Source organism: Cricetulus griseus, chromosome 8, assembly GCF_003668045.3.
Source record: "Cricetulus griseus strain 17A/GY chromosome 8, alternate assembly CriGri-PICRH-1.0, whole genome shotgun sequence".
Classification (NCBI taxonomy): Eukaryota; Metazoa; Chordata; class Mammalia; order Rodentia; family Cricetidae; genus Cricetulus; species Cricetulus griseus.
In genome coordinates this window covers 35655779-35727867 of record NC_048601.1, presented here as the reverse complement: position 1 = coordinate 35727867, position 72089 = coordinate 35655779, and the positions used below count along the sequence as shown (strand labels likewise).

The following is a 72089-nucleotide window of genomic DNA, read 5'->3' as shown; positions in this document are numbered from 1 at the left end:
TTATTTCTACTTAAGTCCCTATGAGAAATTTTAATTTTTTATTACACTTATTTATTTGTATGGGGTAAGGATGGCACATTAATGGAGGTCAGAGGACGACTTGTGGGAGTTGTTTCCCTCCTTCCACTGCGTGAACTTTGGGGATCAAATTCAGCTTATCAGGCTTGGTGGCAAGTATCTTTACATACTGAGATTTTTTACTAACCCCCCCCCCCCCGGGAAGAATTTTTAGAGAGAATCGAAACATTTGATGGTTGTAGAGAGGTGAAAATTGGCCTTTACATTAATTATGGAAATGAAGAATAATGTAATGATTAAATCTCTTATTTCAGTGACTTCATACACTAATAATGTGACTTTAATCTTTTAAAACCATATTTATTTTTATTCATTTATGCATGTCTGAGTCTTACATATGCTGTGCCAATGGTGTCCAGAAGTGGGCATCAGATCCCTTGAGGCTGGAGTTACAGGTGGTTGTGGACCACTCAGCATTGGTGTTTGGAACCCAGATCCTCTGGAAGAGCAGCAAGAGATTTTGACCTTTCAGCCAACTCTCCATCCCCAATGATGGCTAGCCTTGATTGCCAACTTGATTAGATTTGTAACCAGTATTAGATACTACTCTAGGTGGGCCTTCGAGGGCCTTTCCAGGAAAGAGGAACTAAGTGAGAAGACTCTCCCCCAGTGTGGGCAGTACCTTCAGATGGCATTTCAGTTATCTATGCAGATGGAGGCAAAAGCTTTGCTACTTTTTTGCCCCTCTTCACTTCTTGCTCATCTGTTCATCTGTTCCATTGCTGTGGCCATCATCCTTCACTGACATCAGTCTCAGCTTCTTGGCATTGAAGACCACGGATCTCTAGAATCCTCCAGCCTTCAGTTCCAGACTGGGACAATTAATATATCTATCCTTTTTGATCCAAGTGGCTATTGAGTTCTCAGCCTCTCCAGTAGGCAGGCAGCCATTGTTGGACCACCCAGTCTCTTCTCGATAAGCGTAATGGCCAATCTTGGCTACATCTGAACCAACAGAAGCACAAACATCTGGGCAAGCCTGTGAGAGATTTTGTTGATTGGATTATTTAAGGTGGGAAGGCACACTCTAAATCTGGGCCACATCTTCTGGCAGCACACCATATAAAAAGACATGGAAGAAGGGAGATTTTGCTTTGCATGCTTGCCCTTACTTGACTTGGCAAACTAATCTATCCTGCTGCTCAGGCATTGCATAAGTGGGGTTGGAACTTCCGTCTTTGGGTTTCCAGTATAGTCTGAAGACCAGTATAGCTGAGATACTGTCTTGTTTCTATTGCTGTGACAATGCACCATCACCAAAGCAAAGTTGGGGGGAAAAGAGTTTATTTGGCCTTACGTGTTCACAGCACTGCTCATCATTGAAGGAAGTCAGGACAGGAACTCTAACAGGGCAAGAATCTGGAGGCAGGAGTTGATGCAGAAGCCAGAAGGGTGCTGCTTACTGCCTTGTTCCCCATGACTTGCTCACTGTGCTTTTTTTTTTCTTTAAAGAACTCAGGACCACCAGCCCAGGGATGCCACTATTCACCATGAGCTGGGCCTTCCCCAGTCAATCACTAATTAAGAAGTTACCTTGCAGCTGGATCTTATGGAGCTATTTTCTCACCTGAGGTTCCCTCCCTTCATATAACTTGTGTTATTTGTTGACATATCTGTGTCACATCAGTTGATATATTTGTGTTATCAAGTTGACATAACACATACCCAATCTATTGGACTGAACAACTATTGGATTCTTAGCCTTTCTATGAGGAGACAGCCATTGCTAGACTGACCACAAGCTGTGAACCATCACTGAGAGGAAAGGGAGAAAAGAAGCCTGTCTTCTTTTAATTTCCTTGGTCCAGAACTGATGCATACCTGTCCTCACAGTACATTGGCCAGCACTGACACATGACCTTACACAGATGTGAAGGTGTTTGGAATATACAGGAATCTGTTGAAGACTCAAAGCTTCTTTCAATATGGCCACATTCTTGCAAGCAATGAAGAAAACTCACCAGTGGTGGACTGGGGCTGTAGCTCAGTTGGTCGGTGCCTGGTGAGCATGCACAATGGTACCATAAGCCAGGCAGAGTGGTACACATGGATATTCTGAGCACTGGGGAGGTGTCAGCAAGAGGAGCAAGCATTTAAGATCATTCTCAGCTCCACAGTGAACTTCGGGCTAGCCTGGGCAAGAGCACTTGCAAATCTGTGAAAGAAAGAGAGAGGGGAAAGGGAGGGGAAGGGAGAAAGGAAGGAAGAAAGGAAGGAAGGAAGGAAGGAAGGAAGGAAGGAAGGAAGGAAGGAAGGAAGGAAGGAGGAAAGAAACTATCTTGTGGGTACACTCTGTGTCTTGATGGGTTTAGCACCTGAAAACTGACCATGTCTGAATCCCTTTTAGTGTTCTAATCTGAGTGATCTGTTGCACCCTTCTGGACAAGCAAGATGGACACCAGAGGCAGTAGCTTTGGTAGCTTTACTTGGGCTCCACTACTCAGTGAGGAGAGAGGAACTCAGATTTTTTTATGTAATGTTTAGAAATAAGCATCTGAGAAGTGTGGAAACATGCTGTCCTGATTTACTCAGCCCCATGTTTAAATGCTGGCATTAGCACCATCCGTTGAATGTGGAAAGTTGTCTAAAAATGAGTCACCTGGCACCAAAAACCATTTATGCACAAACTCCCCCCCCCAGCTCTTATCTTAGTATCAACAAAACGGCTCTGCTAGCTTGTAAATTCCAAGAAAGTCTAGGAGAACGAGGGTTCCCCCAAGTGGTTTGCAGCAATTCATCTTCTAGTACAAGGCATCGGTTTCCTGGAACCTCAATGGTACCCTTGCATTTCAAAGATGCTGACTTAGGTTGCATGATGGACAACTGGATATTAATTTTTAATGGAGGTGTACAAGCTGCATCTGACTCCTTTGAGTGTCTTTCCCACCTCATTCTCAGTAATCATTTTTATGTACATGCATTTGCTTGCTCATTAATTTATTTATTCATCCATAATTATTTATTATGTGTGGAGTTTACAGTTGGTCTCCCTGGAGTCAGTTCTTTCCTTCTACCATGCTGGCCTCATGTTTTAACCACTGAGCAACCTTGCCAGCCCTCATACTCAGTATTTTTTTGACAGCTGGTTGTAGGGAGAAACCCTGATTAGAGGTACTGCTGACCATGCCCACTTGGGCGTGGTCACAGTTATGTAACAAGGGTTTAAGAAGGAGGGAGGCGAGCACATGGCTCTCTCTCTCTCTCTCTCTCTCTCTCTCTCTCTCTCTCTCTCTCTCTCTCTCGCTTGGCTGAGCTGACTGGGAAGCATTTCTGGGTCCGTCCTGCTCAGGTGCAAACCTGGTCACTGGTTCCCTTGCTTGAGTATTTTCCCCTAATAAACTACTGGTTATTAACCTATCTCTGACTCCACTTTGTAATCATCAATAGCTGGTGACTTGGCCAATTAGAAATATTATTATTGATTTATGTGATCATCTCTCTCCTATCTGAAACATGCTAATGCATCCTAGTAAAGGATCAAAAATCTCTTTGTTCCTTTTTGGATGTTCATTTTTTTTGTAGTTGGCTTACAGAGCCAATATGATGTCCAGTGGCTTAGACACTGAAATATAATGTTAACAGCTATGGATATATCTTGTATTACATGGCAAGGTAAGGAAAATTGGGGAGGGGCCAAGGGATAAAGCTCCGTTGGATGAGTGTTTATTTCGAATTCATGAGGCCCTGAGTTCTACCCTAGCATTGCATAAACTGGGCTTGAGAACACACATCTATAATTCTGGCATTTGGGAGATGGTGGCTGGAAGATCAAGGGTTCCAGGATGACTTTGGTTAACTATGTAGTAAGTCTGGAGCTAAACTGGACTATATGAGATGGGACCTCAAAAAAAGATAAATAAATAAATGTGAAAAAAGAAAACTCATTTGTATGCAAGCAGGTATTCCCATGTCAACATAAGGAGGAAGTATTCAGAACTTAGATGATCCTGGTTTCTGACAGGGATCACTGTGGTTGTAGCTGTGAGGAGAGCATGTGTAGCTTCCCAAGCTTATATGTATATTTTATGTATAATTTAAATATGATACTTTACAAAACATTTTCCCTTAAAGATTCATTTCATTATTTAATTTATTTGCCTGTGTATGTGCCTGTGTGTGTGTGCCTGAAGGTGCCTGAGGAGGCTAGCAGAGGGTGTCAGATGCACTGGAGATGGAATTACAGGTGGTTGTGAGCTGCCTGGCAGGGGTGCTGGTAACTGAGTTGGGGTCCTCCAAAAGAGGAGCAAGTGCTCCTAATCACTGAGCCATCTCCCAGCACCTATAAAACCTTTTCTAATTATAGAGATTTGTTTGGGGGTAGGCTGACCACAGAGTGGGGCCCTGTCTCAGAAAACTCAAATGTTCATATTAAAAAATTGTTTGAAAAAGAATCCAAAATAAAGTGTCATGTGTGTATTGATTGCAGCTGTGAAAAATTATGTCTGCACACTGGGGAAGGCAGTAAAATAAGAGCTGGATAGTGTTCAGGACCTTTGGAATTACTTTTCTAGTTGTTGAAACTGTGGTATAAAAATATCTCTTTCTGCTGCATGGTGGTGGCACACACCTTTAACCCCAGCACTTTGGAGGCAGAGGCAGGCAGACCTCTGTTAGTTCAAGTCCAGCTGGTCTATAGTGCAAGTTTTAGGACAGCCAACACTACATAGAGAAACCCTGTCTCAAACAATAACAAGAACAAACAACACAAAACTCTTATATACTAAGAAACTGGAGCTTCTGCTGGATCTTACAGCTAGGGTTACATAATACACCTTGAGGTCACTTAAGACATAGGACTGATATCCTAAGGGTACTCAGGTTAGCTATTTAACCTGCTTTTAAGGGAACAATGTAACAGTCAACCTTGCTTGCCTTGGATTTCCCATGTCATCAATTTTTACAACTCGAGATAATGCATAGCCATATGTAGTGTAAATTATGTACTCTTCCATGCCCCATGAGTAAGTGAGTATCACTTACTCAAAGCAGTAAAAATAGAGGTTGAAAGACTCCTATACAATTAATACCCACCATAAATGTTCAATATAACATTTGGATATTGGTTGATAAACAATGATGTTTGCAATACTGTTTGTTATCTGAGTCAGTTGGAGGCAGTGACTTAATCCCTTGTAAAATTCTGTTAAAGATTTCTGTAAAGAGTCCTATTCCTTCCCCATGTGATGCTTTCTGTGCTGTTCAATAAAGACACAACAAAGCCCTTTGTTAGGGACTCACACAAAGACACAGACCTAGAGACGAGAAGCCTTGACTTCGCTGGAACCCTCTCTGTAGACCAGGCTGGCCTCAAACTCATAGAGATCCACCTGCCACTGCCTCTTGAGTGCAGGGACTAAAGGCATGCACCACCACCACCTGGCTTCTTTCTTTCCTTAATTTGACATCATTGTTGGTGACTCAGAGTTATTTGCTAATATGTTTAATCCATACACTAAAACCAATAATAATTGCTTTAATTAATTAACTTTATGAATGGATTTGAAAACAGGATCCTATTGTGGGATATTAGGTTAAGATGTGTTGCATTTGTTTATGCTGTAGAATATTTTTTTAGTGATGCAAAAACATGTTGCATTCTTTTATGTTGCATTTGTTAAACTCCGTAAAGCTGTGTTACTTTGCATGCCTAAACACCTGATTGGTCCAATAGAGAGCTGAATGGCCAATAGCTAGGCAGTAGAGAGAAATAGGTGGGGCTGGTGGGCAGAGAGAATAAATAGGAGGAGAAATCTAGGCTTCAGAGGGAGTGAGGAGAGAGAAAAGGAGGAGAAAAGGAGGAGAGGAGTATGCCAGGAGTCAGCCACCCAGCCATACAGCCAGCCATGGAATAAGAAGTAAAGAAAGATACATAGAATAAAGAAAGGTAAAATGCCTAGAGGCAAAATGTAGCTAAAGAGAAATGGAATAATTTTGCTTAGAAAAGCAGTCTAGAAACAAGCGAAGATAAGGCCAGGCATTCGTAAGTAAGAATGAGTCTCTGTGTATTTATTTGGGAGCTGGGTGACAGGACCCTAATGAGAAAAAAAATACTACAGGGTCCATCCTTCTGTTGCATCTAAGTAACAAATCTTAATTCTTAAGGATTCTCATAAATTCAGGGTAAAAGGATGGGAAAGATTTTCCAAACGAATGACCCTAAAAACCAAGCTGGTGTAGCTGTTTTAATGTCTGACAAAATAGACTTTAAACCAAAACCAATCAGAAGAGATAGGGAAGGACACTATATACTCATCAAAGAAAAGGTCCGCCAAGAAAATATTGTGATTCTTAACATCTATGCCCCAAACACATGAGCATCCAACTTTGTTAAAGAGACACTACTACAGGTTAAATCACACAAAAAATAACAGAGATTTGCTGGAGTTAACTGATGTTATAAACCAAATGGCCCTAAGAGATATTTCATAATGTTTCATCCAAACACAGAAGAACATACCGTCTTCACAGTACCTTATGAAACTGTCTCCAAAATGGACCACATACTCAGACACAAAGCAAGCCTCAACAGATACAAGAAAATTGCAATAACACTCTATATTCTATCTCAACAGATTAAAGCTGGATATCAACAACAACAGAAACAGCAGAAATCTTGCAAACTCATTGAAACTGAACAATTCTATACTGAATGAAAAATGTGTCAAGACAGAAGTTAAGGGAATTAAAGACATTCTGGAGCTCAATGAAGCTGAATACACAACATCTCCAAGCTTATGGGACACAATGAAGGTATTTCTAAAAGGTAGATTTATAGCACTAAGTGCCCACATTAAAAAAAAAAATAGAAATCAAACATTGTTAACCTAACACCCCAAAAACTCTCAAACAAACAAAAAAATAAATCACATACTAAAAAAGTGGACAGCAAAAAAAAGTCAAACTCAGGGCTGAAATCAATAAAATAGAAACAAAACAAACAAACAAAAATACAAAAAGTCTATGAAGCAAAGAGTTGGTCCTCTGAGAAAATAAGGTTGACAAGCCCTTATCCAAATTAACTAAAAGACAGGGAAAGAAGATCCAAATTGAAAAAATTAGAGATGAAAGAGGAACTTAACAGTAGACATTGAGAAAATCCAGAGAACCATATACTTTAAACACCTGTATTCCACCAAATTGGAAAATCTAAAAGGAATAGGTAATTTTCTCAATAGGTACTGCTTAACAAAGTTAAGTCAATATCAGACACACAATTTAGAAAGACCTATAATCCTTAGTGAAATAGAAGCAACCATTAAAAGTCTCCAAACCAAAAAAACCAAAAGACCAAAAACCAAAACCAAAAACCAAACCAAACCAAAACAAAACAAAAAGCTTAGGACCAGAGAACAGAATTCTACTAAACTTTCAAAGAAGAGTTAGTGTCAAATTATTCCTCAAATTATCCACAAAATAGAAACAGAAGGAATATTGCCCAATTTGTTTTCATAACCACAGTTATCCTGATACCCAAACCACATAAAGACCCAACAAAAAAGGAGAATTACAGTCCAATTTACCTTATGAACATAGATGCAAAAATCCTCAGTAAAATATTTGTTAACTGAATCAACACACACAAAAAACCCTCACCAAAAATATCATCCACTATGATCAAGTAGGCTTCATTTCAAAGATGTAGGGATGGCTTTAATATATGAAAACTGATCAATGTAATCCACCATCAAACTGAACGAGAAAAAACACATAATCATATCATCAGATGCATAAAATGCCCTTGAAAAAAAATCCAACACCCCTTCATGATAAAAGTCCTGGAGAGGTTAGGGATACAAGGGATATGTCTCAACATACTAAAGTTAGTTTACAGCAAGCCCACAGACAACATCAACTTAAATGAAAAGAAACTCAAAAAAGTTCTGTAAATGGAGTTGTTAATTGGTCTAAGTAATAAAAACCTAGAATCAGATATAGAGGAAAATGCTGAGATCAGAAAGAAGGAGCAAGCCACGGCCACACCTTACTTCCTTAGCGTCTCAGCAGACAAGAGAGTGATTTTCTGTTTCTCCCTGCTTATTTACTGTTTCTGCCCAGCTATCTCATTTCTGTCTGTCTGTACAGACTTCCAGACCTCTACGGTTACCAGTGCAAGCTCCATTCTTTGACCCTCAGACAAGCTTTATTTGTACAAGCAAGATAGCACCACACACAATTCCACTAAAATCAGGAACAAGATAAGATTGTGTATTCTCTTCAGAATAATTCAATATGGTACTTGAAGTCCCAGCTAGAGCAATAAGACAGCTGAAAGAGATTAAGAGAATACAAGAAAGAAAAGGAAAGGACTAAAGTGTCTTTGTTAACAAATGGTATTATAGTTTACATACGTGACTAAAAAATTCTACCAGGAAACTCCTGCACCTAATGAACACTTTCAGTAAAGTAGCAGATTCAAAATAAACTCAGAAAAACAAGTAGCCTTCCTACATAAAAATAGCAAATACACAAAAAAGAAATCAGGGAAACAACATCTTTCACAATAGTCTCAAATAATATAAAATATCTTTGGCTAACTGTAACCAAACTAGTGATGATAAAAACTTTCATGAAAAAGACTTTAAGACACTGAAGAAAGAAAGTGAAGAAGACATTAGAAGATGGAAAGATCTTTCATGCTTAGGGATCAGTAGGAATATAGTAAAAATGGCATTCTACCATAGCAATCTACAGATTCAATGCGATCCCCATCCAAATTCCAGCATGACTCTTTACTGATCGTGAAAGAACAAAATTGAGTTCAGATGGAAACACACACACACACACACACACACACACACACACACACACACACACACACACACACACCCCTATACTGATGTTAGATGACAATGTAGGGTGTCCTGCCTTATTCCTTTGAAACACTCTTACTAAATATAGACGGGCTGGGTAGGGAACCCCAGATATCAGCCTGTCTCTACCCTCTATGCCAGAGTCACCTGTTTCAATTCTCCACCCCTATGGTTACGGGAGCACTTGGCCATGCTCAGTTTTTATGTGCCTGCTGGGGATTTAGACCCAGATACTCATGTTTATACAGCAAGTGTTCTTACCCTCTGAACCATCTCTGTAGCTCCCAGTTATTTTCTCTTTTTTTTTTAAAAATAAAATATTTATTTTATTATTTACATATGTATGTGTGGACATGTGCTGGTGTCATTGGAGGCCAGAAGAAGCATCATGTTCCCAAAGCCTGATGTGGGCTCTGAGAACCAATGACCTCTGATGCTCAGCAGTACTAGCTCTTACCCACTGAGTTGGAGCAGTGTGCCTGTGCCCCTGCTATGCTCATGTTCAAATGTTGTGGAACATGCTTGTGGGGAGTCTCTTGTTTCTGGCAATTATATCTAGAACATTGCCATGCTTTTTCTGGATTGGGGAACTGGGACCCTTTCTGTTTACAGACCTCCTTCCTGGATCATATGCTCCCCTCAGGATTCAGGCCAGGTCTTGGCCCAAAGACGGAGCTCCAAGATAGATTCCTGACTCACTCATAATCATAATATATAGGGTTATGAGCCAGTATAATTCAGTTTGTGAAGATAAACCATCAGTCTGCTCCAGACCCCGGTGACTATGAGTCAAGTCATACAAGTTAAAGAGGCACAAGGAATGACCGATTCTACTAAATTTCTAGGTTTGCTACAGAAGGGTGGTTTTGTGGCTGAAAACAGGTCATCGGGATCTATGGTTTTCCCGGACCATCCATGCCCACGTACACGCAACCAAAATAAATAAACAGTAAAAAGAATTAAGATTTTAGAAAAAGGGCTGGGAGTGTATCTAAGTGGTAGAGCCTTGCCTAGCCATAGGTGGAGCCCTCAGATCAACCCTCAGTAGCACAAAGAAACAAAACAAAACAATGGTTTCAACTTGCAATGTTTGCCTTTGGAACTAAATGTAATTCACGGATTTGTTAAGCAGTGTACTAGCAGTTGTGACTGGAAAACACCTCTTTCAGTGAGCCACCTGTACATTTACTATAAGCACTAATCTTAGGTTTTTTTCCAGACAAGATCTCATTATGTATCCCTGGCTGGCCTGAGACTCATATATAGACAAGACTGGTCACAAACACATGGAGATGTGCTTGTCTCTGCCTCCCAAGTTCTGGGTTTAAAGGTGTCTTCAACCATGCCCAGCTATTCATTATTTGCTCGCTTGTTTTGCTAGGATTTGAATTCAGGACTTGCATATGCTAGGCACATATTCTGTAGCTAGGATTTTAACAGTGGCATCTCTTGAGGCTTAGAGAGTCTTGCTTAAGGGAGTAAGGCAGAATCCTAAATCTTGGTACAAAGTTACCTAACTATTTTCAGTACAAAAAGGTGAGTTTGACAGCAGAACTTTATCTCATTTTAGGAAAATTCAGCACTCAGGAAGCTGAAGCAGGAGGATTGTGAGTTTGAGGCGAGCTTGGGATGGCTATGTAGTAACACATTGACACCAATATTGTGCTGATGTATTGTTTACGATTTACTAAAGCCACTGGAGAACAAAATAGCAAAGCAGCCATACTAGTTAGCCATAGAAGCCAGGCCGTGGTGGCACACACCTTTAACCCCAGGGCTCAGGGGACAAAAGCTGATGGATCTCTCTGAGTTCAAGGCCACCCAGGGCTACACAAGATTGAATCGGTCTAAAAGAGTAACAGAGCTCATGCCTTTAATCCCAGGACTGAGTGGTATTTAAGAGAGGAACAGGGACTCAGAGCTGGTGTTCATTCTCTAGCCATGCTGAGAAGACGCAGCAGTCTGGGGCTTGGTGAGAACTCGTGGAGACAGGATCAGCCCTTTCAGCCTGAGGTAGAGGTAAAAGCTAGTTCCTTGGCTGCTTTGCTTCTCTGATCTTCATCTTGAAGCTTGAACGCCAATATCTGTCTCTGGGTCTTTTATTTGTCGTGCCACACAGTATGGTAGTATACACCTGTAATACCAGCACTTGTGAGGCAGAAGCAGGAGGAATGCCACAAGTTGAGGCTAGCCTTGCCTACACAGTGAGTTCTAGGTCAGTATGGGCTACCTAGCAAAATCCCCATCTTAAACAATAACAAATGTAGCATGAAGACACGGTGGTACCTTCATACCTGTAATCTTAGCACTTGAAAGTTGGAGGCACGAGGGCCAGGAGTTCAAACTCATTCTCTGCTGCATAGCTAGTGTGAGGCAAGCCTAGGCTTCAAAACAAAATTTTGTTTTGTCTCAAAACAAAATAGAATAGTTAACTAAAAATGAATAAAATAGGTATAAAGGCATACACATGTAGTCATATACCTACATACATGTGTATACCCACAATGCATGTTTAAATGCATGAAAAAGCTATACAGAAAACTGTGGGACCCCAGGAAAGCTATCTGCCTTCTGAAGGGCTTGGGTTTACACTGGAGAAGCATGTGAACGCGGCAGGAAAGTTGGCAGGATATGGACAGCATGCACAAGGCTTGGGCCCAATCTCCAGCACCAAAAAGAGAAAACGGAAGAAAAAGAAAGAAGTGATAGTTGTCAGAGCGACGAGTGTATTGATTAACACCTGCAGTCCTAGCACTCCAGCATTCAGGAGGTTGAGACAGGTGATTGTAAGTGTGGGGCCAGCCTGGGCTACCAAGATCCTGTCTCAATAAAAAGCACACCCCAGAAGCCCTCTCGCTGAAGTCTATTTCCCCCAAACTCTGTAACTTCTACAAGCAACCATTAAAATAACAACGGATTCTTTTTCTAAAAATTGAAAGGGCTATCCCAAAACTTGTGTTCCATGATGTATTTTTGGCTCCAGTGCAATTTGAAGACCCGAAGTTATGAATAATGTCTTCTTTGAACTCCCTGATAGTCTTTTCCTGACACACTGGAGGAACAGACCACTTGCCCGATGCCTCTTGCCAACGCTGAGAGTATTCTGGGCGAGCTTCTCTACACTGAAAGCCTCCAGTCAGGCTTTGAACTTCACCTGGCAGCATGTGAAAATCTCCCCGAGCAACCCAACAGGCCTTGCAGTGCTTAGAAGAGGTCCTTCCTGTTTACCCCATAGATATCATCTAATTTCCCTTCCCAGGGCCATCCATGTGTCCCTTCTAGGGTTCTCTTTCTGACCCAGCTTCTCTGGAGATGTGGATTGTAGTCTGGTTATCCCTTGTTTTACATCTAATATCCCCTTATGAGAAAATACATGCTATGCTTATCTTTCTGAGTCTGGGTTAACTCATTCAGGATGTTTTTTTTTTAGTTGCATCCATTTGCCTGAAAATTTCATGAGGTCATCATTTCTTATAGCTGAGTAGTACTCCGTAGTGTAAATGTAACTCGTTTTCCTTATCCATTCGTTGGTTGAGGGGCATCTAAGTTGTTTCCAGGTTTTGCAGGTGGTAAGGGGGAGGGAGAGGGATGGGAACCTGAGGGGATGGGATGGTCAAGGGGGGGGGATGCAGTGGAAGATCAATGAAAGAGAGCCACTTATTAGAGAGAGCCACTATGGGGTTAAGGAGAAATCTGGTCCTAGGGTAATTCCCAAGAATCCACAAGGATGACGCCAGCTAAGATTCCTAGCGATAGTGGAGAGGATGTCTGAACTGGTCTACCCCTGTATTCAGATTGGTGAATACCTCAACTATCATCTTAGAGCCATTATCCAGGAACCAGACACAGAGATCCACAAATAAGAACCAGGCTGAGCTCCAGGAATCCAGTTGAAGAGAGGGAGGAGGGAATATATGAACAAGGGAGGTCAAGCTCATGATGGAGAAATCTACAGAGACAGCTGGACCAAGCTCATGGAAACTCATGAACTCTGGACCGACAGCTGTGGAGACTGAACTAGGTTCTCTGTATGTAAGTGACAGTTGTGAAGCTTGGGCTATCTGGGGTCTGGAGGGGGTGTGTGGCAGTAGGACCACAATACAAACCTGGTGCATGAGCTAGCTTGATGGAGCCCATTCACTATGCTGGGATGCCATGCTCAACTTTAATGCATGGGGGAGGGGCTTGGCCCTACCCCAACATATTGTGCCAGTCTTTAACTCCTCATGAAGCCAACCTGTGAGGAGGAATGGACTGGGGGTGGGCTGGGAGTGTGCTGAGGGGTGGCTGGAAGAGGTGTGGGAGGGAGAACTGTGGTTGGAATGTACAATGAAATTTAAAAGAATAATGAGAGAGAGAGAGAGAGAGAGAGAGAGAGAGAGAGAGACAGAGACAGAGACAGAGACAGAGACAGAGACAGAGACAGAGAGAGACAGAGAGAGGGAGGGAGGGAGGGAGGCAGGGAGACCCTGCCTACTGCAGCCTGCAGAAGCCGCTGCATTGCACCATGTGACCACCAGGTGGAGCTAAATACAGCAGTGCAGGCTGGAGATCCAGGAAGCCAGCTCTGGGTCATCATCCTTAGAAAGCCCAGTTTGATACTTTAACTAGACAATCTGGAAATCGCTGGAGACTTCTCTTCAGGACCTGGGCCCAAGTACATACACAACTCACTTTTCTTGGGCCGTCTTCTCACTCATCATAGGTTGCCTTGTGTTGAATAAAATCAAACTGAGCCAGGTGTGGGGGTGAACTTCTGTAACTTGAACACTAGGGAAGCAGATGCAGAACGATTGGATCATCCTCAGAGAAATAGCTAGTTAAGTTTGAGGCTAGCCTGGGCTACATAAGATCCTACCCCATACACTAAAACAAATGAAGCTCAAAATACAGCAAATCAAATTGAGCCAGGAGTGGTGGTGCATGCCTTGGATTGCACCACTGGAGAGAGTGGGGCAGGGTGGTCTTCAGTTCCTGGCTAGCCTGGTCTAAACAATCAGTTCCAGACCAATCAGGGTTACACAGCTTGATCCTGTCACAGCAATAAAAGAACAAATTAAAACAAAGGTCAGGGAGTTGGTCCACTGTTCCTCACCCCACATTACATAGGGCAGTGCCCCTCATAGAGAACCGTAGAATTCTTTGGCCTCCAACACCCATAGTGGGGAGGCTGAGAGAACTGAGGATTTCTCTTGCTGTGATGAAACACCATGACTGAAAGCAACTTGTAGAGGAAAGGGTTCATTTCATTTACAGCATTGTAGTCCGCTGTCCAGGAAAGCCAAGGCAGAAGCTCAAGGCAGGAACATGGAGGCAGAGACTGATGCAGAGGCCATGGAGGAGGGCTGCTTCCTGGCTTGCTCTCCTATGGCTCCCTCAGCCTGTTTTCAAACAGGACCATCTGCCAAGAGGTGGCACCACCGCCAGTGAGCTGGGCCCTCCTACATCAAGACACTACCCCACAGATGTGCCTCCAGGGCAATCTTATGGAGGAATTTCTCAGTTAAGATTCCCTCTTCCTAGACATGTCTAGGTTCGAGTCAAGCTGACCAAAAACAACCAGCATACTGGCCTTGACACTGCAACACAAAACACATACCTAAATTGCCACAGAGAATTGCTCAGGGTGGCTTCCTGGGGATTGTGAATGTAGGCTTTTTCATACAAGGAGGTGGTTACGGTGCTTGCTTATTTTCTGGCTAACAGGCTTGTTAGGAGGAGACGGAAAAAGGAAGTGTGCCCACTAAGCAGTGTGGCCTCGTGAGAACAGTCCCCTCAGCGAGCAGTGCTCCTAGAGGCAGAGCACTGAACCGAGAGTTTGTTGGGCTGAGGCTATAACCCAGTGGAAGTGAAAGACCCCCACCCCTGGGCTGTAGCCTTTCTACTCTGGTCGGCAGCTGGCGGGGCGCGCGAATACATCTTTCTCTCCTTAGCACTTCCCTCCTTAGCACCTTTTGATCTCTGCAGCTGCTGGCTCTAACTCCCCGCCCCACGCAAGGCCAACCCCCGCCGGATCGCTCGGTCCCAAGGCCAGCCATCTGGACCGGCAGGAGATAAGGCCATTTCGCCTGGCTATTAAACCTTGAGAAAATGCTGATTTGATGCTTTTCGCTTCTGTACTATGCCTGTTTTCCCTTATAAAAGGACCCTCCTTCCGGGGCTCGGGGCTTGGCAAAACAGAAGCTAAGCCCCGGATATCCGTGTTATTAATAAATCCTCTTGTTCTTACATCCAAAGTTCGTGGTTTCGCTGATTCCTGGGTGTGGGTCTTCTTCCACGAAAGAACCTCTCCGGGGGTCTTTCATTTGGGGGCTCGTCCGGGATCGAGACCCCCGCCCAGGGACCACCGACCCACATTTGGGAGGTAAGTGTTATGTGGATCCACTGTCTTGTCTCGTCTGGTCCTGTCTTTCTGTCTGAAACCATTTCATGAACTGCGCGCCCGCGTTGGTAGTACACAGCTGCGTACATTTGTATTTGACGGGTTCGGACTCCCGACCCTGGCTCCAGGAGACGTCCTGGTAGCGATTGAAGCATTAGTGGGCTCACCTTTGTACTTTTGTTTTTGAGCTGAGATCTATGACTGGACAGCTTCCCAACCTCTTTGGAGAGGGTCCTCGGCTTGAAGGATTTGCAATCCTTACCGGGGACGAAGAAGGCTGGCCCCCTTCTTCAACGCCTTCTAAAATCTTACTATCGACTCTCTGTCGAAACCGCGCAGCGAAAGCCTGTTCTGTTTTGCTTAGTCTTTGTATCATAACCATTATCTGTGTTCTACTAAGTCTAGAAACTATGGGACAAACTATCACCACTCCCTTGTCCCTAACACTCTCACACTGGAGAGATGTGCAGGATTATGCTCATAACCAATCTGTTGATGTGCGTAAACGCAAATGGATTACTCTTTGTTCCTCAGAATGGCCAGCCTTTGACGTTGGCTGGCCGCGAGATGGTACCTTTAACCTCCAAACTATATTTCAGGTGAAAGAGAAGACTATGGATCCTGGACCACAGGGGCATCCCGACCAGGTGGCATACATAGTCACTTGGGAGGCCTTGGTTCAGGACCCCCCCCCTGGATACGTCCTTTCCTACACCCCAAGGGCTCCCCCTCCCTTCCTCCCTCTAACCGCTCCAACCGGCCCATTCCCTCAACCCCAACCCTTTCCAATCCCCAGCTCCCTCCCCACTCCAGCCTTTACCCTACAGCGGTAAAGGACGCTAAAGCTGAAGAGAAGAAGAAGACGCCTGAGGTGCTTCCCCCGGGAGAAAACCTGTTGGCTGACCTATTGACTGAAGAACCCCCTCCATACCCGGCGCTGCCGCCCCCGCCAGAGGCAGAAGCGGCCCCCGCCGTCTCGGCAGAGACGGCTTCAGCTCCCCCACCTGACCCTTCCCCAATGGCTCACCGACTAAGAGGTCGCAGGGAGCAGCCCGCTCCAGATTCAACCGCTTTGCCCCTCCGAACTGGACCGAATGGCCAACCTCAATATTGGCCATTCTCAGCATCGGACCTCTATAACTGGAAAAATAATAATCCTTCCTTCTCTGCAGACCCTGTGAGGCTGACATCTCTCATAGAGTCGGTACTCACAACTCACCAACCTACCTGGGATGATTGTGAGCAGATTTTGCAGGTTCTTTTAACCTCGGAAGAGAAACAGCGTGTTCTACTAGAGGCACGAAAGAATGTCCCAGGAGCCAACGGGCAGCCCACCCAGCTGCCCAATGAAATCGATGCGGCTTGCCCTCTTGAAAGACCTGAATGGGATTTTACTACTGAAGCAGGTAGGACCCATCTGCGTCTCTATCGCCAGTTGCTGGTCGCGGGTCTCCGGGGGGCAGGACGCCGACCCACCAATTTGGCCCAGGTAAAGCAGGTAATACAGGGGGCGGAGGAATCGCCCGCCACTTTTCTAGAGAGACTAAAAGGAGCATATAGAATGTATACTCCCTATGATCCAGAAGATCCAGGGCAGGCCACCAGCGTTTCTATGTCCTTTATTTGGCAGTCAGCCCCGGACATAAGAAACAAGCTCCAAAGGCTAGAAAATTTACAAGGATATACGCTCCAAGACTTGTTAAAGGAAGCAGAACGTATTTTTAATAAGAGAGAGACACAGACAGAAAGAGAAGAACGTTGGAGAAAGGAAGCCCAGGAGAGAGAGGAAAGACTGAGAAAAGAAGCAGAGGAGAAAGAGGCTGCAAGAGACCGTAAGCGGAATAGAGAGATGAGCAGGCTATTGGCCACAGTAGTGACAGGTCAGAGACAGAATAGGCAGAGGGATGGCAGAAGGGGGCCCCACCTGGACAGGGATCAATGCGCTTACTGCAAAGAAAAAGGACATTGGGCAAAAGAATGCCCTAAGAACCCCCGGGCCAAGCCTCCACGGCCAAGAACCTCTGACCTTCTAAACCTAGAAGATTAGAGAAGTCAGGGCCAGGAGCCCCCCCCTGAGCCCAGGATAACACTGCAAGTCGGGGGGCATCCGGTCACCTTCCTAGTAGATACAGGGGCACAACATTCCGTTCTGAATCGGTCACCCGGACCCCTGAGTCACCGGACTGCATGGGTACAGGGAGCTACAGGCGGAAAGCAGTACCATTGGACTACAAATCGGCAGCTCCAGCTCGCGACTGGTAAGGTTATGCATTCTTTCCTCCATGTGCCAGATTGCCCCTACCCCTTACTAGGACGGGACCTATTGACCAAATTAAGAGCTCAAATACACTTTGAGAGGTCAGAAGTCAAAGTCACAGGGCCAGAGGGAATTCCCCTTACCATCTTGACAATGTCCATAGAAGATGAATACAGACTCCATGAAAAGAGGACTAATTCGAACAATCAGGAAACCCTTGATCACTGGCTTGCGGAATTTCCCCAAGCCTGGGCTGAAACAGGAGGAATGGGCCTTGCCATCAACCAGGCCCCAATTATAGTAACCTTAAAAGCTGCCATCCTTCCTGCATCCGTCAGACAGTATCCAATGCCTAAAGAAGCCCGAGAAGGAATTCGGCCACATATTAAAAGGTTACTTGAACAAGGGATTCTGGTGCCCTGTAAATCTCCTTGGAATACACCTTTGTTGCCCGTCAGGAAGCCAGGAACCAATGACTATAGGCCAGTACAGGATCTGAGGGAGGTCAATAAAAGGATAGAGGACATACACCCTACTGTCCCCAACCCTTATAATTTGCTGAGCGGATTGCCACCCAACTATACCTGGTATACAGTCTTAGATCTTAAAGATGCCTTCTTCTGCCTCCGCCTGCATCCCACCAGCCAACCTATATTTGCCTTTGAATGGCAGGATGCCGACCTTGGAATCTCTGGGCAGCTAACTTGGACTAGGTTACCTCAAGGGTTTAAGAACAGCCCCACCCTTTTTGATGAAGCTTTACATCAGGATCTGGCAGGATTCCGGGTCCGGTACCCCGCGCTAATCCTCTTACAGTATGTAGATGACATCCTCCTGGCAGCCAAAACCAAGGAAGAATGCAAGGAAGGCACTCGAGCCCTCCTCCAGACTCTTGGGAGCCTAGGATACCGGGCATCCGCCAAGAAGGCCCAGATATGTCAGAAACAGGTGACCTATTTAGGATACAAGATAAAGGATGGACGGCGATGGCTAACGGAAGCCCGTATGCGAGCCATCTTAGACATTCCCACCCCACAAAATCCCCGCCAACTGAGAGAGTTCTTGGGAACGGCAGGCTTCTGCCGCCTATGGATCCCCGGGTTTGCCGAAATGGCGGCTCCCCTCTACCCCCTCACTCGGCCAGGGGTTGCTTTTAAATGGGAAGAGCCCCAAAAGAAAGCCTTCACCAACATCAAAAAGGCTCTCCTTGAATCACCAGCCCTGGGTCTACCGGACTTAGCTAAGCCATTTGAACTCTTTATAGATGAGAAAGGAGGCTATGCCAAGGGAGTCCTCACCCAAAAACTGGGGCCTTGGAGAAGGCCCACTGCATACCTCTCCAAGAAATTGGATCCTGTAGCATCGGGATGGCCACCCTGTCTCCGAATGATTGCCGCCATAGCCCTGCTAGTAAAAGATTCTTACAAGCTAACCTTGGGGCAGCCTTTGACCATACATGCCCCTCATGCGGTTGAGGCAGTCATCAGACAGCCTCCAGACAGATGGCTCACTAATGCCCGAATGACTCATTACCAGACTATGCTGTTGGACAAAGACCGGGTCCACTTTGGGCCTCTGGTGACTCTGAATCCAGCCACCTTGCTCCCTCTCCCAGGGGAGCCAGAGGCTCATAATTGCTTACAGGTACTGGCTGAGGCCCATGGGGCGAGACCCGACCTGACTGACCAGCCTCTACCCAGCCCGGACCACATCTGGTTCACGGATGGAAGCAGCTTTTTGCATCAAGGAAAACGAAGGGCGGGCGCAGCAGTCACCACAGAGAATCAGGTTGTCTGGGCTCAGGCACTCCCTCCCGGAACCTCTGCGCAGAGGGCAGAACTCATTGCACTCACGCAGGCTCTAAAATTGGCAGAAGGTAAGAGGCTCACCGTGTACACAGACAGTCGTTATGCCTTTGCCACTGCCCATATACATGGAGAAATTTACAGACGGAGGGGGCTGCTTACCTCCGAAGGGAAAGACATTAAGAATAAGGAGGAAATCCTCGCTCTCCTAAGAGCTCTTCATCTGCCCTCCGCCTTAAGTATCATACATTGCCCCGGACATCAAAAAGGGGATTCTCTTGAAGCCAGGGGCAATCGGAGGGCAGACTTGGCTGCCCGAGAGGCGGCCCTGACCACAGACACCACTAGCCTCCTGGCTCTGGAGCCCACCAACGACCGTCCCACCCCCTCATGGGACTATGAACAAAGAGACATCCAAACCCTAGAGAAATTGGGAGCCACAAAGGAACCAAACGGGGATTGGACTTATGAAGGAAAGACTGTCATCCCCTACCGGGTAACCAAGTACCTAGTGACATTTTTACATAAGATGACACATCTGAGCTCCAAGAAGATGCGGGAGCTCCTCGAACGAGAAGAGGAATTCAATTTCCTTTTGGGGAAGAATGACATTCTAAAACAGGTAACTGAACAATGTGATGCGTGCGCCCGAGTCAACGCATCCAGACTGAAGCTTCCTCCTGGGAACCGGGTCAGAGGCTACCGGCCCGGAACACATTGGGAGATAGATTTCACTGAGATTAAACCAGGTAAATATGGATACAAGTATCTATTAGTTTTTGTAGACACCTTTTCAGGATGGGTTGAAGCCTTTCCTACTAAACATGAAACAGCCAAGATCGTTACTAAGAAATTGCTTGAAGAAATCTTTCCACGTTATGGGATGCCTCAGGTACTGGGAACAGATAATGGGCCCGCCTTCACCTCCCAGATAAGTCAGTCAGTGGCCACCTTGTTGGGGATTGATTGGAAATTACATTGTGCTTATAGACCCCAAAGTTCAGGACAGGTAGAAAGGATGAATAGAACAATCAAGGAGACTTTAACAAAATTGTCGCTTGCAACTGGCACTAGAGACTGGGTCCTCCTACTCCCCCTAGCCCTCTATCGTGCTCGCAACACCCCTGGGCCACATGGGCTCACACCTTTTGAAATCCTGCATGGAGTACCTACTCCTATCATTAACTTTCTTGATCAAGATGTCTCAGATTTTGCTAACTCCCCTTCTCTCCAAGCTCATTTACAGGCACTACAATTAGTACAACGGGAGATTTGGAAACCCCTTGCTCAAGCTTATAAAGACCAGAGGGACCATCCCACCATCCCCCATTCCTACCAGATCGGGGACACCGTTTGGGTCCGGCGTCACCAGGCCAAGAACCTTGAACCCCACTGGAAGGGACCCTACATCGTTTTGCTTACCACTCCCACCGCACTCAAAGTAGACGGCATTGCCGCTTGGATACATGCTTCACATGTAAAGCCAGCCCGACCCACCGATTCAGCCACTACATCAGAATGGACCGCACACCGCACTCAAAATCCTTTAAAGATAAGACTCTCTCGTACACCCTCCTGTTGATTGGTTGTCTGTTTACCCCCCATGTAGCAACTAACCCCCACAGGGTTTATAATATCACCTGGAAAATAGCCAATCTAGGGACCGGGGAAATAGCCAACCTCAGCACTTATATAGGGACTCTACATGATGGGTTCCCTCCTCTCTATGTCGACCTATGTGACTTAGTAGGGTCTGATTGGGATCCCTCTGACCAGGAACCATTCCCAGGGTACGGATGCCACCACCCTGGGGGAAGGATAGGGACAAGAAGCAAGGATTTTTATGTTTGTCCTGGCCATAGACCAACTCATGACTGCGGGGGGCCACAGGAAGGGTACTGTGCAAGCTGGGGATGTGAAACCACAGGGGAGGCTTACTGGAAACCCTCTTCCTCTTGGGATTTCATCACTCTCAAACGGAGGGAGATCCCAGGGTACGCAGGGAAAGGACCATGGAAATGTGGGCAAAGAGCCTGCGGACCCTGTTATGATAGTGCCGGAGGGGGAGGTTTTCAAGGCGCCACCCCCGGAGGAAAATGCAACCCTCTCATCCTAAGGTTCACAGATGCTGGAAAAAGGACTACTTGGGATAGTCCTAAAGTCTGGGGACTCCGGCTGCACCGAGCAGGGAAAGATCCGGTGACCTTATTCTCCCTGTACAGACAAATTACTCCCCTAAGCCAACAATCAGTCGGGCCAAACACAGTAATAGCGGACCAGAGATCCCCAACCCAATTCCAAGTCCCTGAACCCCCTACCGTTCCTAAAGCTATCACTCCTACCCCAGATGCTGTCATCTTCTCCCCCACCCCAGATGCCCTAAACATCGAGTTAACCAGAGACCCTCCAGGTACCGGAGATAGATTATTACAATTAATCCAAGGAGTTTACCAAGCCTTAAATTTTTCAGACCCCAACAAGACTCAGGAATGCTGGTTATGCCTAGTTTCCCGGCCCCCATATTATGAAGGCGTGGCAATACTGGGCAACTACTCCAACCAGACCTCAGCACCTACCAGTTGTGGAGCTGCTATGCAGCACAAGCTCACAATATCTGAGGTCTCAGGAAAGGGGCTATGCATAGGCAGGATCCCTCCCTCACATCAAGAGTTATGTAACCAAGTAGAGCCATTATCTCAGGACAGCCGATACCTTGTTGCCCCTTATGGAACTTATTGGGCTTGCAGTACTGGGTTGACTCCCTGTGTCTCTACCACTGTTCTCAACACCACCATTGATTTTTGTATATTGATAGAACTTTGGCCCAAAGTCACATACCACCAACCTGAATATGTTTACAGCGTACTAGGGAAATCAACCCGATATAAGAGGGAGCCAATATCCCTTACCGTGGCCCTATTATTAGGAGGAATAACAGTGGGGGGCATAGCAGCCGGCATAGGGACCGGAACCGTTGCCCTACAGGGAATTAATCATTTTAAGCTTCTACAACAAGCCATGCACACGGACATCCAGGTACTGGAAGAGTCAGTCAGTGCACTCGAAAAATCCTTAACATCACTCTCTGAGGTGGTCCTGCAGAACAGACGAGGATTAGATTTATTATTTTTACAGGAAGGGGGGCTATGTGCTGCCCTCAAGGAAGAATGCTGCTTTTATGCAGATCATACAGGAATAGTAAGGGATAGCATGACCAAACTTAGGGAAAGGCTAAAACAGAGGCAACAGCTATTTGAGTCTCAACAAGGATGGTTCGAAGGATGGTTCACTAAGTCCCCCTGGATCACTACTCTGGTATCTACTCTCATGGGACCTCTGATTATTCTATTATTAATCCTTATACTTGGTCCCTGCATTCTGAACAAGATAACTCAATTCATTAGAGAACGATTATCTGCCATACAAACCTTAGTTTTAACTCAACAATACCACCAGCTAAAGCAGATAGATCCAGAATATCCAGAGACCTCTGAATGAAAGATTCCATTCAGTAACAAGAGAAATGGGGGATGAAAGACCCCCACCCCTGGGCTGTAGCCTTTCTACTCTGGTCGGCAGCTGGCGGGGCGCACGAATACATCTTTCTCTCCTTAGCACTTCCCTCCTTAGCACCTTTTGATCTCTGCAGCTGCTGGCTCTAACTCCCCGCCCCACGCAAGGCCAACCCCCGCCGGATCGCTCGGTCCCAAGGCCAGCCATCTGGACCGGCAGGAGATAAGGCCATTTCGCCTGGCTATTAAACCTTGAGAAAATGCTGATTTGATGCTTTTCGCTTCTGTACTATGCCTGTTTTCCCTTATAAAAGGACCCTCCTTCCGGGGCTCGGGGCTTGGCAAAACAGAAGCTAAGCCCCGGATATCCGTGTTATTAATAAATCCTCTTGTTCTTACATCCAAAGTTCGTGGTTTCGCTGATTCCTGGGTGTGGGTCTTCTTCCACGAAAGAACCTCTCCGGGGGTCTTTCAGAAGCACCCACAGAACATTCTAGAAGCTCTGGGTTCGATCTCCAGCTCTGAAATAAAAGAAAACCAAAGAACACATTTGACTTTGCCATCAGCCCTGAGAGTTTCTAACTGCTACTAAAGCTCAGGGAGGTAAAGCATTTAGTAAACTTCAGGAACGATAGAACTGAGTTGCAAGCACTCTTGCATGACACTGGAGGGCACGCTTCATTCACTAGAGCATACCGTAGGCCAGTACTCAGATCCACCAAGAAGTAGCATGGACAGTGATAAAGAGAGGATTCTGTCTTGTCCCTCTGTGTCGTCTTTCCTTCTCTCTCTCTCTCTCTCTCTCTCTCTCTCTCTCTCTCTCTCTGTGTGTGTGTGTGTGTTCTGGTTTGTTGTTTTTGAGACAGGGACTTTCTATATATCCTGGAACTCGTTATGTAGACCAGGCTGGCTTTGAACTCCCTTGCTGTAGGTGGTACCATCCCTGGGCAGGTGGATCTGGGCTGTATAACACAGATAGCTTGAAGGGACACTAGCTCACTTGAGCATGTGGCTCTGGAAGGCCTTGCCCTTCTCCATCCATTCCCTCTGCTTTGCTAAAAGCTGTTAGATTACATTCCTAAAGCTAGCCACCAAGGTCTAGACCCTTATTTGGCCACTTCCTCCTCCTGAGGCTGACTGTCAAAGTCCAGCAATCAAAAACCCCTTTTGGTTCACCTAATTAACATGCCCAATTAAAATTAATCACCTCATCCTGACCTCGGGTTTCCTCCTTTCTCTCTCTCTTTTTTTTTTTTTTTTTTTTTGAGACAGGGGTTTCTCTGTGGCTTTGGAGGCTGTGCTGGAACTAGTTCTAGGCTTTTCTCACAAGCCCACACTAGCCTTGAACTCACAGAGATCTGCCTGCCTCTGCCTCTGCCTCCCAAATGCTGGGATTAAAGTTGTGTGTCACCAACACCCAACCCCTCTTTATCATTATAAACTGTCGCTTTAACTTTTCTTCCCTGCTTAGTAAAGAATCTCTCTGTGGAAACAGGTTGGTTTTGGTTGGTGTTTTATTGAAGCAACAGAACACAAACTAGAACAAGCAAGCAGTCTCTAGCACTGAGCCACACACCTAGCGCCCACTTTCTCCTAGGAATGCTGGCTCCACCGTCAGGGATTTGTCTAGATCCAATGTCACAGTACTTTACTGTTCTTACAAAATGGGCACGTAGCAAACCTAACAGACAGTCTTGTCTCTTGCCTGGTCCTTTGCCAGCTACAATCCTATGACTTTGGGAACTCCAATCTTTATCTCTAACTTGCCTGTAGGTCAAGTGTCTGAGCACCTGACCATGAATTAATTCCGTGCTGTCAGCAGCAATGGGGATGTGGCTAGAGACACAGCTTCAAGCCGCTTCCTGCAGCAGTCTGAGGAATTCGTTCCTGAAGCCTCCTCTCAGATGAAGCCAGGATTTTGTTTTTTTTTCTGCAGAAACTATAGCATGGGATATAGCTGAGGAGATATTTAGCACAAGGTTAAGCATGTAGGATAAGAGAAAGAGGTGTATAGGAAAATTGTAAGGCATACCTACATGCCAGTGTGTAACAGGCCCCTAGACCTTAGCATGACTGATGGCATGTTAGAGGCACCATTCTAACCTTAAAGCCCAGCACATAGGCCCCAATACCCGCCAAAAGGGGAATAAAGACCTGATCCATCAAAGACCTAGTCCATAGTTCCAGGAAAGTCCCTAAATGTACTAACCTTGCTTTTTGGCTTCTGTAGTTTCTGCTTCTGGCTAACTGAAATGTGACAACCAGGATGTGATATGGGCTTTGTGCATAAAAGACAAAGGGCTGCAAGGCTCAGAGCTGTGTGACTTGGACAAGTTTCCTGTGCAGTCACTGGCCGCAATAAAGACTTTCTTTTCAGTTTTCAGAGTGTCGCTGTGATGGTCTCTGTTGGGCTTATCTTGCATCATTGTTTGGGCTTCTCAAAGGAATGTTGAAGTTAGGTGTCTTGGCACATGCCTATAATCCCAGCACTTGAGTCATCCTTAATACCTACAATTTGACATCCTGAGCTACATAAGACAGTGTCTCAAAACAAAACAAAAACAAAATCTAAAAGTAATACGATGATCACTTCAGAAAAGCAGTATTAAAGTTGTTTAGATTATTTATTTATTTATTTATTTATTTATTTATTTATTTATTTATTTTGGTTTTTCAAGACAGGGTTTCTCTGTGTAGCTTTGGAGCCTATCCTGGCACTCGCTCTGGAGACCAGGCTGGCCTCAAACTCACAGAGATCCACCTGCCTCTGCCTCCTGAGTGCTGGGATTAAAGGCATGTGCCACCAATGCCCGGCTCATTCATTTACTTTTATGTAGCCCTGGCTGGTTCCTGGAACTTACTATGTAGATGAGATGGCTTTGAATTTGCTTTCATCCCTCTGTCTCTTCCTACTGAGTGCTGAGAAAACAGCGTAGTGGCCTGACACATTTCATTTCTTGGAGCCATTATTTTTATCGTAAAGGTAAAAAAGAATATACGATTTTTCATGTAGCCCAGGCTGACTTCATAGTTCAATATGTAGCCAAGGATGACCTTGAATTTCTGATCCTCCTGTCTCTACTTCAAAGAAGTTGACATTGCAGGCATTTGCCACCATGCAGTTGTTGGGGTCAGACCCAGAGCTTATTGTATGCTAGTCAGATGTGTGTATGTATGTGTGATTACGTATTCCTGTACATGTGTGTGCAGAGGCCAGAGGTCAATGGTGAGGTGTTTTCCTCAGTTAGTCTCTACCTTTCTCTTAAGACAAGGGCTGCCACTGAATCTGAAGCTCATTTATTTGGATAGCCTAGCTGCCCAGGGACCCCTGTTCTCCACCTTTACAGTTCTGGGGTTACAGACATGTGCTGTAAGACTTGGTTTTTATTTGGATGCTGGGATCTGAACTCAGGTCCTCATGCTTACACAGCAAGTACATCTGGACCCTATGATATGAGAATGTATATATATATATATATATATATATATATATATATATATATTAGATTCTCCAGTTGAGGAGTATTTTTTTCCACTGTCTAACAATTATAGAAGTGGAAAGAATTACAGAAAATGTAGCTGAAGGATGTTCCTCATTTTAAAATTAGCCTGGAGCCCAGTGTGATACATTGCCTATAGGCCAAGCTTCTGGGGATGAAGGCCAGAGGATCAGAAGTTCAAGGCTGTTCTTGGCTACAGAGAAAGTTTTCAGGTAACTCGAGCTAGATTAGATCCTGTCTTAAGCAACAACAGATTTTAGCTTGAGCTAGGGGTGTAGATACAAGCGTGAGGCCTTGAGTTTGAGCTCTAGCACCTCAATATAGATAAATAAGAGTAAGACTGGGTTAATTAGTCTATAGAGTTTCCTAGAATGGAGGCTCCATAAAAGCCAGCACACTAGTACTTACAAAGTTAGGGGCCAGGCTACCATTTCTACCACTCCTTAAGCTAATGAAATAGGCTTCTGAACCACTGTAGTGGTTTGAAAGAAAATGGCCCCCAAAGGGAGTGGCACTATTAGGAGGTGTGGCCTTGTCGGAGGAAGTATGTCACTGTGGGGGTGGGCTTTGAGGTTTCTTTTGCTCAAGCTTTCCTCAGTGTGACTGTCAGTTGACTTCCTGTTGCCTGCAAGATGTAGGACTCTCAGCTATTTCTCCAGCACCTACATGCTGCCTACATGTTGCCACATGTTGCCACGTTCCCCGCCATGATGATAATGGACTGAATGTCTGAAACTAGAAGTGAGCCCCCTCAATTAAATGTTTTCCTTGTAAGAGTTGCCGTGGTCATGGTGTCTCTTCACAGCAATAAAATCCTAACTAACTGCTTCCATTCTCCCCTCTTGTATTAGAGTTTTAGAGCTGAAGTCCAAGTGGCTGGGTAGCTTAAAAATCACAGAAAGTTCTCTCCTAACAGTTCTAGAGCTGAGAAATATCAACCCAAAATGTCCCATCTTTTAGGGGACAGAGGAAGGACATAATTCAACCCATAATGTCCTCCTACAGTCAGCTCTCCATAGGTCTGCTCCAGTGAACTTTAACACAGATTCTTTTAATATTTATTTATTGATTTATGCACAGGATCCGTGGTGTGCATGTGGAGATCAGAGAACAATGTGCTGTAGTCACATTGTAGTCACATCTTTCCTTCCACCGTGTGGGTTTCTGGGGATGAAACTAAGATGGTCGGGTTTGACAGCAATATCCCTTATCTACTACCAGTAAACTTTAAAAAATATGAAATGAGCCCTAGAAATATGGCTCAGCTTGTAATGGGCACTGTTCAAGGATTTTTCCTTGGGCTACCAGCTCACAAAAGAACTGACATGGAGACTTATTATTAATTATAAAAGCTCGGCCTATAGCTTAGGCTTGCCCCCCTGGCTCTTATAATTTAAATTAACCCATCTACATTCTTTTACCTGGCTCAGTGACCTTTATTCTGTACTGCCCATTCTGCTTCCTCCGTGTCTGACTGGTGACTCTCTTTCTTTTTCCCAGAGCTGTTTCTATCCAGAAGTCTCTGCTATACCTCCCAAGTAGCTATTGGCCATTTAGCTTTTTTATTAAATCAATAACAGTGACATATATTCACACAGTGTAAAGGAATATTCTGCAACAGGCCACTTACTGTCAAGCCTAATGACAATGAAGGGAACAGCTCCCCGTTTCGGCAGCCATAACAACTTAACGCATGCTTGTCTTTCCTTGCCTTGATCACTGGGAGGTCAGATGCCTGCCTCTTGGCAAGGAATCAATCAGAAGTTAGCTGGTAGTGCTATGCTTTACATCTCTGGGTGTGGTTTATGGACAAGTCCACAGCAATGACAGGCAGAGCATAGCAACCGCCCTGGGAGGGCCTATTGGCCATAACAACCAGTTGGCCAATTAACACAGGGCAAGTCCTCCAAGCCTGGAGGCACACCAATCCTGAGCCTGTGTGTACCCTTAGACACTCCCACTGTCCTATAAGGTCTCCATCCCATGGCTTCTCAGAGCCTTTTCCCAGCCATCCACCATGGTGGATGGATGAAAGGCCCAAGCTAACATGGGGTTAGCTCATTAAACAACTGCAATAAAGCCTCTTGCTGTTTGCATCAAGCTTTTGCCTCCGCCTAGTGATTGGGGTCGCCGCAGTCCTGGGCTGAAATCCTGGGGGCCTGAGCCTCTGGGGGTCTTTCAACCTGAGTTTAAACTCTGGAACCCTCATGGTGGAAGAAGAGAATCAATTCTTGCAAATTGTCCTCTGAATTCTACATGTGTGCTGTAGAATGCATACACTCCTCACCTACTAATTACACAAACACACACACATTCTCTTTCCCTGACTCTCTCTCTCTCTCTCTCTCTCTCTCTCTCTCTCTCTCTCTCTCTCTCTTCTCTCTCTCTCTCTCTCTCTCTCTCTCTCTCACACACACACACACACACACACACACACACACACACACACACACACACAGTCACTCCCCTGGGGCCACAGAGGTGCTTCAGCAGTTAAGAGCACTTGCAGCTCCTATAGAAGATCCACATGGAGGTCAACAACTGTCTGTAACTCCAGTTCCGGGAGATCCAGGGGTTCCAGGGGTTTTCCGAGGTACTGTACACATGTGGTACAAAGACACACATGTAGGCAAAACATATGTACACATAAAATAAATTATCAGCGACTCTCCAGGCTTCCCATCTTGTATAATAAAATTCAAAGTAAGGGCACCATGCCCCCTATCCCTCTGGTCCCTGAATTCTCTGCCCACTCCAGGCTGTGCCAGCGTTCTGTACTGGCCAGAGAATAACCTACAATGACTTCACTTTTGATTTTAAGTGAGTGAGTTTATTAAATATATAGCAAGTAAAAGAACCAATAGAAAGCAGCAGATAGGTAAGCAGACTCTGTCAAATTTTTGAGCATCCAGGAGAAATGACTACAGTGGCTGACTGAGAGAGATAACAGAGGAAACATCACCAAGTCAGAGGCTTGCAAACACGAAGTGGAAGCAATTGGGGAAGTTGAGGCAGTCATCTGGAGTTTCTTTTTTAAAATATATTTCAAATTAAAATATAATCACCTCATTTCCTCTTCCTCTCCCCCCCATCTTTCCCATATCCCCTGTTTAAAACCTGAAAATAGACTCTTCTTTCATACAACACACCCAACCCCAGTTTCCCTCCCTTTACTCCACCTTTCAGCTGGAGTTTCTAATTGAGCTTTCTCTCCACAAAGGAACTGAACTTCTAGCTTCCTCTTCCCACTGCGGGCATCTTTACATCATGGACTGGGCACTGTTAGTTCTGTTGGAAATGGTTTACCTCCTGACTGTTATCAGGGCACAGAATTTTATTCTTGGACTGTCTCGCTGTTCTCGTCTCTCCTTGCCATCCCACCCCAGACAAGGGTCTTAGAGGACACCACGAGACACTTGTACTTGGCTCTGGAAATGGGGTGGGAGGACAATGCTTCCAGAGCCAAGTTCTCGGTGAGTTGAAGCAGCACATGATACTTTATCAATATAGTGTGGATTGCAGCCAGCCACACTGTCTTTCAGTGTCCAGAGCACTTCACTAACCTTCCCCATTCACAGTCTTTGCTCTTTTTTTTTTTCCTGGAATGTGCTTCCACCAAAGGTCAGCTTGGTTCTCTTTCTCACTTCCCTCAACCCTTTTCCACTCAGCGTCACCTGACCGTAAAGACAAGTGAGTTGGCTCCAGGTTCTTCTCTGTTCCTCATCAGTTTTCTTTATAATTTTCTGTGCATTGGTGTTTTGCCTGCATGGACGTCTGTGTGAGGGTGTCAGGTCCCCTAGAACTGGAGTTACAGGCAGCTGTGAGCCGCCATGTGGGGGCTGGGAATTGAACCTAGTCCTTTGGAAGAGGTGTCAGTGTTCTTAACCACTGAACCATCTCTCCAGCCCCATCAGTTTTCTTTCTAGTGTAATGTATCACATGGTATTTTCTCATTTGCTAGCTATACATTATGTTCCCCACTGTGCTGTAAGCCCTGGGAGGGCAGTGATTTTGCTGTTACTACTGTCTCTGTTTGCTTGGGACATGTTTTTCTAGGTTCACTATGTAGTTCAGGTTGGTCTTGAATTCACCAAGCAAAACTTGACCTACGATCCTCCTGTGTCACACTCCAATGGGTTTACAAGTGTGCACCCCACTCCTAATTCAGAGCTTCATCATTTTCATTGTCATCATCTTCATCATCATCAGACAGAGTATCATGAAGCTCAGAGTGGCCTTGAACTTCTGAACCTTCTTCCTTTATCTCCCAAATGCTGGGGTTACTGGCATGCATCACCATACCCAGTTCTATGCAGTAATGGGCACTTTAATCAGCTCAGGGGTGGAACCCAGTGCCAGGCAAGTGTCTGCATCGCCAACCCAAATTCTGATTTTTAAAATTCTATACTTAGAGTATTAACATTTTCTTTCAGAGTGCATTGTCAATGAACATTTGTAGAAAAATCCAATCAGGACCAACTCATTTTTTTTTAAAGAGTTATTATTATGCGTCTCTGTGTGGGGGTATGTGCATACAGGGGTCCACGAGGACGAGGTCAGAGAACCCTGGACCAGGATCCCCTCGAACTGAACTTCCAGGCTGTTGAGGGTGCCAGATGGGGGTGTTGGGTCCCGAACTCAGGACCTCTGAAAAAGCGGCAAGCACTCTTAGACTCTGTCTGAGTCATCCCTGCAACCCCGCATGTTTTGTTTGTTGAACTCCTGATCTTCCTGCCTTCACCTCCCAAATACTGAAATTGCTGGCATGCTTCTAGCTGAGGAGATTAATAGGTGGGGAAAAAAAATGGCTAATGAACTTTTATGAAAGAGCAAAGGCTTACTATAAAACTGAATCGACATCAAGGCGACTGAAGGCTGTGCCCAACCTCACCACCAGGTGGCACTGTCGGCGGCGGGCTCTCGGGATCCGCCGGGCGGCGCCGCTCTTGCCGTGCGCTTCCGAGACTGGGCTGGGCCAGGCGTGGGGGGTGGGTAGGGCGAGTCATATGACCCGCTGGGTTTCCTGGCTCTGGCCGTCGCTGCCGCCCGCTTGTGTCCGCCCGAGTCGCGCCGGGGGGCCCGCCGAGGAGCCGTTAGTGGGTTCAGGGCCGATTGCCGCTCGTGGGAAGCAGTGACCGCCGTCGTCCGCACCCGTCCCCGCTCGCTCCCGGCCGCCGCCATGCTGGCGCTCATCTCCCGCCTGCTGGACTGGTTCCGCTCGCTCTTCTGGAAGGAGGAGATGGAACTGACCCTCGTGGGGCTGCAGTATTCGGGCAAGACCACCTTCGTCAATGTCATCGCGGTGAGCAGTCGTCTGCGGGCGACCCGGCCGCCGACCCGGGCTTGTCACCTCCCCGAGGGCCGGGCCGGGCCGTGCGACCCTGCGCATGTGGGCCTGGGAGATTGTAGCTTAGCGGGTCAGCGGCCCGAGGGCCGATTCCGCTCTGCGTTACGGTGGGCGCTGTGCCTTTAACGCGGCTCGGAAAGGGTTAATCCGAGCCTGTCACAGTTGCGGCCTTGGGGCTGCGGAAGCTGAAGAGTTAACTCCAACCTGTCACTTGCTCGCCCGCCCGGACGGGCTAGTCCGGCCTTCTCTAGAACGTCTGCCAGAGGAGAGGGGGGAGCCACTCTGAAATCTCCACTTGGGACGGAGGAGTCCCATTGTGAAAGCAGGCGACCCGTGTGGGCGCCTCTGTGGAATGCCAGGGGGAGCCTTGGCGCCTCCAGTTCGCTTGGTCTTTGTCGCTTGTCCGTGGAGAGCCGAAGATCAAGCTGATGGCCTAGCACACTTGGTGGACGCTGCTGGGGAGACCATTCAGTTCCTAGTATTTATTAAGGCAAGGAGTCAGGGCGAGGCGAGTTTCTGTCTTCCCAGAGTTGTGTTAAGCGAGTTAAGATAGATGGAGCTGCATTCACCATGAAGTTAAGTGTCCTGCAGGGTTTGATCTTGAGAGAGATTCTTTTTCTTTTCTTTTTCTTTTTCTTTTTCTTTTTCTTTTTCTTTTTCTTTTCTTTTCCTTGTAGAGAAGGAATTTGTTTGCAGGGAGACGTAGCTTATGCACACTCGGGGAAATTGCCTTGAGAACTTAAATATAATGTGGTGGTTAATTCCGTGGGAGAGTGGTTGTTGAGTTTTTGCCGTTCTGATTGGTTGGGAAAGGAATGGGAGTAAGTGATTTCTTGTCAGTCGCTTAGAGCCTAGGAGTCACCGCGCAGTCTTAGGGCTGCACTTACAGGGTTGAGCTGTACAATTGGAGACAAGTGGCGGCAGTTCTCAGACCTTGGGAGAGGGTGGTTGCAGAGTAGACAGCTGGGCTGTCTGACTGGTTTGGCCACAGGAGTGATTCAGGTACAGTGCCATGGGAGAAACTAGGCAACTTGTGAGTCAGTATGTGTAGTAACAGAGCAACAGGCGTGAACAGGACCTGTAGAAAGAGGAGCAGAAACCCAAACTTCTTTTGGAAAAGACTAAATATAAGTATAAAGAAAATTTGTCTGCTTCATGTTTGGTGCCTTCTGTATTGCCCCCCCCCCCATAATAATCGTATTCTCTAATACGAAGAGAATAAGGCAGAACAGACTTTATGATCTCTTTCATATTAGAGCTTTTCTGTAGCCTTTGAGGTGTTTATTTTCTGTTATTTACCTGAGATAAGAATTGGAATTTCCTCCGGGGGTTGGTGGCCCACACCTTTAATCCCAACACTCGGGAGGCAGAAGGTTCTCTCTGAGTTCGAGGCAAGTGTGGTCCAGGCTTGTTCCAGGACAGCCTCCAAGCCCCAGAGAAACCCTACCTCGAACCCCCCCCCCAACAAAAAAAAGAATTGGAGTTTCCTTGGAAATCCCATCTCTTGGACAAGATTGAGTTGGGACACGTGGGCGTGTCAGCATGGTCAGTTGTATTTGCTGTGGAGGAGTAGTTAATGTAAGAACCTGCACCAGTGAGTAGAATTCAAGAGACACACTGCTTACTTTCAGGCTTCTGTCATCACCAGACAGTATAGCTTAATATAACAATTAATATTAATTAATTAATATTACTTTCATCACCAGACAGTATAGCTTAATATAACAAGTCCGAACTTTATGCCACGACCCCGGTTTAAAATCTGGATCTGCTACTTAGCAGCCTTGGATCCTCTTTGAGTTGACTGTAATCTTATCTATTAAATGCAGATAACAATATATTTCTTAACGGAATTGCTCTAAGGGCTAACTAAGAGAAGTAGGGAAGTAATAACTTGTTAATATTTGTAGTGGCTGTACTACTTAATGCAGACACAAGGAAATATTAAGAAAGGAATCAGTATGGGTCTTCTCCTTTGCCTCTCAGACAAGTGTGGTCTGCAGTCATGGTTTTCTGGTTTGTGGGAATAAAGTACCCGATGCCCTCCTCCTTTTGTATTGGCTTCTTTTAACAGTTATCAAATGTCTCCTGTTGAGTTTAGTGACCTTCTGTTATCAATCAATATTAAAGTATTATGTTTGAATTATAGTGTAGATAGCCTCCTAAAAAAGAAACTCCCACAAAAGAGGCTATGTTTAACTTACTTTAATCATTCCAAATTCTATATATAATAAAACATTACATAAAATATTATGTAATGTGAAACACACTCACACACACACACAAATACACACACAAATATAATTATGATCTGTCAGTTAAAATGCTAATGTTCTAGACATGGTGATGCTTACTTGTAATTCCAGCACTTCACAGGCTGAGGCAGGATGGTTGCTACAACTTTGAGGGTCAGCTTGATCTGTGTCTACTATAACAAGTAACCAGACCAGTCACAGTTACACAGTAAGACTGCTCCCCCCAAACAAAAATAATTTAAGAAAAGAAGAAAAAAATGTAGACTGTAAATTGGTGGTGGGGTTTAAAATGCTGAGAAAGGGGGCTGACTCCTTAGACACGAGCTTCCCTTGTGTCTCTTTTTCGCCATTCTTTCTTTTGAGGCAGGGTTGCACTTGGTGGCCCAGGCTGTCCCTGACCACACTAAGTAGTCCAAGCTGGCCTTGAACACATGGTGATCCTCTTGCTCAACTCTCCCAGGTGTTGGGATTGAAAATATATAATTTAAATTTCAGTACATCTACCTAAGAATTTGAGGACGATTTAATTAATGTCACCTAGTTTACAAAGATTGTTTCTTGCAGTTCTTGGTCCAATCCCCAAAAGTTGGACTGCTCAAGAATAGATGAGATACTCAGTTTTTCTCCTGCTTTTAAGCTTTGATTATTAAGAGGCAGAGGTACTGGCTATTCTGATTTATTTTAGATTTTATTGAAAGAAACAACCCTAGACTTTAATTTTCTGATGTTAGAAATGAAATACTGTCTAATTACTGAGTTAACGGTGGTGCAGTTATTGCATAATCAGTTCTCTATGTCCTATATGTGTAATGTGTTGTTGAGTAATCGTTTACTGTGACACTTAGATGGGTCATGGCATAGTTATTAAGAAATAATGTAACTGAATTTGCCAAAATATTATAGGATAAACTCTTGTAAGCTTATGTATTTTGAAAATGGATAGTGTCATAAAAATTGATGTATAGTTCTCTAAATTGTGATTAATTGAAAAAGTTAATCCATGGATAAATTTATTACTGCTGAGAATTAAGAAAATACACTAGGCAAGATTGAGGAATCCTAAATCTGGAGTGTTTTGTTTTGAGGTGAGCCTTGGTTGAGGCTCAGGCTGGCCTCTGTCCTTCTCCCTCAACCTGTGGTGTGCTAATACTACAGGCCTGGAATACCATGCTTATTACCTTAGTTGTCTGAGAGTTTGTAGAAACCTATAAGTCATCTGATTTTACACTTGTTTTTAGCGATGTGGCTAGGAGAGCCACATAGGCCAAGGGTTTCAATGAAAAAGCTGACAGATAACTGAACAATAGAATTAGGGCTCAAGCCAATGTATTTTTTACTTTTCTCATCTCCTCTTTGTATCTACCTTAGATTAGGACCATAGAGTAGAGAACTGGGAGATCTTGATCCTTTACAAATCTTTTTCTAAGGGTGGTGGGGCACGATTTTAGTCTCCGCACTCAGGAGGCTGAGGCAGGTGGATTTCTGTGAGTTCAAGGCCAGCCTGGTCTGCAAAGTGAATTCCAGGACAGCTGGGACTGTTCACGTAGAGAAACCTTGTCTCAAAAAAAAAAAAAAAAAAAATTTTTTTTTTTTTTTTTCTGGGACTTGAAAGATGGCTAAGCCATTGCTGCTCTTCCAGAGTACTTGAATACAGTCCCAGTGCCCATGTCAGGAACCTCAAAACTGCCTGTAAATCCAGCTCTAGGGGACCAAATTCCAGCTTCTGGCCTCTGAGAACACTGACTCACACAAACTCATATATTTTAAAAGTGGATAGTGTCATAAAAAATTGTATACTTCTGCAAATTGTAGTTGAGTTATGTGCGACTGTGTGGCGTTGGCACACAGGCACACAGGCACACACATACATAATTAAAAGTCTTTCCCTATATAGAGAGTATAGGGATATTTTGATTTCCTGTGCTGATTTCCTTTATTGTTTATGTGGTGTTACTAGGCATTGAACCCAGGGGTTTGAGCTTGACAATACTCATCAATTCACTGAATCCCCAACCCCCAATCTAGTCATCGGAGAGTGACATAAATTAAGAGAAAACATTTCTTTATGGGAGGTGGGGGCAGTGGAAAGTCATGGATAATTACACTGCTAGCTGACAGTACACATTGCTATTGAGCTACCTTTAACATTTCAAAGCACAAATAATTTTGACTGCTTATTTATAGATGAGTTGACACTGTATCCATGCTGACCATGACTCCCCTGGCTTTGAGGGCTGTCCTGGAACTAGCTCTTGTAGACCAGGCTGGCTTCAAACTATTAAAAACCCTTCTGCCTTCTAATCCCAGCACTCGGGAGGCAGAGGCAGGCAGCTCTCTGTGAGTTCAAGACCAGCCTGGTCTACAAGAGCTAGTTCCAGGACAGCCTTCAAAGTCACAGAGAAGCCCTGTCTCGAAAAACAACAACAACCCCCCTCCCCCCTCCAAAAACAAAACAAAACAAAACAAAAAACCCTTCTGCTTTCTGAGTCTTGGGATGCAGATGTATACAATCATACTTGATCTTAATCTTGAGTTTTGTAACATGACTTATTTAATTAATTTGGGGTAATAATGGTAAAGCCAGTTTAACAGATCTGAAACTGCACTGTAGTGAGTGGCTAGTCTTCTGTATGTCTTAGGCTCATAGTTAAGGAGCCTGAGGCATGCTGCCATGGAGCAGCCCTTCAGGGTTCTTTGCCTCCATCCATTCTCCCATCATTGTTCTATGTTAGCTAAGAATCTTGAAAACCCAATGTTCTCATTAAAAATCAATTTTAGATAATGGTGTTTAGAGACTTTCATAACTTATTGAACTCCCCAAGTTTCTTAGAGATTGTCACTGAACATGGAGGCAGAGTAGACTGTGCCTATATAGTATATAAATTTCAGTTTTGGAAGCCCTAGAGAGTTTCACTGATTATTTTTTAAGAAAAATTTATTTACTCATGTGTTTGGCTATATGCACATACGTGTTTGCCGGTGAGTTGGGCACAGGGCTTGTTACCGGGGTACTGGGATCTGAACTCTGGTCCTCTTGACTTCATGCCAAGTACTCTTTGAGTACTTGAGTACTTGAGTACACTGAGCCATCTCTGCAGCCCTGTTTCTTGAGGTTAATATAGGCCACTTGGAATTTGAAGGGCTGTGTAGAGGTGATACAAAAGAAACTATTTCCATTATCTGAGATGAACTCAAGCTTGTGTTTCAAAGCATTTCTGTCTTATGTTTTCCAAGTGTGTATCCAATACCTTTTAAGAAATTTTGTGCTGGGCAGGCAAGATTGCTCAGCCACCAAACTTGAGTTTCATCCCTGGCACCTACAGAGTGGGAGAGACCCAGTCTAAAAAGTTGCCTTTTCATGTTCTCTCATCTCTTAGCAAGCAAACAATGAAAGCTGTATTTTGATAACCTCTTTAAAAACTACTGTTACTTGGGAGGCAGAGGCAGGATCTATGTGAGTTCAAGGTCAGCCTGGTCGCCTGGTTTACACAGCGAGTGCCAGGACAGGCTCCAAAGCTACACAAACTTTGCCTCGAAAAATCAAAACCAATAAATAAATAAATAAACAGGTAAATAAATCTAGAAAAAAAAAACTACTGCTACTTTAATAATGGTGCTAACGTTTTTCTGTATCTAAGCCTCTTTTTTTTTTGAAAGCAAAGGTAACTATGATATATAAAAATCAGGCTATAGGGAATGGAGAGATAGCCCAAAGGTTAAGAGAGTGTACTGAGTTCAATTCTCAGCACCCAAATCAGGCTTGTAACTGGTTTCAGGGATCTGATGGCTCTTGCCTCCTAGGGTACTTTGATTTTCATGGATATATACCCACACACAGATGCACATACATGAACAGAATTATAATTAAAAAAATTTTTTAAAGCAGGATATAGGGCTTGAGATATGGTCCCATCATTGACTGTTGCTGGAATGCTCCAAGGCCAGGGGTCCATTAACAGCATTTACCTCCAGGCAAGAAAAGGCTAATTTGTTACGGAACAATTTGACATTTTAGCATGTAAAATCCACTTTTGCATTTGCTGCAGGACGAACAAGGAGCAACATCCCTCATACCCTGGAAACCACCACCTACCTCGCCACCTCCAGTGACTGCACACAAGTACCACTCATGGCTCTTTGTACCTGTGCTTTTACAAACTCCTGCACTACCGATATGATTACAGGGGACACACTTCAGGGCTTGCAGGAGGTCCGCCATCAGGGAAAGCACAGCAGAAGTGATTACATGGTACAGGAGGAATCTAGGACCAGAATGGAGCAGAGTGGCTTATTGTAGCTAAACTTTTTAGGACTTCACAGTTTCTGTATTTGATCATCTCCTCATTGCTGGACATTAATGGTTTCCAGGGTTTTGCTATTTTACCTTGGTCTGACCTGCATTTCTTAAGGATAAGTTCCTGAGTTAGTATTGTATCAGAAGATTTGAACACACTTCCATTGTGTGGCCAAATTATATTCTAGAAAGAGTGTGCTAATGCTGAGCTCTTCTGAATAGATATATCTTTATGTCAAAAGAGCACTGCCTCCTTCTGTGTGTAAGGGAAGCAACTCTTGGACTGGCAGCATTTAGAAATTGCTGTACCATTTATTGGTGCTCTGTGCTGAGCACATTTGAAGCAGTGGGACTCTAGGCAGCTTTCTTCATCTTTCATTTGAATTTTGCAGGCTTCTGTGTTAAGTACAGCTCATCTTCTTTGCTTTCTTTCTGATGGGTTGCTATACAGTTCCTTGTGGATTACATGTAGATTTGTGTTCTCATGTGTCCTTATTGAACTTTCTGGTCCTGGTCTTGTTGTAGTAGTGGGATGATGCTTGCCTCTGCCCTGCTTCCTTACAGTCATTCTCCCCCTCCGCCTAGTTAGAATTCAAAGAAATTTTCTATTTGTATTGTCTTTTGAAGCTATAGCACATGATTTTTTTGGTTTAAGTTGTAACTTGGGGCTGGAGAGATGGCTCAGCAGGTCAAGGAGCATTCAGTGCTCAGGACTGACATGGTGGAGAGAACAGACCTGTCCTGACTTCCATGCATGCTTTCAGTGTAATTCTTTCATATCGTTTGTAATTGTGAGTTGATTTGTATCCTTAAAGGTAATATTTAAGAAAAACTGGGGGAAAATATTAACCCATTTGCCCACTTATCCAGATAAAATATTAAGGCATTTAATTTTTCTAAGAGGTGATAGTTTTATTAGTTAGTGGCTTCAGAGTCCAACCCATAAGCCTTATGTTCTAATTTTTTAAAGATTTTATTTATTTATTATGTGTACAACATTCTGCTTCCATGTGTATCTGCACATCAGAAGAGGTCACTAGATCTCATAATGGATGGTTGTGAACCACCATGTGGTTGCTAGGAATTGAACTCAGGACCTCTGGAAGAGCAGTCGGTGCTCTTAACCTCTGAGCCATCTCTCTAGCCCTACTTTTTTTTTTTTTTTTTTTTTTTTTTTTTTTTTTTTTTTTTTAGAGGTTATTCTTTTAGATACTGCTCTTGTAGTTGGGTCCAGTTTCATAGTTTGTCTAGTTTAATAAAAATAAAATCTAGCTGGGCGTTGGTGGTGCACGCCTTTAATCCCAGCACTTGGGAGGCAGAGGCAGGCTGATCTCTGTGAGTTCAAGGCCAGTCTGGTCTCCAGAGCGAGTGCCAGGATAGGCTACACAGAGAATCCCTGTCTTGAAAAGCCAAAAATAAAAATAATAAAAAAGTAAAATCTAGAATGATTTAATTTTGTTATTATTTCTTTTGTGTGTATATTGTGTGTATGTGCGGAGGTCAAAGGACAGCCTGTGGGAGCTAGTGGGCCCCTTTGACCTTGTGCAGCCTGGGAGTCAGACTCAGGTCATCAGGCTTAGTGGCAAATACCTTTACCTACTAGAATCATATTCTTATAGCTGGAAAAAAGTTTGTCTTAAAAATTAATAGAGCTTTAGGGATTACTCAACATTCTCCAAGGGACTGGTGCTGTAGCTCATCCAAAGAGCTTGACATGCTGGCTATACAGACTGGTTCAGTCCCCAGTACTGTAAAACAATGTGCCTATAGAATACATCTTTAGAATTATACTGGCAAAATAATTGTAGACTCCAGGTATCAAAGAAGTAACATTTTTGCTTAGAAATTGACTCTTCTCTTAAACTGGGTTAGAAAGGAAATTATGTGTTTTCAGAATGATACTAAAAATACTTTTGTACTAGTTTAGTAACATTTAATTTAGCATACACAAAAGTAGTATTACTATGAGAATATAATTTTTTGAGGCTAAATTTATTAGCGTATGAGTTTGATGTGGTTGAGTCCATTTGAACTATGTTTAAGTGATTACGGGAGTTAAAAGGATCCAGGTTAAGAACTGAGAGCCAGCTACTAGAAGTCCTGACTTCTGCTATGCCTTTGTTTGTAAGCTGTTTAACCTCTTTCCTCCTTTGCAAAAGTAACTTGGGGGAGGAAAGGGTCTATTTAATCTTACACTTCCAGGTAACAATTCATCACCCAGGGAGTCAGGACAGGAGCTGAATCAGAAGCCATGGAGGTATGTGGCTTACAGGTTGTTTCCCTGGTTGGCTCAGTTTGCTTTCTTATATAACGAGGACCACTTGCCCAGGAGTGACACCACTCACAGTATGTGCACATATAGGTTCAGAATAACACAAAGAAAAAAGAAAAGCCAAATATAAGGAGATGAGAAAGGACTGAATGAAACAATGGATACAAGTTATTTTATACATATATAGCTAATTTTTCTAGTGCTAATTCTGTTATGGATTTTTTTGCTGGGTTGGTGGTTAGGCAAATGAAAAAAATACGTTCTGTACTCAAAGTGTAAAATTTAGTGTGAAGCTTCATAGCTTCTGTTTTGAATGCCAATTCTAATTGTATATAAGTTTATTAGGTGGTATAGACTTGGGATCTGGTTAATTTTGGTGTGTGATGTTTTTGTTTATTTGTAATTTTTTAAATAATAAAATTTATAAAAGTAATTAATCAAGAAAGTGCCTCATAGTCATACCCACAGGTCACTCTGCTGGAGATAATTCCTCAGTTGAGGTTCCCTGTTCTCAGATATGTTTGTGCTTGTGTCAAGTTGACAAAGGCTAACCAGCATACCCCTCAGTCCCTGCTTCCTCCAGAGTGCTAGAGTCAGTATGGAAAAACTCTTGGAACAGTGGGCACACGGGGAGAGCCTATTTTAGCGATTCCTGTGTTACCAGGGCCACAATACCTTATCTTACAGGAATAGTTCTTTACTCTGGTTTTTGACTTTGGAGGCTTCAGTCAGTGTTCCCTTGTTCCTATGCTCTTAGTCAGAAAGTCCAAGTGGCAAGACTGTGTGGCTTAGCCTATTACTAACTTAAAAAATTGCATTTATTTATGTACATACTGTGTATGTGCATGAGATGCTTGTTTTCTTCCACCATATGGGTCCATCTCTCAAGCTTGGTAGTAAGTGGTATCCACTAAGTCATCTCACCAGCCCTAACTGTTACTAACTTCTTGGCACTGGAAGCAGAAAGACAAAATAGAAGGGGATCAGAGAATATATATATATATATATATATATATATATATATATATATATACATACATACACACACACACACACACACACACACACACACACACACACACACACACATATATATATATCCGCCAAGGACTTGCTTGTCATGATCTTCCTTCAACCAGGTGCTACCTCCTACTTGTGACTTGCTTTTCATAATACTGTCATACTATGAATCCATCAAAGGGAGTAGTCTCAGTGTGGTGGCTCATGCTTGAAATCCATCATTCAGGAGGATGAGGAAGGAGTTACAGGCCACTCAGCTACATAGTTCTAGGTCAGCCTGGGTTACAGAATGAAACCCTGTCTTAAAAAACCCAAACTAAACAAAATGAATCTAAACATAGCCATTATAGATATACATATCCCAAGAGGTGTGCTTTACTGATCTAGGTATTTCTCAGTCTAGTCAAGCTGATAGAATTAGCCATACATTTTAGCTACTATAGTGCTGTAATCTGCTCACCTCAAAAGTGGTGACTTTTCTTTAATTGACAACACTCTTAACTACCCAGAACAGTGTTTGCTACATACTAGGTGATCTGTTGCCCAGTTAGTCAGTAGTATTCAAAATATAAAATTAAGCAAAAACTGTATTTGTGAACTCACATTAGTATTCCAGTACTCAAAATATAAAATGCTTCAGTAGGAATTTTATTTATGCCTGGTATACTGGCATATGCTTTTAATCCCAGTGCTTCTAGGCAGAGGCAGGCAGATTTCTGTGAGATCTGTGAGTCTACGTAGTGGGTTCTAGGCCAGCCAGAGCAACCAAATGGGACTATGTATCTTAGTTAGGGTTTCTGTTGCTGTGAACTGACTCCATGGCCACAGCAACTCTTATAAAGGAAAAACCTTTAATTGGGGTGGCTTCCATTTTCAGAGGTTCAGTCCATTATCATGGTACAACAAGGTGGCATGCAGGCAGACATGGTACTGGAGAAGTAGCTGACAGTACTATACCTTGTAGGCAATGGGAAGTGGTCTGAGACACTGGACAGCGTCTTGAGCATACATGAGACCTCAAAACCCACTTCCACAGTCACACACTTCCTCTCACAATACCACACCTGCTCCAACAAGGCTGCACCTTGTAATAGTGCCACTTCCTTGGGGGAACATTTTCTTTCAAATCACCACACCATGTCTCAGAAAAAAAGAATGGGGAAAAGAAACAAAACAAAACAGGTGTCTGGAACCAGCAATTTTGGATTTGAATATTGTCATGGCCAGAGCTCATCTGTGGAAGTGACCTTCCCTTTTCGTCCTCTGTGAAGTGAGATGATCTTTAAGCTGTCTTACAGAGTTGTGAGGATTGAATGAGCGGCTGCTTAGCATTGTGCTAGTGCATAGAGCATAATCAGCAAATGGTCACTTCTTAAGGCCCGGTGGTTGGTGCTTAGGTTCAATTCCTTCCCACATTTCACTGGTTATATTTTAAGGATTAGTAGCTTTTGTTTGGGAAGTAAGCCTCTCTTGCTTAGTTCTTGGGAAATTTTTGAGTATGTTAGAATTTAATCATGGAGACAGACTGATGAAAAAGATCTTTAACCCTAGATGAACTAGTAATATTCCACCCCTTGCAAACTAGGAGAGTAAACTCAGGACCTTGTGCGTGTTAGGCAAGTACTTTTCCACTGAGCTCAATTCTCGCCTCAATTTCATTTCTTTCTTTTTTTTTCTCTCTCTCCCTTCTTTCTTTTTCTCTTTCCTTCTTTCTTTCTTTTTCTCTCTCTTTTCTTTTTTTTTGTTTGAAGGCAGGGTTTCTCTGTGTAACAGTTTGGCTGTCCTGGAACTAGCTCTGTAGACCAGGCTGGCCTCAAGCTCACAGAGATCTGCCTACCTCCTCCTCTCAAGTGCTGGAATTAAAGGCGTGCACCACCACCACCTTTAACCAGACTGAATATGAGTATAGTACTTTTAAGCAGTTTTGGCAGTGCAGGCTAATAATATTAGCTACTCAAGAACCTGAGGCAGGAGGATTGCAAGTTTTAAAAATTACTTTGTGTACAAATAGAAAGCAACATTATAGTCTTACTTGAAGGCTCCATCTAAGCATACCCTTGTCCAGAGCTCTTGCATTCTGGAGAGGTGCTGTTGCAGGGCCATTTCTTTCCTTTCTATGGGCTTACTCTCCTTCCATCTTGTGTCATAAAGCTGCAAACCATCTTACCGTTTCCTTGAATGACACTGATGTTCCTAGCCAGCACCTAACAGTGGGGCCTTTATTTAATTTTTGTTCTGAGCCTGTGAGTTCTAAGGTAAAGATTCATATCATATTATTCTTGAGTCTCAGTAAACATCAGAACTGAACAGCAGTAAGGTTAACTGACTTTTGTTTGTAATCCCACCTCTTGTAAACAGTGGGGCAAGGGACAGGATACCTGTATTTCCAACCCCATGTTGAAAATTGTTATTTCTACAGTGACTACTGTAATGTTACACAGTGACAAGAAATATGTGATCTCTATCTTCACCCTGTGAGAGGAGAACTGAGAGTAGCTTCGTCAATAACTGCTAGCCTCAACTGTCACATGTGCCTCCAATGCCAGTAGCCGGGAAGCTAAGACTAGAGGATTGCGAGTTTGAAGCCAGCCTGAAGCAGGTTTTTGTTTGTTTGCTTTGTGAAGATAGGATCCTATCAAGTTGCAGTGTTGTATGCTTGCTTTAGCTTTCTTGTTACCTATGGAATCATTGTTATTGACTCTTGACTGTGTTAGCCTTCCTAGGAACACTTGTGTATTTGGATATTCCTTTTGGCAAGCTTTGGAAGAGGGGCTAAGATTTGCAGGTGAAAATTAGCAAGATGTGTGTGGGGAGAAAGACAAGGGAATAGGTCTTCTTTGTAAGTGTTTGACTGTGGTGCTGACAGAACGAGACACCAACATACTGAGCCATTCTCTTTACCATGTATGTATGTATATATGTATGTATGTATTTATTTTCATTATATTTATTTACTTTATGTGTAAGGTGTTTTGCCTGCATGTGTGTCTGAGCACAGTGTGCATACCTGACATTCATGGAGGTCTAAAGAGGGCGTTGAGTCACCTGGGACTGAAGTTATAGATGGCTATGATCTGCCATGTGGGTGCTATGAATTAAGCCTAGGTCCTCTGGGAGAGCAGCTGGTGCTCTTAACCACCGAGCCATCTCTCCAGCCCCATAAGCTATATTTTCTTTGCCTTTAGTACTTTGATCTGTTTTTGCTCCTTTCCCTGAGCTAGCAGTGCTTATACATCCTAGATCTGTGAAGCCTTGCCTCAGTTCTTCTTACAGCCAAAGGTAATTATGTCTTGCTTGCTTTTTCTGTTACTTGTTCAAAATTGGAGTTATTTGTGGTAATTATCTGCACACCTGTCTGTGCTTGCACAGTATACTCTGTTGGTATGTGTGCCCCCTGAATATAGCGCTGGGCTTGACTGTAGGAACATTGTAATTATTGCCTTAATATAGTGAGGCAGGTTCTCACTATATAGCTCAAGCTAACCAGGAGCTCGTTTTGTAACTCTTACTGGCCTCAAATTTGTCACAGCATTATCCTTTGCCTCTGCCTCCCAAGAGTTAGGATTACCTGTATGATCTACCATGCCTGACACTAGTTTCTGATTCCTGTTGAAAGTTTTTGGTCATTTTGAGGGAGAAAAACTAAAATGATGTTCCTTTGCCATAATTCACTATACATGTGTTAGGCCCTCCTGCTGAACAGTTCGCTCATCTCTCTGGTTTGTTTTCCTGTAGACAGATTTGGTTGTCATTACTAGCTCAGGCTTTGTAGATGAAGTTGCAGTAGCTTTAAGTTGATGCTCTTTGTCAATGTTGAATGTAGAATGCCAGATGCTTCATCCCCTTTACAACTTTTCAAATGACTATTGAGAACAGTTTGTTATTTTTCTGTAATGTTATGTTTTAAATGTACAATGGCCTCCCAGACTCATGTGTTTGAACACTTGTTCCCCAGCTGGTGGCACTCTTGGTCAGAGTTGTGAAACCTTCTGGAGATGGGGCCTTATTGGAGGAAGAGAATAGCTAGTGAGGCAAGCCATTTCTGCTTCCTGATCTGTCCAGATGTCAGCAGGCTTGTGCCCTCACAACTCCTGGCTTCTGCTGCTGTGCCATATGTCACCTGCCTCCATCACCCTGTCTTCAAATCATGAGCCAAAATATAAAATTCTTTTCTCTCCTAAGTTGCTTCTTGTCGGGTATTTTGTTATGGTGATGATAAACAGTCACTACTCCAGTAAGCTAACACTGATTCTCTCTTTCCCTACAAGTAATGACTCTTGCTTATCTGGGAACAAATAATGTGAAGTGTTTAAGGCATTATACTTAAGTGTAGCATAACTTTAAGATTTCTAAAATTTAGATTTGCACTTAAGTATCAGCTTTGGCACTATTTGATTGTATTTGTCACCTTGATACTAGCTTTTTTTTTCTGTAAAATGAGGTCAGTGAAATGAATAATATGCTGGCATTAACATTACTATTACTATTATTGAAGTTACTATTATTAACATGTGCTACTGGGGATTGAACTCAGAGCCTCATGCATTCTAGGCAAGTATGTTACCACTGAGCTGCATCCACAGACCACCATCATTACTGTTTTTATGAACAGTGTCCATCAACAATAGGTATTTAGCTAATTATAATGATGTTTGAGATGGGGTTTCTCTGTATATCTCTGGCTGCCCTGGAACTCACTCTGTAGTCCAGGCTGACTTTGAATGGATAGACCGACGGACGGACAGGAAACATCATTATAATTAGCCAAATACCTATTGTTGATCGATACTGTTCATAAAAACATCATATTGCACAGGCTGGCCATAAACTGGTGCTCTTCCTGCCTGCATTTCCTGAGGCTGAGACTATAGGTGAGTGCCATCACACTTGGCTTAAATAATGGTGCGTTCTTGGTAAAGACATCATGTGTCCCTAAATACTTTCTTGTTACTACATCATCTTCCCAAACTTCTGTTTCCTGCCACTCTCTACTCTGATGATAGTAAGCGGGTTATAGACAGCTACTGAATAAATAATAATGATAGTATCTAGAAAGCACTCCATTTTGGAATTTGTGCCACATGCCATGACTCAGAATTCTTTTAAGAGCAGAGTTTCACTGTAAAACAACGCTGATCAGACTGACAGGATTAATGGAATGGCTTTGTAGTTCCCAGAGATAAAGTGGAGAGGAGCCCTTGAAAGAGAACCTGTGTCACCTGTCTTATTTTCTCTAGCCATACTGTGCCCTGCTTGAGAGGGACTGATGTGAGTGTGGAAATGTCCTACTGATGTCCTGCAAACCTGGCTGTGGTGGTTTGAATGAGAATGTCCCCATAGTCTTCTATATTTGAATGCTTAGTTCCAGTTGGTGGAGCTATTTGAGGAGGATGTGGATGTCTTAATGGAAGGAGGTGTGTCACTGGAAGTGGTACTGAGGTTTCAAGAGCCTATGCCATTCCCAGTTAGCTGTCTCTGTCTTGAGCTTTGAGATCAGAAAGCAGATGTAAGATCTGAGCTACAGCCCCAGTGCTCTGCCTGCCTCCCTACTTGTTGCCATGCTGCTCACATAGTGTTACAGACTCACCCTCTGCAGCCGTGAGCTCCAAATTAAGTGCTTTCTTTTATAAATTGCCTTGGGTCATGGTGTTTTGTCACAGCAATAGAGAAGTAACCAAGACAATAAATGAAGAGCTTGCATCACCGTTTAAAGTACTTTTGGGGAATTAGAATGTGTTCAGTATTTTCAAAATAATGTTGTTAGGACTGCTGAGATAGTTCAGTGGATAAACTCTAGTTTAATTCCAAAACCCACTCCTCAAAGCTGTTCTCTTATCTCCATTGTGCCGTGGGGCATGTATGTTCCCCTTCCCATAATAATAAATTTAAAATCATCAATTTTACTAAATGGTACATGACTGGTGCACACCCATAAACCCAGTACCATGGAGGTTGTGCAGGAGCACCAGGAGGAATTCAAGGCCGTCTTCAACTACATAGTTTGGGGCCAGCCTAGACTACATGAAACCCAGTCTCAAAAAACCAGAAAGGGGGAAAAAATCAATTGGCAAAGTTCAGCATGCGTATCAAGATAAAACGTTTAACGTCAAATTGGTCTCATCCTGTTTCTAGGGGAATAAACTCTGCAGCTTGAAATTGCATCATCCATTAGTGGCTATTTAGGTCTGCAATTAAGCAAATGTGAGAAACATGAAGAAGTCACCAGAAATCATCTCCTAGGTTACTGTTGACCCATTGATTTCTACTGTACTGGGAACCTTGACAGTAGAGGATGAGGGCCGAGATGGCACTTGTACAGTGAAGTACTTTGCTACATAAGCCGGAGTTCAGGTGTGGATCATATGGAGAGATGGAGAGGAGGACCATGGAACTTGCTGGCCAGCCAGCCAGTCTAGGCAGACATGTAACTCCAGTGAGAGACCCTGTCTCAAAACAAATAAGATGGGGGAATGACTGAGGAAGACATCCGATGCCAGAACTCTTAGGTTCCTTCTGCTTCTGAAGTGCTGGGATTATAGGCATGCATCATCATACCTGGCTGTCAACCACCATGATCATGTGACAGCCCTCTGTTCTGTTCATATGTTATAGTGCATTTGCAGTTTTATTTTTTGTGTTAGGTATCAGATCCAGGGACTTCCTGGAGTTAGATAAATTTGCCACAGAACTGCATCCCCAGCCTACCCTTAGCATTTTGAGTAATAGTCCTTCTGCCTTTGCCTATACTCCTTTTGATTTTGGGTATTAAGTGCATGTTATAAATGTGCTCTGTCTCTGGACTTCAACCCCACCCCCAGCCAAGCCTCTAAAATATGATAAAATATCTGCTAATCTAAATCTGTGATGGATTGCTTCCCTTTTGCTGCCTTCAGGATTCTTTTATCTTTGTCTTTAGATAGCTTGATGGTTTATATCTTAGTGTGGGTTTCTTTGTGTTCAAACTGCCTAGAATTCTCTGGAATTTCCAACAATATTTGTGTTGGTCAGCTTGGTGGTGGGTCACACATCTATTGGATCTCATTTACTTTTTGGACATTTTTGGGGGTTATTATTACATATATTTATAAGACAATTACAAAATACTCTCCATTTCCCTTCCCCTCTCCAAACCTTCACACATATCCCTTCTTGCTCTCTTTCAAATTCATGGCCTCTTTTTTCATTAATTGTTACATGCATATATGTATATACATGTATCTTCCTAAATATAACCTGCTCAGTCTGCATAATGTTATCTGTATGTATGTTTTCAGAGACTATTTGTTACTGGATAACCAGTTGGTGTTCTCTTCTCTGGGGAAGACTATTTCTTCTCTTAGTTACCTGTAGTTCTTTGTGTTGTGTTGTGGGCTTTCTCCCATCCATTTTGGTGTGATGATGGTTGTTGGTCTTCAGCCCATGTTTAGGCAGTCATGTTGGTGAGACTTTATGGGTGTAGATTATCATGAGACTCCAGATTTGTTTAAACCTTGTGGAGAAAGCCAGGCATGACAGTACCTCCTTGGAATCCAGTATTCTGAAGGCTGAGTCAGGAGGATCACCAGAAATTCAAGGCCAGAACAGGCTAACCAGGGCTACTATGAATAGACCCTGTCTCAAAGACAAAACCCCAAACAAAATCTTATGAAGAAATTGTTGTTTGACTTTGCTTTAATAGGTACTTGTCTGAGAATCCAGGCCAAGAAGATGAGGCTTCTGTGATCTGTTTGGTAATGTAAGTTCAGATTTCAAAGACTGCATTGTGCTGGTTGGATCATTTCTGCACTCCACTCTGGGAGTCACATGGGAACCCAGGTGCTGGTTTACTCCACACTTCACTTCTTAGAGCTATGTTTAGGGTAACATCTGTTCATCACTATTTAGGTAGGAGCTCAGGAGATCTGGGGTCCATTCCCACCCCACCTTGTCCCTGCTTCCAGATCATCTGGTTAGAGTTTGAGCTTTAGTCTCTGCTTTGCCGCAACACTCCCTGAACTCAGCTTGTTCTAGAGGCCAAATGATGAGAGAAGAGAGGGAAAGTCAACATGGATGTGCTTCCATGTAAGTCCTCTCACTCTGGGGAATTTCCTTCCCTTCTCTTAGTAAGTTTGGTGTGAGGGGGGAAATGTCAACAGTATTTTGTGCTGCCCCAAGCACTTGTTGGACTGTGGTTTCTGTTCTGTTACGATTTTCTCCTCTCTGGCTGTCAGGCCTGGTTTTGTCTGGGGCAAACATTCTGGGGCATTATGTGCTCTACCCCTGCACCATGGACCCCGTCCTCACACCAGGCACAGCACGGCTTTTTTTTTTTTTTTTTTTGAGATTTTATTATGTGTACAACATTCTTCTTCCATGTATATCTGCACACCAGAAGAGGGCACAACCATTACAGATGGTTGTGAGCCACCATGTGGTTGCTGGGAATTGAACTCAGGACCTCTGGAAGAGCAGTCAGTGCTCTTAACCTTTGAGCCATCTCACCAGCCCCCAGGCACGGCTTTTTAAGGAGCCTTTTCTGCTTATACCTGCTGTCAGTTTCTGGCATCTGGGCTGTCTTTGAGTCTACCTTGGAGATTGGAAGGGAACAAATGACACAGCTAGGGAACAGTGCCAGAGGGTTTGTGCTTTGAGTTCTGGTTTCCTTCTCTAGATTGCCACCTGGGACTCACTTTTGAGAGACCTCAGCAGCTCCTATGTACCCAGTCTAGGGTACTGGTTCTTAGCATGTGGGTTGCTACACCTTGGGTTGCGGGATGGAAGGACCATTTCACAGGGGTTGCCTAAGACCATGGAGCACACAGATTGGTAAGATTGATAAAATTGTTAGGATTGGTAACAGTAGCAAACTTAGCAATGAAGTAGCAATGAAAATAATTTTATGGTCCTTCTCATTTGACTTCTTGAAATACAAAGTTCTTTTCAGAAGGAAGGTAAGTTCAAAGATTCACCTTTTTGTTATTTGTTGTTTTAGTTTTTTGAGACAGAGCATACATACTGAGTTCCAGTCTATGCTCAGGTATATAGTAACATCCTGTCTCAAGAAAACAAACAAACAAATCTATTTTAATTGATGCCTGTCAATAAATAGTTGTTTGTTAATGATTACACTTGATCTTTAATGCTCTTGGGTGATGCATCCATGCTGTGCTTACTATAGATCTCTAATACAGATTTCATTAGGGTGTGTGTTTGCATTTTTATAGCTAATCAGTGTTCCTGAATATTTGAAGGTGCTGCACATGGGGACGCTTCTGGTTTGGTTGAATGCCAACATGAATTTACACATAGGCAAGCTGGAAATTCTAGGCTTTTTTTGGGTATGGATGTAGTGAGACCATATTACAGTATGGTTAATGAAAGGTGTAGTGCACACAGGAAGAAATCCTGAGAGATCTTTGGAAATGAATGTTCCTCATAATGGTTCTTATATACCATTATGTTTCATAAAAAATTGTTGTAGAGAGAATTTTGGTCTTTATGTATTCATTTTGCATAGCTTAATGCTAAATGTAGTGAGGTTTTCACTTGGTTTTAGTGTTTCTAGCCAAAAGATCTATCTTGGAATCCCTGGCCAACAAAACCTTGCAACTAATCCCCCTAAATGATAACCAACATCCATAATCCGTTGAATGACCAAAAAACCACCCACCCCACCTCTTGGGAATGTGGGCATTGTGTTCTCTAGACTGCTTCCTGTTCTCTGGCGGCTAATGATGTCTTTAGGGGATCCTGAGACCATTGAGATAATTGTCAAGTCCCAGCAAAACTAGCTTTAACACTTGTTGTCCAGTCTTTGTGTAATGGGAAAGTTGCAGGGCTTATTTGCAGTCCTGACTGGAATAGGCTGTGAGGCTGGGTTATCTCAGCTAGCAGCTTTGAAGTTGTTCTGGATACAGAATTTTTAGGAAACTGCTCTGAGGCTTTCTGAGAGGCTGGATCATGTGGCCTACTTGTCTTCACTGGTGTCTAGTCCCTTTTTCTTTTCTGAAAACAAACTTTTAAAGGTAACATAGGTATCTGCATAACAAAGTATGAAATGTGTGGTGTGTACAAGTCAGCTAGAGATGATTGTGTTGTGTTATGTTTGAGCAGATAAAGGCATCTTTTAACTTTTTAAGTTTGTTTGAAATGTGTAACTAAACCTTTGTTCCTGCTATATGAAAGAATGGCATGTAATAATAAGTCATGAGGACTCTGTAGCCAACAAGATTTATCATGTCTCATCCAGGCTCAGAGCTGTTCCCATAGTAGAAGGATCAGCATTTATGACACATCCTGTAGTTTTTCTTATTTCTTTTTTCATGTGTTGCATTGTTAGGATTTTTACCAAGTTTTATTTGATTTTCTTTACTTCCGAGAAGCACATTTTGGAGTTTGGCTTATCTGGAGTGATGGTCCGCCATTTAGAGAAAGAATGCCTTAGCTGACTATATCTGTAGAGAAATGGGAAGTTTCAGCTTATAGTTTTGCACACTGCTTCATTCACTTTGCTTATAGTACTGAAGAGAGTTCTTCCTCAGAGGCTGTGGGAATATTGAGGGACTTTGTGTTCTGATCATAAGATTTAATTGCCAAGATGGATCTTATAACTTGTACTTTTAAACTAATGTCCTGTAGGGAGGAAGTATGTCTACAGTTGGAAGTGCATTTGAACTGGTTCATGAAGATGAGGACAGATGATTGTTTTGGGGTTGTTTTTTTTAAAAGGATAATTGGCCCAACTGTTCTGAAAGAAGGAGACAATGGTTTGCATGCTCTTGCTACTCGAATGGATGACTATGGTTGAGAGCTATTTTGCCCCTTACCGGCTGGGCGTTGGTGGTGCACGCCTTTAATCCCAGCACTTGGGAGGCAGAGGCAGGTGGATCTCTGTGAGTTTGAGGCCAGCCTGGTCTCCAGAGCGAGTGCCAGGATAGGCTCCAAAGCTACACAGAGAAAACCTGTCTGGAAAAACCAAAAAAACAGGGGGGGCGCATATACCCTAATGGGTGTGCAGTGGCAGCTGCTCTAAAGAACATGATGTAGTAGTATATGCTCTTCCAAACAAAGAACAGTTTAGACTTGAAAGAATGCATGAATATAGTGAACTAGATTGTAACTCAATCCCTATCACTCCAAACCAGGCAATTTTAAAGTTAAGGGCCCCTGCCCCCCCCCCCCAATACCTATAAAACTTCAATTGGAAGACATTTGTAAGTTAATGTCTGTCTTGGTTAGGGTTTCTATTGCTGTGAAGAGATACTGTGAGCATGGCAACTATTACAAAGAAAACATTTAATTGTGGTGGCTCCCTTGCAGTTTCAGAGTTCCGCCCATCATCATCATGGCAGGGAGCGTGTTGGCATGTGCTGGCTACGTCTTGGCCTGCAGGTAACAAGAAGTCAACTGAGACACTGGGTGGTATCCCGAGCATAGGAGACCTTAAAACCTGCCCCCCACAGTAACACACTTCCTCCAACAAGGCCATACCCACTCCAACAAAGCCACACCTCCTAATAGTGACACTCCCTATGAGATTATGGGGCCAATTACATTCAAACTACCACAGTGTCCTTTAGAATATTGAAGGACTTTTAATATTAGCAAAATGCCAGTGTGTTGGAAGATGGGAGGTTAACACCCGACACTGTCTAGACTGGTACCACCCAAACCAGGTTTGTACCCTCATCTTGTGTGGGTGTGTTACTTTAGGCTCAGGTGAGCAGCAGGGTAGTTTGTTAATTCCATAAATGTCCAGTTCTAGAATGTGGGTTGTGAGTTCTGAGCTCAGTCCAGAGCACCTTGTCCTTGTGAGTTGAAGAGAACATGATTATTCAGAGGCTTGTGCGAGGGCTGTGCATCTGGTTTCTGTCACTGCTGGCTCCTGTTTTGTTGTATTGACAATTACCGTGTAATTGTGACTGTCTGTGTGGCCAGGGAGTGTGTGGGTAGTACATGGGGAGTGGGTCAGTGCTTTCTGTTTCCTTACTTTCTTGCTGGTGATCAAACCCAATCCTTTACAAAACTGGACAAATGCTCTTTACTAAGTGACATTTCTAGCCCTAAGTCCTGCCCACTTTGTTAACAATTTACTGAAGTGCCAGTTTACATACCACAAAATTCATCAATTTTAGATGTACAAACCAGCCAGCAATTTCAACGAATTGAGTTGCACAGCTGAGGCATACATCTCTCTAACATTTTCATCCCTCAAGATCTCTTCTGCCTACTTCATTCCTAATCCCTGCTCCAGATAACCAGTCGTCTACTTTCTTTCCCTTTTCTGGATGTTTTGTGAAGATGAAATCATAATATATATGATCTTTTGTGTTAGGCTTTGGTTTTCTTTTTAGAAAGGATTTCACTGTGTAACCCAGGTAGTCTTGAACTCATGACCTTCCTGACTTAGTTACCTGAGTCCTGGGATTACAGTGCTGTCAGTGCACTTCTAGTAAGTCTATGGTTAGTCATTAAGAAAGGAAAGAGGATATTGGGAGAAAACAGTGTGCTCCTCAATTGAATAAAAGGGGGTGGGTAAAAAAAAAGTAAAACAAAACAAAACAAAAAAACGAGCCCTCCACCTCAGCCACCTTTAACTCAGGCTATAGCTTTGCATTATAGAGAATAGATGACATTTTAACCCACAGTTTTCAGGTGCTCACTGGCTCTGTGAGCTTCAGCTTGGCTCTGGTAAGAACCTCCCAGCAACTGGCATTACAGTGGCGTGAACATTTTTAAGAGGAAATGATCACACTGCAAGGCAGGAAATCAGAGAGGACTCAGGGTCAGGCATATGATTGGCCACTGTCCTCTCTCAGACTGTAACCCTGATAACCAGCACACTCTCTAGACCCCACATTGTAAGGGATCCACTGCTGCTACTGTGGGACTAAACTTCCACCATGAATCTTGGACAGAGTTAAGCTGTGTCCAGACTTAGCATGTGGGAGTGCTGTTGTTGGCTTTGAGGATCCTCACACTTTTTCTTGTAGCAGCAGACCCCATGGTACACAGCTAAGTTTCAGTTTCTTTATATCCTTGTCGTCTTCGCTGAGACAGGCTCTCCCTGTAACTCAGTGTGGCCCTGGAATTTTGATCCTCCTGCCTCACTTTTCTGAGTCAAGATGGGATTACAGGTGTGTGCCATCAAGCCTAGCATTTTCTAAATTTTAAATTTTTATCTTCTTAGTAGCTGTCTTAGTGTGTGTGTGTGTGTGTGTGTGTGTGTGTGTGTGTGTGTGTGTGTGTGAGAGAGAGAGAGAGAGAGAGAGAGAGAGAGAGAGAGAGAACCTCTGTGATTTGAATTTGTACTTCCCTAATGAATAGTGATGGGAAATCTGTTTTGTGTGCTTGTATGTGCAAATCATGACGGCATGCCATTTTGATAGCACTAGGTTTTCTTGCTGTGCTTCTTGAGATAAGGGATCACTGTGTAGCTCTGGCTACTAACTATGTAGATCAGGCTAGCCTTGAACTCAAGAGAGCCAATACCTCTACCTCTCAAGTGCTAGGATTAAAGGCTTATGCCACCATGGCTCAGCTGTTACTGGATTTTTAAAAATATATAACTCATGTGGGCAGGGTGTAGGGTTTCTTGACTGTAATTCCAGGTTTTGGGAGGGCAGAGACAGGAGTATTGGCATAAGTTCAGAGTCAGCCTGGGCTACTTAAGTGAGACTGTTTCAAGCAAACAATTGTTGTGTGTGCAAGTTCTGAGAATAATATTGAATATAATTGAAAGTAGTGATTTCAGTTACTATTAACATTTTTCCTGACTGAATCAACCAAAACACTACTGAACAGGGAAAAAAAAATCTTTGAGTTCAGCATAGGAAATTAATGTGTAAAATTGAAGTTCTGTATATGCTGAGAACTTAAAACTATAGAATGTACACGTGGGTAACATAAGGTCACAATACACAATTAGCCTTGGGAGAAAAAAAAATTCATCTTATTTGTTTGACCTTGGAAATAGTCCTGTTTGTTTGACCATCACATTGTTGACCTCAGAAATCAGTCAGTACAACTGAGAAATGCTGGTAGTTGGTCAAATGTCTGGAATATAAACTTAGTATTAACTGTGCGTCAGTAAGATGTATTTCACAATAACATCAGAGGACATGTAGTGAAATGTGAGACTACTGAGTAATATGACACTGTACTGAAAGCTGGTAAAGATTAGAATAATAACTGAGTGGATAAATCAGGTGTTTGCACGTTATCCATGTTTTGATGACTTGCAGAAGTTGGCTCTTTGCCCCACCATATGGGCTCAGTGACTGAACTCAGCCACCAAGCTTGGTGGTAAGTACCTTGTACCCACTGAGACATGTTGCTGGCCCGGCGTGAGCATTTGAATATAAATATTGAAATACTATTATAAAACATCTATTTTTAGTCTTGACATAGATACTAAAGTTAAAAGCTAATAAGAGAACAAAGTTGATTCATAAATTAAGTTCTATGTTAAAGAATATTTTATAAGCCTTATTAGAGACAAACTGAAAGTGTTTATCAGTAATTTTCTTCCCTCAGAACTTTTTGGTTTTTTATTTGTTTCAGCATTAAATTTTAACATTTATTGCCACCAAAGCAATTTAACCACTGAAGTTAAAACTGCTTTGCTTTTGACTTGTCAGTTCTTTGTGAAAATGTGTAAAAGTGAGAATTTTAAAATTTTCATATGCAATATAAAAGGTCTTCCTCTGCATTTTTTTAAAGATTTATTTTAATTTTTTGTGTGTGGTTGTTTTGCCTGTATGTGTGTAGGTATGTATGTCCACCATGTGCATGATTTGCTCATACAGTCCAAAAGAGGGTGTCAGAAACCTTGGAACTGGAGTTATAGATGGTTGTGAGCTGCCATGTAGGTTCTGGGAATCAAACCTTGGTGCTCTGGAAGAGCAATTAGTGCTCTTAACTGCTGAGCTATTTCTCTAGCTCCCTCTCCCACTTTTTATTTGGAGACAGAGGTTCACTGTATATTGGACCTATCTGTCCTAGAACTTGCTCTGTAGACCAGGCTGACCTTGAACTCACAGAGATCCACCATCCTCTGCCTCCCTAGTGCTGGGATAAAAGGTGTGCATTAATTACTATGCCTAGCTGCCTAGCAAAAGTTCCCTTCTTAAATTTAGGAAAATCTGTAAGAAGCACCAGTACATATCCAAAATATCCTATTTTGTTTGATACACAGTCTTGGTATGTAGCCCAAGGTGGCCTTAAGCCTATGGCAGTTCTTCTGTGTCCACATTCCTAGTTCTGGGATTACAGGTGTGAGCCACTGTGCCTGCCTCAAAACACATAAAGTTTTTTATTCATGTATTATTATTGTATGCATGTGCATGTCCATGATATGTTTGGGGAGCATGCAGAGGACAACTTTCAGGAGTCATTCCCCTCCTTCTACCTTTGTGTGGATTCTGAGGATGGAGCTCAGGTTACCAGGACCATTTAGCAAGTGCATCCCCAACTCCAAAATTCCCTTGTAAAAACGACATGTTTCCAGTGAGGAAAATAACACTCAGGAACGTTTTCTTAGGTTATTCCTACCACTAAAAAATCACGTCTGTCTGTTTTTCAAGACAGGGTTTCTCTGTGTAACAGCTCTGGCTGTCCCTGGAACTCACTCTGTAGACCAGGCTGGCCTCATACTCAGAGATCGGCTTGCCTCTTCCTCCCAAGTGCTGGTATTAAAGGCGTGCACCACCACCACCCAGCTCCACCACTAAAAAGTTACTTTAAAATATATATATATATATATATATATAGATAGATAGATAGATAGATAGATAGATAGAGGAGAGAGAGAGAGAGAGAGAGAGAGAGAGAGAGAGAGAGAGAGAGAGAGAGAGAGAGCGCCAGCCTAGGTCAGTCTCATGCAGGCTCCCTGATTGTTGGTTCAGCTCTGAGCCCCTATGAGCCCTGGTTAGTTGATTATGTGAGTGAGTCTTCCTGTGGTATCCTTGACCCCATGGGTCCACCCTCTTTTCTCCTCCTCTGCAGGAATCCCAAACTCCCTAATGTTTGGCTGTGTGTCTCTGCATATATGTGACAGCTGTGCAGCTTGGCCTTCTTGCGGGACTATTGACAGTGAGGAGCAGGGGTTGTCTCCTATTATTTTGCTGACTTTTTGACCCCATCCTCATACTGGATCAGCTGCCCAGTGCTAACACATGGGGCATGCCCTGTTTTACTGCAACTTGATATGCCATGTTATTGATACTCTCACAAGAGATGTACCCTTTCCTGGATGGAGATGGAAGAGGAGGGGATTGGGAATGGTTAGGGGGAGGCTTTGGCCAGGATGAATAAAAAAAATAGGTACAAATGCAATTTTAAAACAAGATTGTATGATGTTATGACTATTATTGATTAATCTAACTTGAAATGTTTTATTTTGTTTAGTCAGGTCAATTCAGTGAAGATATGATACCCACGGTGGGTTTCAACATGAGGAAAGTAACTAAAGGTAACGTCACAATAAAGGTACGTCAGCTTCTCATACTCTATGCATTTATGTGTTTATGTATTCATATGTGTTATGTGGTTATATATGGATGCAGAAATAGCATGTATTGCCCTGTCCCTCTCTTTATACTTGATTTAAATTGTAATCAAAGAATTTTCTATTCCTCTGGTTTTACCTGCTATTTATAATTCTCAAGTAATGGTTGGATTATTCCAAAAGTCAGTTATTTATGTTTTCTGATAAGTTAAAGTGTTTTAGAGTTGAAATGTAGCTTAGTGTCCATAAAAGTCAACTAACCATGTGGATTAGTAGAAGTGACATTTGTTATCTTGAGAATTCAGACAATAACAGTCACATCTTCAGTCTGAGCAATGTTGTATATTGAAAGGTGGTAATTATTTATGGTAGTATCCTTTTAGTATATTTGTGGTAGCAAATACTGTAATCCAGTTTCTTTCCTTTCTTCATTATTAAGCCTAAAGTTGAAACTAGATTAGGAAAAGTGCAACTCATTTTTACCATAATTTCTTTTTAACTCCTGGACTATAGGAATAATAGGGAATTTTAATTTTTCTTGTTACCCTGGTTTTCATTCTGTAATTCCTGTGAGTTTGCCTCTAGCCTGAACGTGTGAACATTTTACCCAGTTCTTGTTGACAGATCTGCTTGCCAAGTTCTGTCTATGGCTTTTCTGATGACACTTCTCAATTTTTACCTGTGTCTCTATGCATTTTACCAGTGTTAGTGCTTAAGTTGGAAACTACTTTAAAGAAAGCCACAACTTAGTTTTGTAGCCACGTGCAGTATAGTGAAATTATTATGGAGAACTCCAAATGAAGTAATGTTGACTCTGTTACTTACAGAATAATGTAAGAAGACACACTTAAAGTTTAGGAGGTCCTGAACTTTTTTTTTTTTTTTTTTTTTTGTCTTGGCATCCAAGTCTGAATGTTGCATGTTTTTGTAGATGTTACATTTGTTATTATTTTAAAGTTGTATATATCCATGATTAGAAATGTATTGGGTAGTAATTAATTATCACACTCATATTTAACCAAGTCATTGCTCAAGCAAAATTTTAGATCCAGCATTCACATATTTAGAATTTCAAGTTGGGAAGGGGCCTCAAGATTTCACAGATTGAGTTTGGGTTTGAGACTTTAGGAGTACTCTGACTCTATAACATTTGACATGCCTGTGACTGTTCTCCAATTCTGGTAGTACCTTTGTCAACGACTCCTTGTAATGTTCTTATTAAGAATTGCCTTGTTTTGATTAAAGATCTGGGACATAGGAGGACAACCCCGGTTCCGGAGCATGTGGGAGCGGTATTGCAGAGGAGTAAATGCTATTGTGTAAGTTGGTGGTGGGCTTTTTTCCCCTTCTTTTAGTCTGTCAGTTTAGTCTTGAAAGAAAAAAATTGTTTTTTAATATTTCCAAAGGTAGATTAATAATTATCTGACAGTAATTGTATTCTTTGCCAATATCTCAGTATAATTCCATTAACATGGAATTTTTTTTAAAAAATCATAGAATAAGGGCTTTGTTTATTGATTTCTTTATTCATCTGAGTGCTGTGCTGTGTGTTTTCCTGAGTATAGCATCTACTAATTAGTCTGTGAATAATGTAGTTAAAAGCATTTATTCATGCTGACGTAGGACTTAATTTCTTTTGATTAGCAGTTTCAGTATTGTAAATATTAAGAAACCTTAAGATCTATAATCCTAGTTCATTGAGATTCATAGAGATGGCATGTTGATATCTCTTTGTTTTTTAAGTTACATGATAGATGCTGCAGATCGTGAAAAGATAGAAGCCTCTCGAAATGAGCTCCATAATCTTCTAGATAAACCACAGTTACAAGGAATTCCAGTAAGTTTGGAGAATCTGGCATTTTGTATTTGCAATTATATATTTAACATTGAACCAGTGTAAAGATTAAAGTCTCTTTATTCAAGAAAACACCAGGCTAAAACACAGGCCAGAGCTAGGTTATAGAACCCAGCAAGCGCGGCCAGAACAGAAGGGGCCCGGGTCTCCACGAGCCGGTCTTTAAGAAGCCTCCCTTACGTCACCTTGGCTTTCCTAAATCACGCCCTTATGGGCGAGTCCCGGGTCCACCTGGTACCTGTCCCAGGGCGGGCCTAGGGTGTCTCCCTACAAATCAGTCTTGGTTTTAGGATCCTTATGCCCCTCAAGAATGGAGATCTGATGATTCTCAAGATCTTTTTCATTTTCTTTTTTTTTTTTTTTTTTTTTTTTTTTTTTGAGATTAAGCTTCATGATATAGCCTGGGATGGCCTCAAACTTGTTATTCTGTTGCGTCAACCTCCAAAGTGTTGGGATTATAGGAATCTGCTACCATACCTGGCTTCTCAGGTTCTTTGTGGAAAATGGTATAGTATTCACATGCAAGTTACATATTCTTCCATGAGCTTTGAATTATATTATATTTAGATTACTAACAATACTTAATACAACAGAAGTGCTTTGTAATAGTTTTTGACTGTACTGCTTAGGGAATGATAGCAAAGGGAAGACTGTACATATATTCTCAGTGAGGTTACAGCCCCCCTCCCATGTTTTTACTTAGCTTTATTTTTGTTTTTTGAGATAGATTTCTCTGTATAGCCCAGGCTGGCCTGCATCTTACTGCATAGCTAGGCTGGCCTCAAACTGGATTATCTTTCCACCTCAGTTCCCAAGCACTAGAATTAAAGTTCTGAGTCTCCTGCCTGGCTTCCCATGTGTTTTTGATGTGCAGTTGGTTGGACATGGAGCCTGTGGGTCTAGAGAGCTACTAATTATATTTGAAATTAGCAAAATGTCTTCTTTTTTTAAAGTTAGGAGTACTTTGACTCCAACATTGTGAAATTGAGCAATTGAATAGAATTTTTATCTTTCTGATTTTCTCTGCTACTTCCTCACAAATAATGAATTATTTGAAATACTTTTGTTAAGAATTGTTTGTCTCAGCTGGGCGTTGGTGGAGCACGCCTTTAATCCCAACACTCGGGAGGCAGAGGCAGGTGGATCTCTGTGAGTTCGAGACCAGCCTGGTCTACAAGAGCTAGTTCCAGGACAGCCTCCAAAGCCACAGGGAAACCCTGTCTCGAAAAAAACAAAAAAAAAAAAAAAAAAAAAAAAAAAAAAAAAAAAAAAAAGAATTGTTTGTCTCACCTGGTTGTGGTTGCTTTTGGCTATGATCCCTGGGCTGGCAAGCCTGAGGTGGGAGTATTACTGTGAATTCTCGGCCAGCATGCAAAAGTCCTATATTCATTTAAAGATGTGTGTGGGAGAATAGCCCCAGTTCTGGGGTGTGTTCTTAAAAACTGAGTCACTTTTGTCCAGTGTTTGCTGGATCCTGGATATTGTACTGTCTATAGATACCTTCACTAGACAGTCACCAAACTGTGTAGTGAGAGCAGTGCTCAGTTCTGGGGCTATGGTGATGGACAGAAGTTACCAGAATACTTCATGCCAGGGGAGAGAGACTTTTGGGGGGAAAAGCATCTAACAGTGCAGCTTTGGTAATCAGTGTTAAGACAGGGGCAGAGTCCTCAAGAGTTGCAAAGATTTATGTAGTTCAAGGTAAAGGAATAAGGCTCTCTGAGCCAGTGAAGTATGAACGGAGCTCTGAAGGACATGTGGCAGTGTGGTACAGGATGTGATGGTTGGTAAGGAATAGTTCCAGGCACAGGCCCTTTGGTGGGAGGAAGCAGTCTCCAGAACACAGAGCCTTGGGAATGGCTGGATTGGGTGACATACTGAGCTGTAGCTGGGATATTAGGGGCCACACTTACAAGATTGTGTGGAAGGCCTTTGACATGTTTTAAAGAATAGGAAGTTCTCTCTGACTCAGCTACCTCTCTCTCCTCTCTCTCTCTCTCTCTCTCTCTCTCTCTCTCTCTCTCTCTCTCTCTCCTATATTTCTATATTTCTATCAGTTCTTTTGAGAATTTCATTGTTCATGTGTGTGTCCTAGGGATTGAACTCAGGTCATTAGCCTTTCTACACTGAGCCATCTCTCAGCTCCTAGAGTATCTTAGAATATTTTAAATTCAAGTTGGCCACAGACTGAATTGCGGCTGCCTTTATTGTAGGAGCTATGCAATACTAGGATAAATTCATAAATAAAATTGGCTACCAGTCACTCAAGTATATTTTGATTTATTTATATTTCTCAAGTACACTTTATAATTAAGGTGTATGTTAACATGAAGGTAATTTTGGAATATTTATATACTACTTATGCTTCTGTGATCTTTTTTGTACATAAGATTTACCCATATTATCTTCTTTTTAAAGGTACTAGTACTTGGAAACAAGAGAGATCTTCCAAATGCCTTGGATGAGAAACAGCTAATTGAAAAAATGTAGGTCCTAAGAAGAGTAATGTTGAGAAGCTTGTTGGTAAATTATAGACTGTCCTACATTTTGTAGGCATGGTTACATTATTTATTAATGATTCTACCTTGTTCTTAGATGGATAAATTGGGGCAACCAGAGATGTAAATCTCTAAAATTTTATTAGTGGGAAAATATTCTTTTGCATAGTAATGAAAATAAGTGAAACCCAGTAAAGAGTAAGTATGACAGCTGCTGTCATTTTTTATCACTTCTGTTTCTTACAGGAACCTGTCTGCTATTCAGGATAGAGAAATTTGCTGCTATTCAATTTCTTGCAAAGAAAAGGATAATATAGGTAAGAAATGCTGTTTTTGGAAGAAACGAGTACTATTGGGAAGGATGCCATGTTTTTTCCTGTACTGTAGTGAGTGGGTTTTGTTTTCTTTTGTTTGGAAACTTTGGGAGGAGAAATAATCTTTTATTACTGTCAAGAACTAGCCAGATAATTTTCTAAAGGAACAACAACAAAAAAGGTCAGCTGGATATAATGGTGGATACCTGTCGTCCTGGCTTTTGGGAAGCTGAGGCAGGAGGATTGCTATGAGTTTGAGGTCTGCCTGGACTACATGGTGAGTGCTAGGGCAATTATGGCTTGGTAGCAGGACCGTGTCTTAAAAAGAGGGGTGGGGCTGGGGAGATGAAAGTCAGTCTTGGGTTCATTTATTCGAGGGTACAAGGGATTCAGCAGTGGTGGTGAGAATTGATTAGTGTTTGAGGCTGATCATGGCTTGATAGGTTGCACTAATTTGTAATTTCAGTGCTTCATGTGTAGTGTTACTGAGGCTAAGGAAACCACTATCTTTTTGCTAGATTCAAATTGAGCATTAATAAATTGATTCAAAATTGTTTTTTGAGTGTACATGGTTTCATTGTAGCAGGGGAAGTGTCTTGATCTGAGGAAGGTGTCCTGGAACCACATGAGGAGTATTTATTTCTTATGACCCTGTGACTCTAGAATCTTCTCTTCGTTCTGCATTTTTGTCTAGTTTTGAGGACTTACTTTTCTTTGGGATCTTAGCTTCTGTCCAGTGGCTGTAGAGGATAGGCTTATTCTTGTAAGTTTCTTAAGTATGAAAATGTGGTCATTTCCCTGTCTGATTTCACACTGGTGTAATAAAAGACGTAGAAGACTTGTTTCATGAGTTATTAGATCATTGCTTTCCCAACTGTGAATAGTTACTTTTGTTCAGCTTCTGGCCCTACTCTGTACTTGATAGGTGTGGTCTCTAATTTCTCTAATGTGTTTTAGTTGGGAAAATGGAAGACTGAAATTACATGTATCTTTCAAGCTTGGAGGATAGAGTGCTACATCTAGTGGATTCTCACATAGCTTCCAGGTATAACATTTTAAAGAACTCAGGACAGTAATTCAGTGCTCTGACTTAGCTGCCTTCTCAGTTTGCACTTGCCCTGCCTCTCCTGAGTTGCTGTAGCTTTGACTGTCTGTATCTTGATTCCTTGTTAGTTGCTTTCCCTCTTCAGATCTTTAGAACTGAAATGCCTGATGTCAGATCCTCTAGAACTGGAGATGTGAGCCACTTGGGAAGCAAGCCAGCTGTGCCTGGGCATGGTGGCACATGCCTTTAGTCATGGTGTCTAGGAGGCAGAGGCAGGTAAGCCTCTGTGAATTTGAGGCTAGCCAGGCCAGAAGATTCTTTCTTTCCTGCTTCCTGTAGTCACACATACAGTCTTGCCAGTTGTGCATCTTCTCTATATGCTGTGTTTGGATTGCTTCAGATTTTCATTCCTTCTTTTCCTGTCCAGTTGAGCAGAGTCAGTCTGCATATTGTAGCCCTCCAAGTTGTAATGTTGTACTTGCTGGCTTTCTAAAATAAGCTAATACAGCTTCCTATTTCAAATTCTCCAATAATTTCCTGTTGACTTTAGAATAAAGTCCTAACTTGTTAGCACCACTTTATTTATTGAGCACAACTCAAACACTTGTGCGCCCTAGGAAACATTGTTTTTAAATTGAGTTTTAGTGCAAAAGAAATGGGTTTCATTATGACAGTTGCATGAACAAAAGTCACACTTTGCTCATATTCTTTCCTCTTTTTTGTTTCCTCCATGTTCCTGCTGGGCTCACTCTTCCCCAGATAGTTCCCCTATCTCTGCTTTTATGTTTTTGTTTGTGTTTCATTTTGTTTTTGGTGCATGGACATTTGTGTGAGATATTTGCAGATGCTGTAATTTTGTTCTTTATGGCTGAATAAAACCCCCTCAAGATATTTTGGTTGTAATGGGGAAGCTGGCACATAGTTGTTAAGGCCATGGATGCCCTAAACCATCCACGTCTTAGCAGCACCCCATGTTATGCAGTGGGGAATGCCTTCTGAGACTGTGGTTTTCATTTGTCTGCCAGGATCTGCATGACATCAAAGCTGAAATGATTAATTCTATCTTTTTAAGTATAGTTACAAGTTTCTTGAGGTCAAGAGTCCTTTCATATCTTTGCCTTCCTGGCAGTTTGTGTTTAGTTCCTGATCTGACAGGCAGTAAGTATAAGGTACCAAGTTCATGTACAGTATCTGATAGTTTCTCACATTGTCTTCTTGAAGCACTGGTGATGGAGTTCAGATGCAGAAGAGACCTAGCACCTTGGACAGTTTAAGTATTGTCTGTGTGTTCAGTTTTATAATGCTGATTTCTTAACTCTCACTTTCCCTGCCTTTAGATATCACACTTCAGTGGCTTATTCAACACTCAAAATCTCGAAGAAGCTGAGACATCTTCTGACGTCTTCCAGTCCTTCTTGGCTATAATCCTAGAACTACTGTCCGTTCCTCTGAAGTACTTCCCAGAACATGGTCCTTCCTAAACCCAAGAAATTGCCTTTCTCAGAGTTTATTTCTCATGTGCACTGCTGAAGATGTATATTCCTATCCTTCATAACAAAATCAGCTGGAGTTGTCATGATAAAGTCAGCACACACTAAAAGGCTTCACACACTTGTCTAGTGTGGTAGAGGCCTCTTTCCTTTTCTTTTTTAAAAAACACCCACATTTTTGACCATCTTAAATTAAGAAAATTACATATTACCATTCTGGTCTTTCTGGGCCAGATTTTTGTATTGGTTTTCAGTAAATGTCTACCTATTTCATTATAGAGTCCAGTAGCTTATACTGGTACTGACTTGATGCAGCATGGAATTCCTAGTGCCACACACAGTATTTAGAAAAACTTCAAGCCTGACTCATGTGGGATATGAACATATAATGTTTATCCCGTCTCACATATGCATGTGAAATGTAGACTTACACCGTAGGAATAATTGGTCTGCCAAGAGTTAGCAGAGGCACCAGGTCAGCACAGTGGGTTCCTTACACTGGAGACTTCCTACCTGGTAAATTTTAAACATTCTGCTTTCTGAGACTCCTTTGTCACCAGATAGCATTTGGGAAGATGGGAAGAGTTACAGCATGCTCTTTTGTATCTGTCCAGATCATTAGTTGTTTTCTCCCTTTTAACACAGTTTTTTAAAGGGATGGGAATTGAAGATTTTTTTCAAAAGTTTTCATGAATTTAGAGCATTCTAGCTAGTGTAATAAAACCCATTAAGAATGTCTGACTTTGTGTGAACACACATCTGTTCTTTGTCTCCAGTCACCCACCTGTGCTGCTGCATGACACCCTGACTATAACTCCTGACTTTTTATATCTAGTCATGAAGTTGACTTTCAGCACAAAGGATACTTATAAACAAATTCTTAGTTTTTTTTCTTACCATTGTAAGGTTTGGCACTCTTTTCACTGGTGCCACTAGACTTCTTGATTGTGACAACTCTAGACCTGCCTGCTTAATCTAATCATGCGCAACGTCTACAGGTTGTTTGATGATCGGCCATGGAGAGAACCGAGGAACCAATGCTGTTTATTGTTTGCTTCTATGATACAGAGCTGTACAAAAACTTACAATGATCATATTTTATAGCTTAGTGATCTCCACGTACATAAAGGGACATATTAATACTGGTTCAGTTGTAAAATGTTACTCATGCCGATGTAGTGATAAAACCCTGTGCTTACATCTGCTCATGTGTTGCCTCACACTGTGTGTGATTTGTCTCTTCTGTTAAGCAGCTTTTACGTCGACAGTACATATTCAGATGTGTTGAGCACTCCAAGTGTAGTCAGCAGTAAATTCTTTTAATAAATACCCTTTTCATTTATAGACTGCCATGGCCTTAAAAATATTCTGTACAAAAATACTGCACTGTGTTGCACAGACACTACTTGTTTTCTCCATTCACATTGTTAATGAGAACCTGAGCTTTAAAATTCTCTTTTCTTTACGGAAGCATGTTGCACTCTTCCCAGAGGATGGGATGGGTGGTTTGAATGAAGGGTTATTTAAACTTGCTCATGTAGCCCAACACGAGTAATGGTCACTGTGAACCATTTCAAAGAATGTGGCAACTTGCTTGTGCCTAAAAGGAGGGACTGGAACCAGAATGTGTAACTAAGTGGGGACTGCATAGGTTTTTGTTAATTGACCTATAGCTAAACCTTAATGTGTTTGTGTGTCTTTTCATTGCTTTCCAGCATTTCAGGACATCTAAAAGCTACTACCAACATTTTCCTGTGCATAACCTCTGCATGTGAAAACTTAACAGTTACTGAACTTTGTAAATACGTAAATTTTTTATTTAGGTGTGGATGCATTTTTTGTCTGTTTACTGCTCTTCTCAGCTTTATTCAATAAACTTGCATTTTGAGGGTTGCATTGACAATTGTACCGTAAAATGGGCATGGTGATGAAAGGCGTAGATCTTTGGAATGGAGTGGAAAGATGATTACCTGGGCTCCACAGACCATGTGCTGGGAAGAAGCCGTCATCTCAGCTACAAAGCATTGGGTTAGTGGGATGAACCAGAAATAAACTTTTACAGTATCTACAAACTGATGCTATGGTCCCCTCCTTTCTCTCTTGCTGGGAGAGGAGTCTTTTACTGCTAAACTGCAGTGGCACTTGGTGTGTGGGCACTGAGGATTGAGTCTCACCAATGCTAGGTAGGCACTCTGATGCCACCGAGCCAATACCCTTTCTCCTTTATCTCCAAGTTTAGGACTTTTAGGTGGTAGGAGCTAGTAAAGAATTTTATTGTCTAGTTTATTTAAAAAATTTACACCGCCAGGAAGTGAACCTGGGCTCTTGCATATTCTAGGAAAGCTCTCCACCACTAAGCTACATCCCAGCTTTTAAAAGTTAAAATCAAAGCCCTATTAAACTGAAATCCCAAGACATGTCTACTTCAGAGTGCAAATATTTTCATGCTTAGACATTCTGGGATGGCTTAATGGGCGAAGCCTACTAAAGTAGAGCTGAGATCCCCAGCAGTAGAGGTTAGGCCTGTGTGCTAGCTTATCTAATCCCAAGACTGGAGAGCAGGGGAGCATCAATATGCCTCACTGGACTAGCTGAGTCAGTGAGATCTGGGACTGTCTGAGAGGCACTGCCTCAACATATACAGTAGAAAATGATTGAGGAAGATACCCTTTGGGCTCCAAGTGTGCACACTTCTACACTCCTGAACATGGGAATATACTTAGGCAAGCAAGCCATACATACACATGAAGAAATAAAAATGTTGATTTTTCTACAAAGCCCCATTTTTAGAGTAAGGTATTTGGTCCATTTTGCTAAAATGTTACCATCTGAACTGTAAAATATATTGGATTTTTTTTTTTTTTAATGAGAGCCATTGTAGAAATGGTTTTAGTTAAGTTAGGCTGACTTTCTCTGTACATACTGTCATTCTGTATTATTGATTTGGCATGTCTGTCACAAGATTTTATTATTTTGTGAAATTGGTAGTGACAATGTTAAGTCTGGATAGGTCTGGGGAAGATATTCAAAGTATGTATTTAGTTTAGTTCAAAAATGGAGAGTTTATCAGTGATTTTGTTTATTTTCAGACAAGGTTTTGCTTTGTAGCCCAGACTGGACTCAAACTCATGATCTTCCTTCCTCACCTCTTGAGTGTTGGAATGATGCATATGTGGCTAAAATAACAGAGACTTCTATAAAATTAGTCTTTTTCACTATGATACATAAATTGGGTGTTTTGGACCATGACTGCTTTAGTGTACTTTATTTTTGGCCGAGAAAGTGATTTCCTTTTTTGCATCTACAGTTGAAGCAGGTTGATTTGGTAATTACAGCCTATCAAAAGTCTGGAGGGTGGAAGCTTAAATGAGGTATAGAAGGTACCAATCTGTAACATCCTGTTGGCCAAGTTCTTTACTTTGAAAATGTGCCATTGTGAGGAAACCATCATGTTTGTTTGTTGTTGTCGAAAACCGAATGTCTTTCCTCTAACAGTGCACACTTGAGTCAGGAGACTTGGAAATAAAAAAGTCATGCAAATAGCCTTATAGACTTCCTCCAAGTTTGCTGTTCTACAAGTTGGCAGCCCACAGCAGGTGTTTCCTGTTAGTAAATAACCTCTGCAGGTTTCTGTTTAAAATTGAACTATTAATAAAAGTGGTGTCCTTGTCATTGATGCTTCTTCGGTGTTCTTAGGGAAACAAGTCACTGACATTCTGGACAGGATGCAATGAATAGACTCTTTAAGCAATATTAGAAATCACCCATTAAGCCATTTCATTAACAAGGTTTCACTTGCAGGATAATTCCATTTTAAAACAGAATTACCACACTTAGGTAATGTAGATCTCCCAGTAGGAATCAGCGGGAAGAAAGATACCCCAGGCTCATTTTGCTGGGCCTTACAGGACTTGTGTTGGTAAAAGGAAGGGATGTGGGTTAAGAGGTCTCAGTTTAACATGCTGATGTCACCTGCTTATGAAAAGAGTGTCAGATTGGCACTTTGGGCAATACTTTTTTTTTTTTTTCTTTCTTTCTTTTTTAATTAACTGGTATCCCTGGTTGAGTTTCTGAAGCCCAGCTTTCCAGTCTATTGAATGAGGAAGATTTCTAACCCAGCTTCTTAGAGCGATTCTGGCAGATTAGAGATCTGGACAGTAGCTGCAGCAGACATACACAATGCCCACTTGCCTAGTGACTGTGTTAAGTGTTTTAGAAAATACAGAAGTCTTTATCCCCTCCCCCCAACTTAGTTTTAATATAGTGAAGGGCTAGTCATTACAGTTTACAGAATGATGCAACAACTTAGATTTGAAGGAAGTGCTGTTAAGGTTTACATTTGGAAAGGCATTTATAGTTGCAGGTGTTTTTACTCTGTCAATTGAGGAAACATATGCCTGCTAAGAATTTTGGACTGAGCTGTTTAGAACTTATATATAACACTTCATAGCTGCTGTAGGCTCAGCAAGAATTTATTTCAGCTTTTGAGAAACCTGGAACACTTAGAAAATACTTCCTTTCAAACTAAGGGAGGGATAGGGAGCCAAGTAGACCTCTGTCTTTGTTGTTGACATGGGGTAGAGAATGCCAGTTGTTATTGTATGGCCCTCCCCTTCTGTCATTGACAACAGAGGTCTGCCCTCAGTTGTTACACAATATATCCCACACAATGGGTTATTTTGTTTCTGTGTTTTGTAACTTCATTTCTATTCACATTCTGCAAAGAGAAATTCAAATTGCTTTTGTCGGCCATACCATTTGCCACAGTTCACAGAAAGGCTGGACACTGAGGTGATTTCTCATTAACAGTATAAGTAATGAGCTGGGGGTCTGATACACACATAATGTCAGTTCTTCATGGGTAGATGCAACATTTGGACTAGCAGTTAAAACCGGCTGAGGGAAAGAAAGTTCACTACCACTATTTATTTTGGACAGTGGGCACACTATGCTGTTCAGGCTCAAAGGCATCCTCCTGCCTTAGCATCCTCAGTAGAACTTTAGGCATGTGCTGCTGTGCCCAGTTATCCCCCCATCCCCATTACATATTTCTTTAATAACTTTTTTTTTTTTTTGAGAGATGGGGTCTCACTATGTATCCCTGACTTCCTGATAAAGACCAGGCTGCCTGGAACTCACAGGAATCTTCCTGCCTCTGCCTCTCAAATGCTGGGATAAAAGGTGTGAGCCTCCACAGCTGGCATAGTAAGTTAACTTTAAATAGACATAGTCCCTTGTTTCCACAAGACATCTTGGTCCCACCCACATAAAGATATCCTCTTCCTGGTGGCATACCAGGTTCTTATTTTTTTTTCCATACAAAATAGTCTCATTAATAGGGTCAGCTGTGAGTATAGCACTGTTGCAAGTGCCTTATGTGAGTGTATGAGAGTTTGTGGTAAGCACTGTTATCTTAAAATGGGGGATTTTTTGCAGCTGAGGAAACAGGTGCAGAAACTAACTTAGCAAGGTCAGCAAGCATCTGACTGGATTCTCAGCTGTCTCTTCTTGGGAGCCGCACAGTAAAGCTGTCCTTAAAATGAAAGTGACGTCTTCTCATATCAGTCCCGTGATGCTCTTGTGAGAATGTATTTGGAAAGATCTATCGCCAACTTTTTTCCTAAATAATGTTTTATTAGCTAGGTATGGTGGTTCAAACCTACAATTGGAAGCTGATTAGGAGAGTCGGATCCTGTCTCAGAACTGTTTTTGAGGATGGATTTTCTGATGAGATACAGACGTGTCAGTTTCATCAGCTATATTCAATCTGAGAAGTCCCAGTCTAAAGGGCCAGTCACAGATACTCCACTTTCAGGGATAGTGTCCCAAAGGCCTGTTCTACTGACACCTGTTGTCACTTATGCCATGAAAAGCATTTTTCGAAAATTGGCTGGTTTTCTCTAGTTTTTAGATTTTTTAAAATTAGGTCTTTTTTTTTTTTGTAATGTGAGAACAGGCGCTGTCATCAGTGTGGCTGACAGCTGACTAGAATGCAAGACAAATTTAAGCTAAAATTTGCACAAAAGTAGTTTAAGGAAACAAAGTGTATCTTAATGTTCACATTCAGTTTATGTCAGCTCTGGGGAGGAAGAATCTAAAAGTTCATAGTCAAGAGCTGGAGTTGGACTTCCGGAACTCTCCCCAGGCACTCCCCCTTTCTCCCCCCCTCCCTTTGTATACTGCTCGGGCCTTTGTCTCTCTCGAAATAAACTCTTAACAACCTAAAGAACTGTACTGTTCGCTGGCTGCTCTATTGTGCTCTATGGCACTTCAGGAACTCCTTTGACCCTAAAAGCGGAATGAGAATGTCACACGCGATTTACCTAAATCCTCCCCATCATTGCCTTGATGATTGATAACATGAACCACTGATTTGGTTGCTTCGCCTACTTTTTAAGTTTGATAGACACATGGTGTAAATTTAGGGAAGGCAAAACTGATAGGTGCTCCAAGTGTGGAGTCTTTACAGGAAAGCCACAGTCCTTAAGAGATACAATAAGTAACCTGCTTAATTATAGGAATTAGGGCTTAAAGAGATTAAACCCCAAATCTGCCCTACATTTCCCAGGTCGCTGCTGCCTTACACTGTAGAGATGATGGGGGGGATCAGGAAAGGGTGTTATTTAAATAGTTTTAATGAAAATGGTTTGGTGTTAGTCCCACCTCCCGCCCTGTGGGGATAGATAGGATGGGATCTCGGAGTATTTTAGAAGTATCAAGAATGATTCTTCAAGTTATGGCGTTCCAATAAAAAACCCGATGGGGTGTTGTACAATCTGAGACGTAGGGAGTTCCACTCCCACCCAAGTTAAAAAAAACAAACAACAACAAACAACAACAAAAACCTTTCTTGGATATGCCCAGGTATC

At 42.7% G+C, this 72089-nt stretch overlaps 2 protein-coding genes across 2 annotated transcripts; both read left to right on the top strand.

Annotated features, from left to right (window-relative positions):
• The first annotated feature begins 16776 nt into the window (after positions 1 to 16776).
• Positions 16777 to 21464, top strand: LOC113837033. The gene is made up of 2 exons (XM_027429030.2): positions 16777 to 20081; positions 20568 to 21464. Exons 1-2 carry the CDS (start codon positions 17537 to 17539, stop codon positions 20912 to 20914), a joined length of 2892 nt encoding a protein of 963 aa, XP_027284831.1. The 5' UTR covers positions 16777 to 17536; the 3' UTR covers positions 20915 to 21464.
• A 9880-nt stretch (positions 21465 to 31344) lies between these two features.
• On the top strand, positions 31345 to 67296 carry Arl8b (ADP ribosylation factor like GTPase 8B). The gene is made up of 7 exons (XM_027429031.2): positions 31345 to 31646; positions 57919 to 57999; positions 59264 to 59337; positions 59762 to 59855; positions 62292 to 62359; positions 62618 to 62688; positions 65068 to 67296. The coding sequence occupies exons 1-7, from the start codon at positions 31524 to 31526 to the stop codon at positions 65115 to 65117; spliced, it is 561 nt and encodes a 186-aa protein (XP_027284832.1). The 5' UTR covers positions 31345 to 31523; the 3' UTR covers positions 65118 to 67296.
• The last annotated feature ends 4793 nt before the right edge of the window (positions 67297 to 72089 follow it).

What these genes read in the sequence shown, in the direction of transcription:
- LOC113837033 (XM_027429030.2), top strand. Translation starts at nt 17,537, where the DNA reads ATGCATTCTTTCCTCCATGTGCCAGATTGCCCCTACCCCTTACTAGGA. An exon ending in TTTCACTGAGATTAAACCAG is followed by an intron (nt 20,082 to 20,567) that starts GTAAATATGGAT and finishes CTTCTCTCCAAG; the next exon opens with CTCATTTACAGGCACTACAA.
- Arl8b (XM_027429031.2), top strand. Translation starts at nt 31,524, where the DNA reads ATGCTGGCGCTCATCTCCCGCCTGCTGGACTGGTTCCGCTCGCTCTTC. An exon ending in CCTTCGTCAATGTCATCGCG is followed by an intron (nt 31,647 to 57,918) that starts GTGAGCAGTCGT and finishes TATTTTGTTTAG; the next exon opens with TCAGGTCAATTCAGTGAAGA. An exon ending in AAACAGCTAATTGAAAAAAT is followed by an intron (nt 62,360 to 62,617) that starts GTAGGTCCTAAG and finishes TGTTTCTTACAG; the next exon opens with GAACCTGTCTGCTATTCAGG.